The following is a 72,089-nucleotide window of genomic DNA, read 5'->3' as shown; positions in this document are numbered from 1 at the left end:
GAATTTTGTAGGATTCGAACCTCTAAAAAAGCTATGGTTAATTGATTTTATTTGTGATTTAATTTTAGTAATTTAATTCAATTGATTGTATTAATTTGTTAATTTCTTATTAATTAACAGGAGAAAGGAGCAAAAGGCAAGAAATTACTCAGAGTTATGATTGAGTTGACGATATCTTGATGGATGAGAAGTTGAAGAAGAGAGTAGAAGAAGCTAAATCCGATCCTTCTAGCCTTTTATCCCCACATCGCCTATCTCTCATGAGGATAAATGGAAGTATAGGCATCAATGCAAGACAAAGAGGTATATAAGCGAGAAGCATGTGAGATTGTCGAAAGGATTGTAAGTAACATTTAATTATTTAATTTTTTATTCAATTATTCATATTTTTATTATGATTTTTTGTTTTTTTTTGTTATAGGAGGCTCTTAAGGAATAGCAATCTCAAGGATCCTTGCACTAGAGGATAGAAATGACATCTTTATGGTTGCTAAAGGCAAACTAGAGCATCCGAGGTGTATTATAAGTGTCAGATTTGGTATGGGAATCAAAGATTATATTGGAGTACCGGAACACCCTAACAGCTTGGGTGTTATTACTAGAGAGGAGCTGGAAACTGTAAAAAAAATATAAGGAAACAAGCAATGAAGGATGTTAAATCTTCATTTGAAGCTCACTTAGAAGCTTGGCTTGCAAAAATGAAAAAGGAGATGATGACCTTTATGATCTTACTACAAGAGATAACTGTAAAAGAACCTCATACACAATTTCTTAGATTTCACAGCACGAAAGGGAGTAATGTTCCTATACACATGTCAGAAGGTCTTTGATGGGAAACACTGATCAACTATATGAGTTATATCTAGAGGATTCTAATAGACGCTTGGTCACTCTTGGCAGTGTTCACACTTTAGGACAAACTGTCCACCACAAGGTAATGCAACAAGATCAAGTGAGAGTAGTGGTAAAAGATGTAAAAGTAATGGAGGCATTCATCCCATTCCCTACTGACAAGGTCAATGCCATGTCTGAAGCTGTTGGTACTTTTATTACATGACCCAAGAGACTTGTGAGTATGGTTCAAGTTGTGATATATTTTATTAAATATTTTGTGCATTTTATTAAATATTTCTTTCTTATCATGAACCCAAGGATTTTATATGGATCGAGCCAAAGGTAAGTAAAACTAACACTTTATTAACTTATTCAATCATTAAGATTATTACTGATTGCTTATATATATGTTTTTTAGATAGAGTTGTAAGCAACCACAGAAGACTAGTTTGTGTAACTTATATATGATAAGGCACATGCTCAACATCATCACATCAAGAATGAATTAATTCATAAATGAGGTAAATATATTTTTGAAAAGCTATTTTTATTGTTATTTAAATTAGTTAGTTAATGTCTTAATTGCAATTTTATATTTTAATTTGTATGTTTGACATTGCAGAACCATTCTTTGAGGAAGAGGTTGACAACATTCTTACACAATAGGCACAATATTTTGCAGATGGTATGTGAAGTTTAGGTAGTTTTTTAGGAAATTGTATAGATCTTTTGAGTTTTATGTAATTTTCTATCAAATTTTGTATTGAAATTTATATTATTTACATGTACTGGAACTAGTTGGCTAACAATAAATTGTATAGAACATTTTCATTTGAAGAAATTAGGAAAATAAGTAGAAACAGAATTAATTTTTTTAAAAAAATCCACTTTTAACAAAGGTTAGGACAATAACCACTATTAAAAGTCTACTTTTAACAATTGTTATCACTATACCTACTGTTAAAAGTAGGACTTTTAAAATTAGACTTTTAACAACAATTGTTATGATACCTATTATTAAAAGTCACCCTTTTTTTGCAAACATTTAAAGCATAGGACTTTCAACAGCAGTCCAAGACTACTGTTAAAAGTCATATACTATTAACATCCTCTAAAACAATAGCAGTTTTGTAATCATTGTTAAAAGTATTTTTTACCCATTGTTAAAGGTTTATCCTGTAATAGTGATTTCTAGATGATCATACACCTTTGTTGAAGTCTCAAGTCATAGCATGGTTGATGCCTCCCCTTTTAATTGAGGATGAATGTCAAGTTCTTATTAGTTAGAGAATTGTTTCTTTCATGTGACCTTATAGGTAATACATACACAACTCTTTCCCACTCATCAGGAACATTCGCTGAAGTCCCATTTGTAATACTTGTTCCAAGTGTTATCCAAAAATCACCCAATTTAAATAAACTAAGTGTGATTAAGGAGTTGATCCTAAAACCAACTTATGAAAGAAATCATTTAAATCAATAAACAAATAAACTATCACAAAATAAACATTTAAAGCCTTTAAAAAAAAACTATAAGTTCTACCTATAACGCACAAAAGTAAGCTAGATGAAAGTGGGATAAAAATATGCTGTCATGACAGCACTAAATTACTGTCATGACAACTCTCCCGGGCCAACTTTTAGGAGGCACCGTTCTGCCATTCAACCTCTGATCGAAGTGATTTTAAAGTTCACATGTCATTTTTAATGATTACTAGTAGTACACCAAGTTTTAAAAAGATCTAATGATCGGATTAAAAATTAAACATGTTACAAGTTTGGCCATTTTTGCTATCATGACAGCACCTTCGGACTAACTTCCGAGGTGTACTATTTCATCATCCGACCTTCGATCAGAACGATTCCAAATCCCACATGTCACTTTCAAAGAGTACTATTAGCATACAAAATTTTGAAAAGACCCAACAGACAGATTAAATTTCATACATGTTGCAACATGATTACTGTTGCTGTCATGACAGCACTTTTTCTATCATGACAGCTCCTCCAAACCAAATTTTAAAGTGCGCCATTTTTCTTTCCGGTGTCCAATTGATGTGATTCTAAAGCCTACACGAAGCCTATAAAAGGTTTTACTTGTGACTTAAATTTTAGAGAAATCTAACCGTCGGATTAAGATTTGGACACCCGGATGCAAAAGTAGAGTTTTTTTAGTAAAAACCATTTTCAAAATTGTCCAAATCTCATCTTAATGGTCACAAACCTATGGGAACACTTTGGACACGTCAAATAGGACTAAAAAATACCTGATAGAACATTTAATGCTAGAAAAAAGCCTTTACTAAAATTTGAACACTCGGGGGCCGTTTCCTAAAATGGACCCTAAGTCCTCAAAATTCACAAATCACACAAGAATGGCCAAAAACCATTCTAAATATCATATACGCATATGAATACACACGCTAAATATTTTCACTTGGCTCAGAGATCTCTGTGGGGCCCACATACTTACTCTCTCTATCCAAAGTATATGTTTGCCATAGCACACCATTTGCAATGCAACCACTTTGCATTTACTTATAGAATCACATACATATCAAAATAAATATCTGCTTGTAGTAGAAACTTGGTCTACTAAATAAATCTATCAAAACCACATACCATAACCAAGTTTTCTAATCACAAGTTCACAAGCAGATAAAAAATCATATAAAGGCATACAATCCACACATATTCACATGCATATATATAATCACATCCTACTGGCACCTTAATCTTAAATACATTACATTGTACTTGCTCAAAGAAAAGGGGTTGCAGTTCTTTACAAATCACAAGCAAACCCCTAGCTTAACTCTTTTCCCTGTCTACCAATAGATCCTTCGCCTAGACCTGTAAATATTGTAAAGAAAGGGGTGAGACAACCATAGTCTCAGTAACAGAGAAATCAATATTCCTTATTACAAGGAAAGCCATCATCAAGTAAATAAATAATAGATTCAAAATAACATATGATTAATCAATTAAAATGCTTGAATGCATGAGATAGGCTGATATAGCCTTTCCTGACCAATAAAATGCCCCTTAGCACTCTTTAGCTTGTAGGTAAACCTTATACCCATTATACCTCCACAGGCATAACATATAAACTAAGGCATGATCTAATCCACCGAACCGCCTATGTCTCTTTGACGTGAATCCTGAGCAGTCAAAACTAACTCCCTCCCAGAGTCAGCCTAACTTACTTTCCATGTAAGGGCTACCTTGGCCTAGGCACTCAACCTTATACTTCATATGCTAAATTCCCTCTCCCACTGAGAGGTGTTGAACACTCAATCCACTAACCACTTTAGTATACTGAGCCCACAATACGAAAGGCAACACTGAGTACTGACAATGAGCCATAGAATATCACAAGACCACATCTTCCTATTGGTGAACTCCCACCGAGATCATTCCTCTTACCCTTTTTCTACCTTTCCCAAATATTGACCATTTCAACACTCAAGGTAGTATAACACTCATAATTCATCCCTTAAGCAGTTCCTTATCCTATCTAAGGTACCAAACATAATTGCACTTCTCTAAGTGCAACTCCTCATTTTTTATGATCACAATGCATGCTAATATTATTATTTTTATAAGCAACATCATTATTAAATAGATAGTAAATATAGTTGCATTATTATTAAAGCAATACCCTATAAACCCTTCTAAAACACATTTTATTTGCATTCAATTTTAAAACATGTAATGCATGCTAGATAATATTATCTACTCAAAAATAGCTAAACAAAGCAATGAGAAATATAAATTTCCCTGTTACCTTAACCTTTTGAAAACAAAAGGGTTTCTCTTATACAAAATAGGACTTGGCTTGTTCCTTAACTTCCGAATAAATTCCACCAACAATTCTCTACAACATATAAGTGATCCACATCACTTATCATGACAAATAGCATTAATGAAGATTATAACTCATACCACACAACTTGGGTCAATGAGGCATAATCCATCCCAATGGTCTATATATTAAACCAACCATTCACATAATACCACTTAACCACCAAAACCATTTATTAGCCGTCACTAGGCTAATTTTAAATTCATATAATTTTTAATCAATTAAAAATCTTCACTTAGTGTCACTAACTTTCACCATTAGCTCTTATAATAAAAACCAAACCTTAATTTAAATCTTATTGGGCTCAAATAACATGATTATAACTAAATCAATAAGCTTTAACCATTAAAGAGCAAAACCCAATCTCTTGGAGTTTAATTTATGTCCAAACCACCTCTTTTCATCCAATTATCCACTCAAAACATTAGATCACTGCATAGAAATTCAAAACATCCTCCCTACGATTCAAAGAAACCAAAGCTTACAAGAATAAAGCCTTTTGGATCAAATTTTGAAAATTTCCTCTTACAAAAATTGAAGAAAATCAAGAGGATTGAAGTAGGAAGATTACCTATCATTTAGCCGAGCTCACAACGGTCGTAAACCCTCCTAGATCCAAACCTAACTCTGTCTCTTTTTCCTCTCTTCTTCCTCTCTCTCTCTCTCTCGTGTGTTTTTTGCTTTCCTTTTCCCTTTGTTCTATTTCATTTTTTGCATCTAGTTTGCTCTTAAAACTACTGATCTAACACTTTGGGGAAAATTACAAGAAAGGACCCAAAATTTTTTATTATAACACAAAAGCCTGGGTCAACTTTGGTAATTTTTTTCATAGTTAAAAATCAAATAAAACCAAAATTTTGCTACGAAAGTTTTAAACTCTGGACCTCTATTAAATTATTCTTAATTTTAATTTAATTATAGATATTTTATTTTATTTTTAAAATAAATTTGAGTCTTAAAATTTTCAGGATGTTACACGATTCAAAAAGGAAGAGTCATCCTTGTTTGAAATCTTCCTTTGCAAACATATTGATCACATATAAATGTGCATAACTTTACCTCTTTTTGTAAAATATATAATGCTTTTCAAATTATGTACAACAATAACAAGAAAATAAGATAAATAAACCAAGTTAAACTCACCTTTTAGTATTTTGTTGATTTGATAAGATTGTGTTGTCTTCCTCAACATTGAAGCTTGCTTAAAAGTCATGCAAACCAATTCTAATTTGTTTGCAAAAATGATTCTGCTCATATTCTGCAATGTATATTGAAATATTATGATTGAATTTTTGTATATATAGTTGAAGGCAAGAGGAGAAAAACATGAGGGATACTCTGCAATAAAGACATAGTGGTCTTAAAAATAAAAAAAAAATTGTTAACGATATTATGCCAATTATGTGTACTATGCCTTTGGGTTTATGAAATTTGAGGGCAAAGTTTTTTCAGTTCTATGTGCTGTGCTGCTGAGTTTATGAAATCCATGGGCAAAATGTTTTCAATGACGTGTTGTGCTGTTAAGTTATGGTATTACAAATAAAACCATGATTTTCTTTTAAAACCATATGCAAAACCACTTTTAGTTAAGCTAAAAGATGCACTATTTCAAAATAAGTTAAAAGTGACATAGGATTAATTCCCCATACATATATATGAGAAATTAATTAGTTCACAAAAATATGAGAAATTAATTACCATAATGATTATTATAATAGATTTTATATTTGCAGTATAAATTATTAAAAAAAACATTAAAAGTCAATAATTCTTGTATATATAGTTGAAGGCAAGTGGAGAAAAACATGAGGCACACTTTGCAATAAAGACATAGTGGTCTTAAAAAAATTGTTAACAAAATTATGCCGATTATGTGTATTGTGCTTCTGGATTTATGAAATTTGTGGGAAAAGTTTTTTCAGTTATATGTGCTGCACTGCTGAGTTTATGAAATCCATGGGCAAAATTTTTTCAATTATGTGTTGTGCTGTTGAGTTATGGCATTACAAATAAAATCATGATTTTCTTTTAAAACCATATGCAAAACGACTTTTAGTTAAGCTAAAAGACACATTGTTTCATAACAAGTTAAAAGTGACATATGATTAATTCCCCGTACATATATATGAGAAATTAATTAGTTCACAAAAATATGAGAAATTAATTACCATAATGACTATTATAATAGATTTTATATTTGCAGTATAAATTGTTACAAAAAAATTAAAAAGTCAATAATTCTGTAAAAAAACATTATCTACAAACTAAAGTAATATTGTAATCAAAGCATTTTTTATGAAAATATATAATTACTAGAATATGAGATATTAAATATAATTACATGTAAAACATATTTATAATTATTTGTAAGATTGATCTATAAGATAAGAATCATATGCCTTTAATTTTGTGCACTGGATGAATGAACTTAAGCATTTTGAGAAAAAAAATTAGTATTTTTATATTAAATACTCCTTCAAAAGTGCACTGAGAGGAAGGGTAATATTAAAATTGATGCCTTTAATAAAACCTTAATTTACTCAAAATATCTTATATTTTAAGACAAAAAAACTCCTTCAAAAATGACTTATAATTTGAGATGGGGGTAGTATTAAATAAAGGAAATAGCATGTATAGTTTCTAATTTAATTTATCATTGAAGGCATCGCTCAAATGCTGGAACAACTTGCCTTTACCGTAATTAAATAGTAGTCGTTGCTTATATGAGATATACCCTAACACACATTCTTATATTACACAATATATATAATTCACGACAACAAATAATTGATTGAAGTTTATCTTTTTGGAATGTTGATCCTGTAAAGTTTTGTTATTGAAAATTCTTTTAATTGTTGCTATTTGTTATAAAAAAAAATTGCAGACAGGTTTCGCTTATGTAACAATATGATATCAATATTATTGTTGAGTATGATATTTAATTTTATAGAGGGAGTGCAAAAGGAACTTTTTTTTTTGGAATTACATAATGAACTATTTCAAAATAGTCTTAAATCCATAAATACAATAGGTCATGTTAATTTTTGTTGGTAATTAAAGTTATTATCATAATTCCATCTATTATTTTTAGATCAACATGTATGTCTATAAACTAATATGTTGTTACACTAAGAACCTATATTTATTAATATGCATAATTTTTCGGTAAACATTTTTTAATATCTATCTATAACAAAATATAATATAATATTTATAAGCCACACAATTAATAAGTTATAAATTATAGGAATTAATTCTTGATTCTATAAGTGCATGAATCCCATATCTGATTCAAGTAGCTAGATAAATGATGACAAGTCAAGGAATTTAGTACCTTACATAAAGTTTGCTGATTGCATCATAACTTTATTTGAAATTGCATGGAAAGGTTTGTGTTAAAATTTGTGGTGATAATTTATTCAAAATTTTAGGAAAAGCATAATTTTGGGTTCTTGCATTTTTTTTCAATGTTTTAGGTCTCTACATTTTTATTTTTCAATGTTCTTGGTTCATCCATGAGGGGTGTTACTGTAACCCTCCCCTATATCCACTTGATATAGGAAAAAATTAATTAAATCACCACTCTAATATACCAAATAGTAATTAAATACTTTATTTGAAAAGCTGAAGACCAAGACTTATTTTGTAAAATCATTGAAATCACAACACATTTGAGCAATATGCAGCGGAACACATTATATACATTCATAACAAATATTTCATGCCTTTTAAACAAATAAGTCAGGTTAGAATATGGGCAATGTGCTGTGATGTGCAATACCTATGCTAGGGCATATGGTATAAAGCCACACGCCTGACCTTCTATGTGTCATGCGCCGCGGTGTGATATGCCATGAGCCGTGGCGCACAAGTTCAAATTTGCTGCTATCATTTGACAGCAAAATGACAAATTTCTAGCATATATTGTTTCCTTATATAACATTCGATCAGAGTGATTTAAGTGCCCATATGAAGCTTATCTCATAAGCTAACTAATGAGATAGGTTTAGACATGATCTAACGATCCGATCAAAATTTGGATATCCGGATGTGAAAAGTCACTTTTTAAAAAAATGTCATGCACCCAAGCGCTCAAATTGATATATTTATCTCATTAGACCACACAAGGCCTTGAACTAAATCCAAAAGGACTTAACACACCTAATTAACTAAATTATAACACATATATGCCCGTATATCAAAAATTGGCTACTCAAAGGCCTATTTCCATAAAACATAAAATTGCACAACTTGGCACAATTTGGCCCACTTGGCCCTTTCTCCCTGCATATCACCATAATTTCACTACTTTACACATTCACAACTCAATATTAGCCCCAATTACTCATTTCATCACATATTCTCACATATGCGCTAAGATTTACAAAAATCACTACATTTTCTAGAAAAACACAACTCAAACATGCATGCAATCCCTATAAAAACTTATTTACATAATTTCCACTAAAGATTCAGTTCATTACACAAACTCAAAGGTTTCACGCGGTCATGGAACCACTATGCCTGTCTAGACTCTTTTTCTTTAGCCTGATCACTACTCTATCTTGAAAAAATGTAACCATAGGGGGAGATAAAAATCTCAATAACAGAATAACTCACTATTGAAAAATATCTCATGCAACTATATGAAAGCATAGCTTATTATATAATTAAACATAACATATAATACCAATTTACTTCAAATTTCATTTATATAATCCACTTCACTTCTTTCACCACTTTTCTATACATTGCATGATCACTACCGATCAAACCTCTAAATTACCCCGACTTGAAATCATGGGCTCGCCTTAGACCAATATACACTCTCATTGGCCTTAAGCTCACATTTAATGGTAGAATCACTTGGCTAAAGGTGTTTTATCACACATCTGGACTATGATTTCCCCCAATGTACATAATAGAGTGTTGTTGACTCCAACACCGTATCACATAAACATTAAGGGGTCTAAATCTCTAACACTGTACCTCAAAAGGCACTAAGGAGATAATCTCCAACACCGCACCTCAAAAGGTACTAAGAAGATACAATTCTCCAACACCAGACCTCGTCGGGCATTAAGGAGAATATACCATATGGTCTTATCACCATACTCTACATGGGTGAACTCTTACCCTTATGATCATACTTTTTAAACCAATCATAGCTTCCACATTCACACCATACATGTTTTCCAATACAATAGCATATATGTAAATATATACATAATATATGAAATCACATGTTTTTAACCCTTTCAATTTGATCAAAAGCCATTTCATACAACATTCACAAAATACCATATATCATACTTAGTTCAAAACCATTTCATATATTAGATAGCATACTCGCACACATTACAATAAATAGTCTAACAGAGAAAGTTATTCGGTTACCTCAACCCTCTTGTCACTAGAAAGGTTACTCATGGATTTCAACTACAACTATAGCTCGTCACAAGCTTCATTTTCAATTCACACATGGAATATGCTAATCTACACACAATTTAATCAATTGGTCCAATTGACCAAAAACACTTAACTATTACTTATGGCTACATTTAGCTGTCTATTCTTTTTCATTCATCCGTTCTAAGTCCATTGTTACTCGATTACCACTTTACATCACCTCAATTAGTCTCATTTCACTCAAACATGATTTTCATCCTAATTTCTCTTAGTTTAGGGCCAAATTAAGCCTACAAGTTTAAAGCTCTATCGTTCAACTCTAAACACAATCTCTAAGCTCTAATTTAACTCTCAAGAATCTTTTTATTACTATTGAGAAAAATCAAACCTCTTAAATTTCACTAATTCAATTTCTCCATAACTCATATTCAGAGAAATTTGAGTAGAGTGGAAGGTAAGGGTTATACATAACTTACCGATAAGTTACCAATCAAAAGTACCTTCAACTACTCTGAAATCTCTTGCCCTAGTAGCCAAGCCCTTCTCCTCATCTCCCTTTCGTGTGTTTTAATTTTTCCCTTCTGAACTTTACCCTAATTTCATGACTTATTGTGTCATTTTCTAGTCCATGCGTTATGGTGCATGCAGCTTGTGCCACGGCTAGTAGCACAGTGAGGAGAATCCTCATTACGCGCACTTGCTTAAATCCAAAATGTAATCTTTCCAGGAGCCATGCCTCGCTAGAACACTTTAATTAATTAAATGGTCTTGTTTCTCAATTGTTTCTCTCTCACATCTATAATTTGATTTAGCTCAGCCTTATATGTTAAATTCTCTTGGAGCTTAATCTCCTCTGATTCTATCACATGTAAGGGATCAAGTTGGTACTTCTTAAGCTAAGATACATGAAACATGTCATGCACATCAGATAAGTACAGTGGCAAAGCAATTCTATAAGCCACTGGTCCAATTCTTTCTAGAATCTCAAAAGGATTAATAAATTAAGGAGTCATTTTCTTGGTCTAATTGATCTCCCGATTCCTGTTACTTGTGTAACTCGTAGAAACACATGGTCTCCTACTAAGAACACTAATGGCCTTCTATGCCTATCCATATAACTCTTCTGCCTACTCTAAGTTGTTAACAACTTTTTCCTAATCAACTTAATCTTCTAAGTCTATGATCCACAACATTTGGTCCAAACATACTCCCCTCACTTAACTCTATCCAATATAAAGGTGACCTAAACTTTCTCCTATACAACACCTTATATGGTGCCATTTGAATATTGGAGTGGTAACTGCTATTTTAAATAAACTCAGCCAAAGGGAGATGGCTATCCTAGTTACCTTTCAAGTCTAATATACAAGCTCTCAACATATCATCCAGGGTCTATATAGTTTGCTCTATCTGCCTATCTGTTTGTGGATGATATGCTGTACTAAATCTTAAATCAACACCCATGGCTCTTGTAAATCTCTCTATAACTTGGATGTAAACCTCAAATCTATATCAACAACTATACTTTATAGCACTATATGTTGCCCCACAACTTCTCAGATATAAATCTTTGCTAACTTCTCTAGAGAATTATTAATCTGAATAGCCAAAAATTAAGCCAATTTTGTAAGTCTATTGACAACAACCTAAATGGCATCGTGCCTCGATTGAGTTCTTGGCAACCCAGTTATAAAATGTATGAAAATGCTATCCTATTTCCACTTAGGGATATCTAGCCATTACAACATTCCTGCTGGTCTTTAATGCTCTATTTTAACCTTCTGATAGGTTAAACACCGAGTCACAACTCAATTACATCCCTCTTCATACCAGGCCGCCATCAATAATACCTCATATCTTGGTACATCTTTGTAGCTCCTTGATGGATTGTGTACTTATTATAATGTACTTCACTCAAGATAACCTTCTTCAAATTAGCATCGTCAAGTACACAAATCTTGTCCTGGTAAACCACGAAACCATCATCATTGAAATTGAAATCAATGGCTTGATTTGCTTTAATCTCTTCTATAATCCCTAAGAGACATTCATCTTCCAATATTTTCCTTCTCAATTCCTTCTAGAAATCATTACTAATCTTTGTAGAATATGCACTAACTAACACCTTCAATGCACATCCTGCTATGACTCAACAAAAGATTCCATTAATCTATGCTCCTTCACCATAAAACTTGCCACATGTAAAGTCTTTCGACTTAATACGTCAGCTACAACATTCGCCTTACTCGAATGGTATTTCAATTCAAAGTTATAATCCTTAAGAAGCTCTATCCATCTCCTCTGCCTCATGTTTAGTTCCTTCTGATCTACTAGGTATTTCAAACTTTATGGTTATTAAACACAGTGAATATTGCACCATACAAGTAATAGTGCCAAATCTTTAGAACAAACACTACTATTGCGAGCTCTAAATCATGTGCAAGATAGTTTTCTTCATGTTGTCTCAACTATCGAGAAGCATAAGCTACAACTTGACTGTCTTACATCAAGACACAACCCAGGCCTATCAATGATGCTTCTGTGTATACCTCGTAAGGTAACCTAGGATTAGACATAATCAACACTGGTGTTGTGGTTAACTTCTCTTTCAGCTATTGAAATGCTACCTCACATTGGTCATCCCAAATATAAGGCTAATCTTTTTATGTTTACTTAGTCAAAGGAGAAGCTATCTGAGAAAACCCTTTGATAAATCATCAAAAATACCTAGCTAACCTAAAAAAACTATGTATTTCCATAATTGAACTAGGATGCTCCCACTCCAATACTACATCAACCTTATGCAGATCCACTAAAATCCCATCCCTGATACCACGTGTCCTAAAAATCAAACTTCTTTCAATCAAAACTCACACTTATTGAGCTTGGCATACAACCTCTTATATTTCAAAATTTGAAGCACTATCTGTAATTGCTTCGCATATTACTCTGAATAGATCAAGATGTCATCTATGAAGACCACTACAAATTGATCCAAGTATAGCCTGAAAATACAATTCATATAATCCATGAACACTAAAGGCACATTGGTTAAACCAAACGGCATAACCAAAAACTCATAATGGCCATACCAAATTCTAAAACCTTTTTTGGGCACATCTACTACACTAACTCTCAATTAATGGTACTTAACCTTAAATTTATATTTAAAAAGACTAAGGCACTAGCTAACTAATTTAAGAGATCATCTATCTTTGGTAAAGGATACTTATTCTTCACAATTACCTTATTCAACTGCCAGTATTCGATGTAAAGATGCAAACTACCATCTTTCTTCCTTACAAATAACATTGGTAACCCCCAAGGCAACACACTCATTCTAATAAACCCTTTGTCCAACAAGTCCTCAATTTACTTTTTCAATTCTACCAATTTTAATGGTGACATGTGATACGAGGCCTTTGATATTGGTTTAGTTCTAGGAACCAAATCAATTAAAAACTCTACTTCCCTTTTAAGAGGTAATCTTGTCGCTTCATCTAAAAATACCTCTAACAACTCACTCACTACCTCAATCTTCTCGATTCTACCATCATACATGGTAATAGTGGTAAAGAATACTATATACGCTTCACAACCCTGCTGGATCAACTTCTTGGCACTAACTACCGATAAGAACTTAGGTTTTTGCTATTCAGAAGAATCCATTACTATAGATAATACCAGAAATAAAACTATCTTTCTCGCACAATTAATCATAGCATTATTCATTGCTAACTAATCCATACCAATAATCATATCTATTCCTTTCATAGGAATACAAATCAGTTTGATCTTAAAAATTCTATCCTCAAATCAAATCTCCACACCTTAACATGGTCTACTTGTAATACTGGATTATCTAAAAAACGTCATCACTCTAATGAGCACAAGTAACTCTTGCAAAGATAAACTCAGTCTATCCACACATTCCTTAAACACAAAGGAATGTGCGACACCATACTCAAATAATGCCTCTACTAGGTGACCACAAATAGAATCATACCTATGATCAAGTTCGAAAATGCTCTGGCCTCTTCCTATGTAACTGTGAATACTAGGCCAAGAATAGTAGAACACTGCTTAGTCCCTTCAACTAAACCCTTTGGGCACTGCCTCACTATATGTCCTAACTTGCCACACTTAAAAGCAAGCCTAATATCTTCCTAGATGAAATCGGCTATAAATGTTGTATTGGGGCAACCTTTCAGTACTCAAAGTCGATGCTAGAACATTCAATGCTTACCTCAAGATAGTGGAGGCTCAATTCTCACACCCCCTACTTCTCTATATTGACCCTCTCTAAAACTGTTGAGATTGTGATCTTCTATTGAAACCTCTACTTCCCAAAGAACTAGAACTACTAGTACTATATCCAGGCCTCTTTAAAATTATGCCTATTAGGCCCAAAGGGGATGAAAATCTGCCTGCACCATCTCGCCTCCTCTCAACATTCACCTCTCTACCACGTCTAATTGCTACTCTTAGCTTACGGCATATTTCCTCATATGTTGTCACATTTAACAATGTTATCTACTGGCGATACTCAAGTCTCATCTTCTTTAATAACTACTTAACTTTTCACATAGTATCACTACTATACTAGAGGTATGTGAAATAAGCTGATAGGTCATTAATTCTTTTTATGAACTCTTCTTCATCAAGGTCTCCCTGCCTGAATGCATGAAACTCTTCTTCCTTTTCAGTTCTAAACGAGACTGAGAAGTACTAATTGAAGAACACCTGCTTAAACACATCCTAACTCAACCAAACATTATCTGTTGGCCTCACGAATTCCCACCACCTCTTAGTAGCCCCAACTAACTACACTATGGCTAGGATTACTTTCTACTTTGATGTACAAATCACCATCTTAAAGATAGTTTCCATTCGTTCTATTCACAATTTTGCTTCCCCTCTGTCATACTGCCATCAAATATAGGCAAGTTAAACCTAACAAAAGTCTTCTAAGTATGATCAATTAATAGATCAATGCCATGGACTTCTTGCCTACTACCTGAGCCCTAAGATGGTCTAAGTCTACTTTGTGCTTCCTTATGTACTGAAATACCTCGAGCCTTAATTCTCTCCTCTTATTCTCTACCTATTAAAATTGTATCATGATCCTAAACTATCTTCCTTATATCCACTACCATATCTCTAACCACCTTAAGTAGCTCATCATGTCTTTCCCTTTATGGCTGAACTAGTTGAACCTTTGCTTCCCATTCCTCCTCAACTACTCGTCTAGACACAGCACTTCTAACATGAGTACCTCTCCTCATAATGTATACTATTTTCTCCCTTCCTAAGGATGAAAATAAGAAACAGAAAAGACATCAAGAAAAGAGTTATGTAATGAAAAATAGGTTGCCATATGCCATATAGAATGAATGCATCAAAGAATCAGCAAAATCAAGTCTCGAAATGTGAGAAACTAATACCAAAATTGTAACCCTTCCTTCTATCCACTTGATATAGGGGAAGATTAACTAAATTGCCACTGTAATACACCAAACAGTAATCAAATACTTTATTTGAAAATTTTAGGCCCAAGACTCATTTTGTAAAATCATTAAAATCATAACACATTTGAGTAATACATAATGAAAACACATTATATACATTAATAAACATTGCATGCCTTTTAAACAAAGAAGTCAAGTCAAAATATGGGTAATGTGCCGCGACATGCAATATATGCACTGCGGCATGTGGTATAAAGCTACATGCCTACCCTTCTTTGTATCATGTGCCACAGTGCACAAGTCTGAATTTGCTACTATCATTTGACAGCAAAATGACAAACTTTCAGTGTGTACCGTTTAATCATACAAAGTTAGATTGGAGTGATTCAGGCGCTCACATAAAGCTTATCTCATAAGCTAACTAATGAGATAGGTTTGAACACGATCTAATAGTTCAATCAAAATTTAGATACTCGGGTGCAAGAAGTCACTTTTTATAAAAATTTCACATGTATAAGTGCTCAAATTGATCCATTTATCTTATTAGACCACACAAGGCCTTGAAATAAGTATAAAATGACCTAACAAACTTGATTAACTACATTATAAAACACACACACACACACACATATCCATATATCACAAATTGGCCACTCAATAGCCCATTTCCATAAAATATAAAATTGTACAATTTAGCCCACTTAGCCCTTTCTCACCACATATCAATACAATTTTACTACTTTATACATTCACAACATATTCAAAACTCAATCTTAGCCCTAATTACTCATTTCATCACATATTCTCACATATGTGCTAAGATTTACAAAAATCACTACATTTTCTAGAAAACATAACTCAAACATGTATGCAATCCGTATAGTAACTTATTTACATAATTTTCACTAAAGATTCTATTCATTACACAATTTAAAAGTTTCACATGGCTATGGCACCACTATATTGGTCCATACTCTTTTCCCCTAGCCTGATCACTACTCTATTCTATAAAAATGTAACCACAGGGGGAGATAAAAATTTCAATAACAAAATAACTCACCATTGAAAACTATCACATGCAATTATATGAAATCATAGCTTATTATATAGTTAAACATAACATATAATACCAATTCACTTTAAATTTCATTTATATAATCTACTTCGCTTCTTTCACCACTTTTCTATATACTGCATGATCACTACTGATCGAACCTCTAAATTACCTTAACTCAAAACCATAAGCTTGCCTTCAACTAATATACACTTTCATTGGCCTTGAACTCACCTTTAGTGAGGGAATGTATCTCTCCTATAAATTCGAGAAGCCTATTTTTTGCAAATGAATTTAACAAAGAACAAAGTCCCTAGCTAATTTTCATTTAGCGAGGGATGTATGTGTCTCTCACTAAATCAGTTTGGTCTCATTGTGATAGAGTTTTGTTATTGTGAATTCTTTTAATATTTACTTTTTCATATCTAAAAAAGTTTTGCACATAGATTTTGATTATTTAATAATCTGATATCAATATTATTATTGAGTATGATATGTAATTTTATTGGAGAAGTGCATAACGAGCTAATTTAAAATGGTCTTAAATCCATAAAGATGATAGGTCATGTTATTTTGGTTTGGTAATTAAAGTTGATATCATAATACAATCTATTATTTTTACCTTAACATACCTATAAACTAACATGTTATTACACAAATAAAATTAGTGTGAACTTATACTTATTTATATGTAACATTTTTTTGTAATAAACATTTATTTATATGTAACTATGACTGAATATAATATAAAATTTATAAGCCATACCATTCATAAGCTATAAATAATTTGAAGGGAGAATTACAATGAGGTCTCACACATCAAGCTTAAATACTATTAGGTCCCATGAATAAGCCAAATTAGTATGAAGTCCTATGATCCTCAGGGGTAAATAATATTAGAACTAAAAAAGACCCATTTGCCCTTGGCTAATTTAAAAGGGAAAACAAGAAGGAAAGAGGAAAGAAGTCTGGCTTTCGCGCGTAATAGAGGTAACAGCAACTGAGATGCATCTTGCAAGCGTCCTCGAAATGGCATACATAAGGATCAACTTGTAGCTAGAAGATAAACCCATTCTTGTAATGATCTTTAGTTTGAGGTATGTAGGAGTCTGTGAAGGAAGAGGGCCCATGTTCGAACATTCTTGTACCCAGGTTCGAGCTTCAAAGAATATGATATTTTGACCTCACGGAAGTAAGTAAATGATGAGATAAGTTTGTATATACTCCCAGTTAATCATTTAATCTAGTATTTTATGGTTTGTTAGTAGAATAGGATTTTCTCTTTTTCTCCTTATGGGTATATAAGTCATGGGTGGTCTCTCTCTCTCTTTCTCGGTCGATATATCTATCATAGGTGGTCATTGGGATTGCATTAGTAATAGTTTATTCTAGAACCTAGTACTACTTGGTTGAGCTGATGAGTCTATTATGAGATAGTAAGATATGTTATTAATAGCTAAAGTATCGGTTATCAATATGCTATGGGTAGTTGTCAATATGTTGTGTGACATGTAGGTTGAGAATACCTTGAATGTGTTGTTAATATATGAAGCTTAAGTTGTTAATATGGCATGGGCAGTTGTCAATATGTTGTGTGCAGCATTGGTTGATAATATCTTGTGTGTGTTGTTAATTGCTGAAATCAAAATACTGTGGGTAGTTGTCAATATGTTGTGTATGGTGCAGGTTGACATGAAAGATGGCTAATACTTTTGGGAAACATCTATTATGTTTTTTTCATATTGGAGGAAAAATTACATATGATGGCCAAGGTAGTATACAATATGTGGGTGGTAGCGTAAGAACAAGAAGTATAAAGGAAAGGACAAGTTATGAAGAGTTGAGAAGAATGTTATCAGCAATTATGAGGTGCGAAAGCATTCGAAGTGAGATGTAGTTCACACTCAACATTGACAGAAGCACACTTGTAGATCTTGTTGATGATGATGGAGTAGAATATTTAATTAAGTACAATGAAGAAAGTGGACATGTATATATAGTTAGAAATGAAAATGATACTACACAAGCTTCAATGGATGACCCAACTGAGTGCCAACATATGTAAGTTGTGTTAATTATTTTTGTTAACATATATAATATTAAAATATAGTATTACTAATACGATCAGATTGTAATTTTTTACTGGATTGATAATTTATTAGGAGGTTTAAAGGGAGAGTCTTTATCTCCACATAGTTTATGTCCTGAGATTGAAGACTTGCCATTAGAATGTCCTATACGAAATAGAAGGACTTGTTTGTAGGTAAGGGCCAAATGTTTACCAATGCAGTGGCCTTTAGACAAACTTTGTACAAGTATAGTATTGGGCACAAGTTTTCATACAAGTTTAAGAAGAACAATATGAAAAAGGACATTGCTAAGTACGTTAAGGGATGTCTATGGAATATCACAGCAAATTCAATGGGAAAGCATAGTGACTTTTTGAGGGTAACAAGATTCAATGGCAAGCACATCAACAATGCATAGGACAAGCTTATTGTTTCACACCGAGCAAGAGCAAATTTAACTTCACTAATTATTGCTGATGCTTTGAGGTCTACTATAGATAAGAGTATAAATGAAATTAAAAGAGACTTGTATAAAGAGTATGGTGTGCGATTGACATACAATTAAGCATATAGGGGAAAGGAAAAGCGTTGCGAGATATACTTGGTCTTCCATAAGATTCTTATATGATAATCCCTTAGATTTGTGATAGATTAAGGGAAACTGATACAACGATAGTTGCAAAATGGTAAGCCTCTGATAGCAACATATTTGAGAGGTTATTCGTTGCATATAGATGCTGTATTTTAGGTTTTCTAGAAGGTTATTGAGATATACTTTATATAGATAGATGCTTTCTAAGCGATCCATACTAGGGAACATTATTAGCAGCTTCTGTTTATGACGCAGATAATGACCTATTTTCGTTAGCATATGCTATTGTGAGTAGGGAAATATTTAAACATTGGTCTTAGTTTCTCAGAAATGTCAAAGATATCACAAGATCAGTTGAGATAACATTAGTTTCTGATAGGCATAATGCCATTGTTGGGGCTGTGCAAGCTATTTTTGGTGATGAGAGACATACATATTGCTACCGTCATGTAAAGAAAAATTTTTAGTACTGAATATGTAAAAATCAATAAAGGTTAGAGAAGGACATCGGGGAATAGCAAGGAAGCTACATTAAAATTGCTTGATGCTGTTGTTTATGATAGGCATGAGGAAGAATTTAATATTGCATAGGGAACCTTAGATTGTTCAGTCCACAATTAGCACAATGGGTTGAAGCTCAAGTGGATGTAGATCGATGGGCACAATGTAAGTTTCCTTATAAATGATGGAATAACATTACAACAAATCTTGCTAAATCATTTAATGCCTAGATTGTGAAGGAGCGAAAGCATAATATTGATGTTTTAATACATGAGCATCTAGAGAAATTGGCAAACAAGATGATAGCATCTAAAATGGCCATGATTAATTGGAAAGATGAGGTAGGACCTAATATAAAGGCAAAACTGATGGAGCAAGTTGCAAGAAAAAATTTGCATGCACAATTTTATGGAGAAAACTGAATCTCAGTACAAACCTTTTCTCCTAATAGAATAATTCATTTGATTATAGATATTGTAAAACATGAGTGTAATTGTTTGACATGGCAAATGAGTGGAATACCTTATGCACTGCATGTGCAGCAATAAAGCTGGTTCATGAAAATGTGTACACATTTGTGGATGAATGCTATAAGTTGATATCACAGTAGAAAATTTATGCTCGCAGCATGAGGCCTGTGTCCACACATCCACGGTTAGGTGCACTGATAGTAACAAATATGTTAACCCAAACATTCTTCCAGGAAGACCTAAGACGAAAAGACATGAATCTCAATTTTAAAAGAAAAAGCTTTATCATTATGGAAGATGTCATGAGGCTAATCATACTTCTAGGACCTAGAAGAACCCTAACCCATACTGATTAATGTTGGAAAGATGTAATTTTTTTTTATTATACAGCTAATATTTTGTTACAACTACATATGGTATTTTTTTGTAAATGCATATGGTATTTTTTTTTTATAAACGCATCTGAAAGTATAGTATATCCATGCAGCCCATGTAGGTATTTTGGAATAGGTTGTCAATATTATGTAAATGCATGGATGATGATGCTTGTACACCTAGTCTACATGTTCAAGTTATAAATACTGGTGTAAGCCTTATTGACAGTGAATGAATAGGCAGTTGTCATTCCCCCTACCCAACTTGTCATTCTCCCTTTCCCAGTTGTCATTCCCCCTTGCCCAGTTGTTAATGATAATTGTCCTAATTAAAAAGGCTTTGTTATACCTAGAATAGTGAGTTGTGAATGCACCTCACCCTGTTGTCATTCTCCTTACCCAACTTGTCATTCCCCCTTACCCAATTGTTAACAAGTATTGTCCCAGTTAAAAAGCCCTTGTTATACCTAGAATATAGTGAGTTGTGTATGCACCTCACCTTATTACCATTCTCCCTTCCCAACTTATCATTCTCCCTTTCCCAGTTGTCATTCCCCCTTGCCCAGTTATTAATGATTATTGTCCTAATTAAAAAGCCCTTATTATACCTGGAACAGTGAGTTGTGAATGCACCTCACGCTGTTGTCATTCTCCTTTCCCAACTTGTCATTCTTCCTTTCCCATTTGTCATTCCCCATTGCCCAGTTGTTAATGATTATTGTCCCAATTAAAAATCCCTTGTTATACCTGGAACATAGTGAGTTGTGATTACACCTCACCCTGTTGTCATTCCCCCTTTCCCTATTGTCATTCGCCCTTGCCCAGTTGTTAACAATTATTATTCCAATTAAAAATTTCAACCACTGAACACCATAATAGAAGCATTAAAAAAGGAAATGACCATTGAAATTAGCATTTACAAAGTACAATATCTAAAATTATAGCTTCTACAAAGGTGATGACACTGTATAATCAGATAAGTACAGCCACGGTACATTTCAGAGCAAGAACATTTACAAAGTGCAATTTCAAATTAGTTCTACCCTGATTTTATCCTAAATGATATGTGTAGCTTGAGTAGCCCTTCTATCTTCTCTTTTTGTCCTTGTGAGGTCCTGATAACATAGACATCATAGTGGGTTCCTTCTCATTGTTGCGATGATTGACAAGACACCACAATAGTTCGACCTTCATATGTCGAAGGTTATCCTACAAGAATAAAAGAGTCACATTAGAAATATCATAGGTTTATAGTTTCGCAAGTTTTGACCAAGTAGTTCACAAGACATTCGCACATTTGAGTATTCAGGCATCACATAACCATTGTCATCCAAGTAAGTGTTGTCCCACAACTATAACCATGTGATGACGTGTACACTACACGAATGATTACAATCAAAATTTATGACAAAAGTACTAAATCAGGCAACTAAATAAAAGCCACAACAAATTCAAATATAAGCTAAATCCATCAACTAAATAACACTCACGTATCCTTCTGCACTTGAACTTTAGGCCAAATTACATCTGGCTTTGTGTCATTGCTAAATAAATTTGGTTTAACCGCCAGGAGCATTTGGTAAAAGTAGTCCCTCTGCACAAAAGTTAACAATGTCTATTAACAACTATGCATAAGGAAATGACAAGTCAATATGAAGTGATTAACAAGTGCAGACATACATAAGCCTATACTAGCTTTTCCTTCACATCCGCTTGTCTTATTTTTTCCTCTTCTTCCCAGTAGGTTTCTTTCCCATTTTAATATTCTCATCCTCTTTCTTTCTTCGCTCATACTCAGAATACTCACCAATGAATCCGAGACATATAAGTTCTTTATTTTGGTCTTGAATACATAACACCACCAATGGCCAACAAATAGGGCAGGACCAAAGATGAAGTCACAATCTCCAATATTATGTCTCAGGTACTCAAGCAGTATCTCTTTGCTGTTGTCAACAACAATCCAAGACCAAGGGTTGTTTACCATTTTTCTTATAAACTCTGCACCAAAAATGTGCCTCCTAACTTTGCCTTCATTCTCTTTTTAATCTCCAACCAATGTCCTGGCAACTATTGTCATAAACTAAAATTGGTAAAATAGAATCACAAGAGCAGTAAGTTAATATTTATACAGTGGCAAAAAATTTTCATTAACTACAAATTTCATACCTTATCGCCGATCCATCTAGTCCCACAAAGACATTGAAGCTTAGTACGAGTTAGGAAATATCCATACATTTGCATAAAGGTCATATTGAAGAAAAGAAAAACCATTTGATTAAGAATAAAGTTTAGGTGGTGTGTTTTTGATCAAGTGTGATGACTTACCTCCCTCCCTCGTCTTCATCACACGATATTGTGCACATCTAAAATAAACGCTCCTTCTCAGCTAGTTTCCTCCTCTGACTAGGTCTAACCCAAGGAGACTTCACAGAGGTCTTTTATACCTTTGTGATCCCCTATGTCCCTTACTTCTACAATCTACAGCTATTTAATCCCTTCTGCAGCTTCTTTTTCTTTTACTTCCTCTTCATGTGTACTTAACTCTCCCACTTCCCCTTTTACTTCTTCCCCTCCATCATCCATGCTCTCATGTACACAAGTTGTTTCCTCTCTTTTTCTTCTTCTTCTTTTCTTCTCTTTCATCCCCATCCTATTTAGATTTTTCCTCATCTTTCTCTTTAACTAGTTCAACATTCTCCTCAACTCCTTGCTCATCTCCTTCTTCACCTTCTTCGGAGCTTTTCTTATCAACCTCTTCATCCTTTCCTTCACCTTCTTCATCCTCATCAACCTCTTCTGAGTTATCCTCATCAGCTTCCTCTTCCTTTTCTTCATCCTCCTCTTCAGAATCCTTATGTGCTTCTTCTTCTATTTCATCACCCTCTCCTTCTATCTTGTCAACATTTTTTGAATCTTGCAGAAGCTTCATTTGTAGGTTCATCAGCTCCTCACCAAGTGTAGATACTACTCTTGCATACATCTTCCTTATTTCCTATAAAAATAAATGATTTGTCAATATGGAAAAATTGGTAAATGAATGCAAGATGCTTGTTATACATACTGGGTGACTAAAAGCACATGTTGGATAAAACATGGTGGAAGAACTACTATCTATACTCATGGGATCATGCAATATGCCCCAGATGCTCTTCTTCTCTACCTTTACCCTTTCAATAACATTTCCTCATCCTAATATGCGAGGGCATCATCAAGCTTAGGTGCTTCTTCTGGCTAAGAGGAAAATACTGGAAGCACTAAACCTACATAAACTTGTACACATTACTTTGAAGATATAATGATCTACTATCAAGTTGTAAATTACAACCACACACTTACCATGAGAAAATAAATGCATCCTCCAACATTCTTCCTTCCAGTTGTCTTCCCTTTATTGAGTTGTTGCTTCCACATGTTCACTTCATTGCATAGTTCAATCAACACATACATTGCCCAATCATATTTACCACTTCCTTTATGTGTTTCTTGTACAACCTTCAAAACATGGCCACTAACCCCTACACTTGTTAGACACAATAAAGTTCCTAAAGTATATATTAAAAATAACTCAAACTGTGTCCTCATTTCCAGATGTTATCATTTTCAAAATATTTTTTAGGGCATTCTAAAGTAAGTTTCCGTTAATTTCTTGAATGATTTGTCATTGATATCTACTTCTCCATTATCTCCTTACCTTCACTCTTTATACCCAGCAAATTTTGTACATCCTTTGAATTTATTTTTCTTTCTTCCCTTCTAATGCATATTTCTTGGGTTAGAGGGTCAAGTGCCTGCATCAACTCTCCACAGATATCTCTGTGTTTTCTTGCATCCTATGCTCAACAGTTTGTCAAAGCCCATCTTCTCGCACCGTTTCCTTAATTTATCCTTTCCCCTAACATATTTTGCAACCTCTAAAACTGACTGGGAGAGCAACGAGTGTGAAAGGGTACAATATATTTTGCAGCTATCTCTCTTCTCTCTTCCTTTGCTTTCTTTGAGTATTCCTCCTTCTTTACTGGTAACAACTTGTCCCATGCTTTTGTCAAATCTCCCTATCCTTCACCAATTGATTTATATTTCTCCTTGTTCTTCTTATAGAATTATTCTACAAACTTTGCATAACTAAAAATATTAGCCTTCCTTTCTCCTTCATCTACAATCAATTGAAAATTCACACAGTTTAATATTAGTGAAAAACAGAATCACAACATGTATGACACACAGTAACCACCTACATGTACAACTATATATGCATGCTTGTCAATTTCCTAAGACAAGTTGTTAATGTCCTAACCTGACTTGTCATAACAAGTAACCATTCATTGTCAATGTCCTGTACACTACTTGTTAATTTCCTCAGTCAAGTTGTTATTGTCTTCACCCTATTGCAGACGTGCATCAGGTAATATGGATGAGTCTTTTCTAAATGCTACTGGTCAATTCCTTAGGTTTGTCTATGTAAAAGTCATGTGTCATTTTATATATAGGGCGATTAAAAAATTTCTAAGGTTCAGTCACCATTTGACCTATGCTTTGTGCTTGTAAATAATGCAGGAGTTGCAAGATAGAGTTTCCAAGGCCAAGGATTCTAATGAAGAACTAGTGACATAGGGAGGGAAATAGTATATTTTTATGGAGAGATAGTTTACTGGAGACCTACAGTGCCCTTAATTACACAGGTAATTTTAAAGGGCTCTGCATTAGCTTTAAGATATAGATTCTTTTTTCTATAATGATGATGATGAAATAAAAATGTAAAATCATTTGCAAGGATGCTAAGCATAATTAAGATATATAGCTACATGACTATTAAGGTAATGTGGATTATACTTTCAAACTTTCATTTCTTACAATATCTTATTGCCTCTTCTACACAAAAAGTTTTTGGAAGATGATTGGAAAAAATAACTGCTCTGCAACAAGAAGCCAAGTAAATTCATCAACATGCTTCTTTCTCCTTTTGGTTTTTCTTAACATTTCAAACTTGAACAAGGCTACTTGATGGAGAATGAACAATTTCATGATTCAGTTCTGTGACTATAGTTACAGTGGTTCAACTAGTGTGTAATGTATTGTGTGATGTTTCATAAGCTTTCACATTTATCATGTTGCCATTCATATGTCCAAACCAGTGTCCCCACTCCATGCTTCAGGTCAACATGTGTCAGTTGTCAATTTCTTAAGTGAACTTCTTAATGTCCTAAACCTACTTGTCATCAGCAAATAACCACACACTTGTTAATGCTCGGTACACTACTTATCAATTTTCTAACTAAACTTGTTAATGTCCTAACCTTACTTGTCATCACCCAATAACACTCACTTGTTAATACCCTGTACACTAGTTATCAATTTCCTAAGTGAACTTGTTAATGTCCTAACCCTACTTGTCATCAAAAAATAATGAAAATATCAAACTTTCAATAAAATTAAGTGCTAGAAAGAATATCTCATACAAGTCACCGCAAGCCACAGCAAGAGAATCCACGTTAGTATTTCAAATTGTTCAATAGCGTTTACTTCAGATATTTCATCAGGCAGACTTCCAACATTTTTCACAAGTGCTGTCCTACTTTCAGAGTTTCAAGTTTATCTTTTTTAACCAAAGGTGCTGTTGGAAACAAAACTTGTAACCATTCACACTTCAAGATTTTCATAGCTCAAAATCCCAATCAAACATGTACAGGAGCACAAGAGGTAAAATTTACAACATAGATAATTAAATCATACACCCACGCATACAAGATCAACAAGAAGAAAAGTTCAATGCTTATGCTTCTCATCTTAATCAGTGTTCACAACAAGGGAAGGAAAAACCAAAAAGCCGACAAAACAGGGGAGAAGAGAACTCGTGAATCAAACTTCCAGCAGCGACGAACCACCCCCTACACTCTTCTACGACACACAGATCACAAAGCGGGAGGGAAAACCTGATTCATCCATGCAATCAACACCAGCATTCACAATTGAAGAAGAAACGAGGACCCTGAATGGCAAAATGTGCACAGGAATAATGGCAGAAGGTTTCAATTTCAGCCAAGGTGCGAATGAAAGATGAAAATAGAGGACAAGATGATGCTTTCTGATCAGAAAGACTTCGATAACTGATTTTAGGCAAAGTAGGAAGTTTCAATCATGCCTCAGAATTCAAAAAAGGGCCTCTATCACGCGTGAAAATGGGTTTCTGCTTCCTCTTTTCTTTGTTTTTCCCCTTTAAATTAGTCAAGGCCAAATGGGTCTTTTTAGTTTTAATATTATTTACCCCTAAGGACCATGGGACTTCATAGTAATTTGGCTTATTCATGGAACTTAGGAGTATTTAAGTTTGATGTGTGGGACCTCATTGTAATTCTCCCTAATTTGAATTACTTCTTGGATTCTATAAATGCATGAATCCTCATGTAATTCAAGTATATAAATGATTACAAGTCAAGAAATTTAGCAACTTATTATTTAAAGTTTGCCAATTGTATCATAACTTTATTTTAAATTGCACGAAAGTGTTTGTGTCAAAATTGGTGATGATAATTTATTCAAAATTTTGTTTTAAACGGCATGTTATTTAATTTCTCAAAAATTAGCCCTGATTGAAAGTGATATGCCCGAGAAAAATTAGCTATCATTTAAAATATTAGATGTAATACTAAATTTCTTATTTTTTTCTTAAGCATATTGTAAAATAAAAGAAGCGACTTGTAAAGTAACGCAGATATGATCTGTATTTTATATTAATTGATGACGAGATGGCAAGGAACAAATTTTTTCGAACAGATCTTGATCTATGATCTGGATTTGACAATTGTACGCAGCTATTAATTGTATAAAGATGATGGAAATAAGTAAGGTTGGGCCAGCAATTTGATATAACTATCATTGTTTACGTTACCAGTTCATATAAATAAATCTAAGAAAAATCAAATTTTTATTGTGGATAAATTTCATTTTTTTCTTCGTCTGCATATATACTTTAGAACATTTAGAAGGTAATAAACAAAAATATGGAAATAAGAAAAGAAACAGAGAGCCTTTATTGTTTGATATATAGAGCGTATATGTATATATGTATATATATATATACACACACACATACATACAGATGAATTTTGAAGTTTGAGTTGAAATTATATGAATGTGACTTGGTTTAATTTAAGCAATTGATCGAAGACATTTTATGTCTGTTCGAATGAAAAAAACCATGCTATGATGGTAGACTTACTCATGCCCAGCACACATATTTATAGCACTATGTCATTATTGAATGATCCTACACTTTTGTTGAAGTCTCGAGTCATAGCATGGTTGAAGCCTCTACCTGTTATTGACGACAAATGGAGAGTTCTTACTAGTTTGAGAATTGTTTCTTCCATGTGACCTTGAGAGTTGTACATAAATGACTCTTTCCCCTTCATCAGGAACATTCACCAAAGTCCTATTCAAAAAGAAAGAGTCATCATTGTTTAAAATGTTCCTTTGCCAACATCTGCATGATACAAAAATATGCATAACTTTACTTCTTTTGTAAAACATATAATCTTTTTTCAAATTATGTATACAACAATAACAATTTAGACACACCTTTAGTATTTCGTTGATTTGATGAGATTGTGTGGTCTTTCTCAACATTGAAGCTTCCTTAAAAGTCATGCTAAGCACTTCTAATTTTCTTATATATACATATTCTACAATGTATATTGAAATATTGTGGTTGAATTCTTGTATATATAGTTGAAGGCAAGAGCAGAAAAACATGAGTCACACTTTTCAGTAAAGAGATGGTGGTCTTAAAAATAAAGAAACTGTTAGCAAAATTTTGTCAATTATGTGTGCTGTACTGCTGAGTTAATGAAATTCTGTGCGCAAAATTTTGTTAGTTCTATGTGTTACTACTAAGTTTATCAAATCTATGGGCAAAATGTTTCAATTCTTTATTGTGCTGTTGAGTTATGGTATTGCAAATAAAATTGGATTTTTTTTTTTAAACAATCTGCAAAACCACTTTTAAATAAGTTGAAAGATACACTATTTCAACACAAGTTAAAAATGACATATGATTAATTTCCCATATATATAATGAGAAATTAATTTCTTGGAAAAATATGATAAATGTATTACAGTAATGATTATTATAATAGATTTTATATTTGTAGTATAATTTATGAGAAACAAACATTAACAGCTCAATAATTCCAAAAAAAAAAAACTACAAACAAGAATAAGATTGTAATTAAAAGTCTTTTTTATGAAAAATAGATAATTACTAGAATATGAGAAATTGAATATAATTATATGTAAAAAATATTTATAAATTGTAAGATTGGTTTATAAGATAAGAATTATATGCCTTTAATTTTTTGCACACAGTGAATAAATGAACTTCAGCATTTTAATAAATAAAATAAGAATTTTTTATATTAGATATTAATTAAATAAAGGAAATAGAACATATATAGTCTCTAATTAAATATTTCATTGAAAACATAGCACAAAAATTGGAACAACTTTCTTATAACATAATTAAATAGTATTCTTATTCTTCCTCGCTCCTGACAATTCTTTCATCTCAATCAGAAATTAAATTCATTGAACTAATTTGATAAACACCATAGTACACATTCCTACATCACACGATACAATTCAGGATAATAAATAATTTATTGAAGTTTATCTTCTTAGAATCTTGATCCTGTAGAGTTTTGTTATTGTGAATTCTTTTAATAGTTACTTTTTGTTATCTAAAAGAGTACGTTGCACATAGATTTCACTTATTTAACAATCTGATATGAATATTATTATTGAGTATGATATGTAATTTTACTGGGAAAGTGTAGAACGATCAAAATAGTCTTACATACATAAATATACGACAGGTGTGTCGGTTTTGGTTGGTAATTAAAGTTATTATCATAATACCAGCTCTTATCTTTACCTCAATATGCATGTCTATAAACTTATTACACTAATGACACTAGTGCGAACCTATATTTATTTATAACTGAATATAATATAAAATATATAGTTAGTTAAATAACAATAAAGCTTAATCCCTCTTCACCTAATTTAGCAGATGATGAACACATAATTGATCCTAAATTTTAGATGATTATAACTTGAGCTACGAGCATCCGATTAAAACAAAGTAGGACTCTTTGGAAAGCTATATTCATATACTATTTACTATTAAAATTTCAAAATCACTGGATTCCATTTAGTCTAGAAAAATCATACAGCATCAAATCTGATCCAAAAGATGTAGAATTGTTTCATGACAGCTTTTCAAACCAAATTAAAAGAGGTTATAAAATATTCTATAGAACTCCAAAAATTACCATATATATGTGAACAACCTTAAATATGTCCTATAAATTCATGCCAAATTTCATATCAAAATTCAACATTTATGGCCATCAAATACAGACATATATTTCTAACCATTCATATAACATATAAATCTAGCTCCCTATTTAAGATTGGCCTTATACCTTAAAATGGCCACTTGAATGACATTAACACATATTAAGTCATATATAATTCAAACTAAACCGTATTAGCTCCTATGTTCCTCTTTAAGTCATGATTCAAGTTTCTTATAACCTTGGTTTCAAATCTTATTCTCACATCATACATGACCTAATTAACACACATTTGAACCCTTATTATAAGTCAAGAGTTTAAATTTCTACATTTTGTTCTCCACGTCTCTCTCTCTCTCTCTCTCTTTCTCTCTCTCTCAAACTAATAGCTCAAATGATCTCCATAATTCTTAACTAACCCTTATTTATTATTAAATTTATCAAGCAACCTTTCAATTAATAATGTAGGAGATTTATACACGTCATACCTTTCTTTAATAAAACTAGCTACAACTGAAAAGGTTCTTGAACTTGGTTGGATCCAATCCAAAACATTTATATTTATAGAAAAATTCTAGATAAAAGAATGAATGAAACTAGGATCAAAGAACACATGAACCTTACAAGAACAAGTTATAATCATACTTGTGACTACTATACCATAAATTTAAGCTTCTTATCAAGCCAACACATGAACACCCCCTCACATGGCCTTGTCTTCATGAAGTTTGATTTTAGTTTCTAAATCCCTTTGTTGAAGTATTTCATCTTGTCATGCAGATATTACTCCCACAAAAGGAGCCACTAATGGCATAGGGTAGGAAGTAGGTCAAATCAACCCATGATTCAAACTACCTGACTCAAGGGATGATCCTTTGTATAACATGTTTATTCTCACTAATAACAACCATGAATAGTCTTATTGTATTATGTTACCTAAAGTGTAATATATATGGATAAGAAAATTTTCTAACAACAAATCCACTGCTCTCAATTCTATTTGTATTAAATGAGACTAAGTTTAGAGTTGGTAATATCCCTAAAAAAATTCCTACACCCTATGACCTCACATTTTCTTCTTGGAGAAATATTTTATTTCTCATTTCATTATCTACACACTCACTATTATGAAATAAGAAGCAAACTATTTGATTTATAGAGCTATTCTTCCAAATATGAATTGAAATAATTCCTACACAAATCATTTGCTTTTTTCTTTCTTGAGTAGATGTATTTTTAAATGAAATTGAGGAGGGATCCTTCTACACTTTGAGATAAAGCACTATTAAAAATCTTGGAGTTCTATCATCAATCATGCCCCTACAACATATGTGTGATCTTTAGGCTACTTTCTCTCTAAAATGAAAACACAAAAATCATTAAGAGCTTTTGGTATTTTTTTTTAAAAAATATTTCTTTAAGAACTTTTAGTATTTTAAAATCAATGATAGAGTATATAAAATAAGCCAACTTTTTTCAATTCATTAAGTTTTATTCTTAAAACTTCATAGTCAACATCAAAGTATTTTAATAAATTAAAAAAAGTTAAAATTATTAATTTAAATCAAGCTCAACAAGTCAATTTAAATTAGTTTAAAAAATCTAAATTTAAAAAAAACATTACTTGAAGCTTATTCCAACAGCCCGATTGTGCTGAAAGAAATCCTAACTAAATCCAAATCTAGATAGGCTTAACTTAAATTTTTATTATTAATAAAATTAAAATTAAAATTAGATTAAATTGAAAATCTTAATATTTTAACTTAAAAAATAAAATTAATTAAAAAATAAAAAAATAAAATAATATTTAATAATTGTGCATTCAAATTACCTCAAATAAGCCTAAAAGCTCGAATGGTTAGAATTAAGCCTGACTTTGGCATCTTTTATAAAATTAATAGGTCCCAATCCACTTAAAAATCCTAGGTCTTAAAGATTAAAGAAAAGGTTTATAGACATTTCTGTGCTTTGCCCCTTATTATTTGAAACTAATTTATTTATATATGGATTCTTGATGTATTTGAAATGTATTTTTATATAACAAATAATATATGATAAAAATAAATTAATTTAATTATTTGTGGTTTGATCAGACCATTAATCTTAAAAACCAATGGCTTGACTGGATATAGTTTTTAATACCTTGCCCTTAACTACGAGGAAAATATAAATGCTTTCCATGACAAAAATGAACATTTATATTAATATAATCACCTAAATCAAAAATTTAATGAAACAACCCTAACTTTCCCTTTTCTTTTGCCGTCATCTCTAACTTTCCCACATGTTTTTACAATATCAACTCATATTGACTGCCTTGACTTACATTACAAGTATTGCCTTAGACTTTCCCCGCTCATGGACTCCATTTCCTTGAGAATTTCCTGAGCAAGAGATTTAACACAAGGCTCCACATCCTCAAGCAATTCACCAAGGAAGGGGATTGTTTCAGCCAGCAATACAAGATACTCTTCTTTCAAATTCTCCACTAAATATTTAACTATTCTTAGGCCCAACATTCTTGCTCGCACCTTCTCACTCCGTGTCTGCATCAACACCTGCAAAACAAACAAGGCATCATAATCTGAATAAGCCATCAAAAGAGATTTAAAATAAGAGATATTCTAGACACATTTCATCATGCTGAAAAATGGTGAGAGAGAACATTTAGATAATACAATTTGGATAGGCCCTTATACTTCGATTGCATTTTGTTTTTAATCTCTAAATTTTTATTTTGTTGTTCCAAGTCTCTTTGGTCTGATCTATCTACAATATTAATCCCTAGTTTTAAAAATGTACATAAGGACCAAGAGTTGATGCTGATAGCATTAATTTTGTTATATAATTCTGCTAACCTGCTAGTTGATAGGGTAAAAATAAGTTGACATAAAAATAAATTGACTAGGTATGAATAAAAATAAAAAGTTAAGGAAGCCAAAAAGGCTTTCTTGTATATTTGGATTAAACAGAATGTGGAAGACAAAGGCAAAATTAAATACACGTCAACAATGAGCTTAATAGAGTTACGGATACATCTGTAAAATTAACTCCATCAGTGCCAGCTCATGTCCTTATGTGTATTTTTAAAAATATAGAGATTAACATTGCAAATAGATCAAACTAAAGAAACTGGGAACAACAACATAGAACTACGGGGACTAAAACCAAAATGAAATCTATTATTGTATTTTCTCATACTTCTTTTTACAGCTTGGTACTACATGATTGGGTATTCCCAAAAAATAAAATCCCCCACAGTAATAGAAATCTGTATTTACCTCATGATTCAAGGGCTTCCACAAGAGGTCACTTCCAGCAGTCACGGCCATTTGACCAACGCATACAACCAGTAGGTCATCAACTTCCTTCACACTAGGCAAATTCGGGGTGTCATCCAACAAAGCTGGTGGTTCGATGACTAGTTGTGAAACAATCGGTTTCAATAGCATCTGCAGCAACCATAATTTAGGTGAAAGGATATACAAACACGAATACTATATTAATAGAGGATCAACCTTTCAATAAACTTCATCATGCAAAGCAACATCAGGAACAAGAATGAAGATAATTTGCAAAGTTCAAAAGTACTGAATAGAATCCTAATCACTCGGAAGTACTTGATGAAAAAAGGGGAATGGAATTAAGAAGTGATTTTGTGGATGTGAAACGTCATTTATTCCCTAGATAAAAAATAATAATAAGAGGAGGCGTGCATATCGGATAATGATTGCAAGGGGTATATAGATATTTAATATCTTGATTTGCGTTTTAAAGGAAAAAAATGGAATTAACTGCGTTCTAAAATCCAAATTTGGAAATAAAAATAATAATTATCAACATGGTAAAGGAGAAGGAAAAGCAAGATAAAGATATCCCTTGAATGCAGATAAATATTCATAATCATTCAGTGCTTCTCTAATCTGTACATATCAAAGTTTGCCGTTAATTGAATCAAATACAGTATTTTAGTTTCTAGGAAAAGGAGGTATTTACGCACACAAGACAGGCATGTATAAAATAAGTTCACCTATTCATCATAACAACCAAAGTAAAGATATCTTTGTTCATAACAACCAAGATTTGGCATCGTGGTGGCAATGTAAAAGAATTTCCTCACCTGAAAGTTTGAAGAGTCAAGAAACTTGGAGGATCCAGTATCATAGAGAAAACACTTGTGTAAACACGACAAGACTAGCTTCCTAAGATGCCAGCTTTTGATAGAAACAATACCTCCCTTTGCACCGTTATCATCCAGAATCTTAGCCTTCTTTTTCTTCTGGCTCAAAGGTTTTACATCTCCAGTATCGCTAAGATAGCAAACACAGCTACCAAGCAAGTGTTTGAAATAAGGAACAAACAATGACCTACGCATGCACAGCAGTGAAGAAATGATGAAGCAATTCAGTCACTACTTTTAAAGAGTTCCACAAAGAAAACTGTTTGTGTTGCTAAAGTTACTTGTGTACGCATAATTTAAATGAGAAAGGAAGGACTTCTCACTAAAAACAAAGTATGGATATAATATATAATAATGTCAGTTTCAGATGAAGTTTCGTAATATAACTCAACAGCCAATCACCATGATTAGATAGTATAATACACAAGGACCTTTATAGACATGACATAATATTGCTTTACTCAAAACATAAAAAAAAAGTGTTCATGGGAATATTATGTCATTATTGTAAATAATTAACATTTATTAAGATCATTAATTAGGCTTTAGTAGTATTTATCAGTTTTTATCTCTCTTGATGTGTATATATAGGACCAGTTGTACATTAGAAGATGAATGAGATAATACAATTTTTCCTCTCTAAAAATTCCACATGGTATCAAAGCATAAGGCTGAAAATTTCAAATAAGATTAGCTCTGGAATGGCTAGAATGAGACCTCCTGAACAGTATGTGAGGGCATTTGTGTGGACAATGGTGGAGCAGGTTTTGAATCTCACCGCCACCCTAGAGGTACTTAGGAGGCTCCAAACAGCAAAACCTAGGATGGTGACGGCGAACAGCAGCATGTATGGAACACATGCGCCACCCCTGCTCACAGCATCAGCAAGCTTCCAGCGGCGCGTGGAGGCTCTGTTCAGAACGCAATCTTCTCGGACAGTGACAACGCACGCTCTTCGACCAGATCCAGCACAATCTGGTCGATGGGTACATCATTTTCAAACCATATCAGGTCGTATGGTGTTGTTAGTGCCCTGTTTTGCTGGGTTTGGAGTATATTAGGTTGTAGCTTCTGATTTCAGTCTATCAGAAAGCCTTTTCCTCATTTTAAGTGCTAGAAGTGGTGCTGTGGCTACTTTTATGTAGTGTTATGCATAATTCTAGATCTGCAACCATGGCATTAGTGGCAAAAAGAGGTTCTTTTCTTTAGGCTTTAAAGACGACTCGAAGTGCAGTGGTCTGGATCATGGATAACAGGGCATCTGATCATATGACTAATTGTCATCAATTGTTCACTACTTACATCCTATGTGCCAGAAATATTAAAGTGAAAATTGCAGACGGCTCCTTAGCACACCGGTGGCAAGAAAAGGGAGTATCCGTATATCAAATTCTATTATTTTGGAATCTATCCTTCACATGCCAAAACTTGACTGTAATTTACTTTCAGCTAGTTAACTAACCAAGCACTCAAATTGTTTTGCTAAATTTCTCTCATTACATGTGTGTTACAGGATCTATTATCTGGTGCGACAATCGGTAGTGCCAATGAATATGAGGAGCTCTACTATTTAGAGGTCATCACTCGAGTGGATAACCCACCTATTATTGGTAATTCTGCATCTACCTCTAAATTTCATGATTTTATGTTATAAGAGAATGGGTCACCCTAATTTTCATTACCTTCAACGGCTGTTTCCAACCTTATGCCCGACCTTGAATCCTAGTGAAATCTAGTGTGAGGTATGTGAACTTGCCAAACACCATCGAACTTCCTTTCCTAAAGCCAAATACACACCTACCAATCCTTTCACAACCATCCACAATGATTGTGGGGACCATCTCGCATTTCAAACCATACTCAAACAAAATGGTTCATCTCCTTCATTGATGACTATACTCGTGTTTGTTGGGTTTACTTTTTAAAAAACAAATCCGAGGCTGCATCCACATTCATGAGTTTTTTCACCATGATCAAAAACCAATTCAATACTAGCATTCGAGTTTTACACACTGACAATGGTACTGAACACTTCAACCAATCTTTGAGTAATTTTCTCCAGATGCATGGGATTATCCATACCAGTACGTGTGCCCATACACCCCAACAAAATGGGGTCACAAAGGAAAAATAGACATATTCTTGAAGTTGCAAGAGCACTCATGTTCACTTGCAATGTGCCAAAGTTTTATTGGGGAGATGCCATTTTAACCGCAACCTATCTCATCAACCGAATGCCCATTCAAATATTAGCCTTCAAAACTCATCTCCAAAAATTGCAGTGTTTTTCCTACATCCCACATTGAAACCAAACTTCCGCTTCGTGTGTTTGGGTGCACAACCTTTGTTCATATTCACCAAAGCAGTAAACTTGAACCTCGAGCTATCAAGTGTATCTTCCTTAGCTATTATCCTACTCAAAGAGGATATAAATGTTTCGATCCTGTTTCTAAACGCATCCTTGTAAGCCTCGATGTTACTTTCTATGAAGAAATTCCTTTTTATTCCAATTCCTCAATTCAGGGGGAGAATATAGCTGAATCTCAAACTTGGGAACCAGAACCTAACACTAAGTATATACTCCTTGAGTCCATGTCTCCTTTACCAGAACCATCACCTCTGTCCAACATCCCACCTTCACCAACCTCCTTTTATGCCAAAGTTTGAGGAAAACAAGAAAACAGAGAAAGATGTGGAAAGACCACAAAAGGGGGAGTTGTTAGTTTACACTCAAAAGAAGAAAACAAAAGATAGTGAGCAACTTGTATCTAAGGCACCAAGAGAGTCAGAACTAGAGGTAGTCCCTGAAGCTGACGTACCAAGGAATGATCTATCTAATATGCCAGATGACTTAGAACAAAGAAGTAAATCTACTGATCTTGATCTACCTATTGCCCTTCGGAAACAACCTCGGTCTTGTACTTTGCATCCGATTCAGAAGCATGTATCTTACAAGGCTTTAGTTACCGAGTCTTCATCACTAATTTGGATAAAGTTGTTATTCCTAACAACATCCAAGAGGCACTGGAAATACCAGAATGGAGAAATGCAGTTATGGAGGAAATATGAGCTTTCGAGAAAAATGGAACACGGGAGATTGTTGAAAGGCCCAGAGGTAAGAAACTAGTTAGTTGCAAGTGGGTTTTTACCCCAAAGTATAAGGCTGATAGCACACTTGACAAGTTGAAAGCACGATTAGTAGCAAGAGGTTTCACCCAAACTTATGGCATAGACTACAAAGAGACGTTTGCACTAGTGGCAAAACTGAACACTATAAGAATTCTATTGTCAATGGCAGCCAATCTTGAATGGCATCTTCATCATCTAGATATCAAAAATGCTTTTCTAAATGGAGAATTGAAGGAAGAAGTCTACATGACTTTACCTCCTGGGTTTGATAGAGGCAGCAATAACAAAGTATGCCGGCTGAAAAAATCATTGTATGGCTTGAAACAGTCACCTAGGGCATGGTTTGACAGATTCTCAAAGGTCCTGAAGTTAGAAGGCTACAAGAAACGATTGTCAGATCATATGATGTTTGTTAAGGCTGAGGGAGCTAAGAAGTGCATTCTCATTGTGTGTTGATGATATAATCCTTACAAGAGATCACGTTGACAAAATAGCAAGGATACAAATTGTCCTTGGTAAGGAATTTGAAGTTAAGGATCTTGAAAACTTGAAATATTTTCTCGGGATGCAAATTGCTAAGACAAAACAAGAAATATATGAACATATGTATCGCAGAGGAAGTATATACTTGGTCTTCTCAGGGAAAGTGGCACGTTGGGTTGTAAACTTGAGGAAACTCCTATTGTGGTCTCGAAAAAGAAGCCGCTGCCTAAGAAAAGCGGCATTAAGGAGTTAGAAGGAGAAGACAACTCTAATGATGAAGTTGAAGAAGACAAGGAGAAAGAAGAAACCGTTGATAAAGACAAATATCAGAGACTGGTTGGGAAGCTGATTTATCTATCCCATACAAGGCCAGATATTGCTTTTGCTGTCAGTGTAGTGAGTCAATACATGTGTGATCCAAGGAAGAGACACCTAGAAACTATATATAGGATTCTCAGATACCTTAAAGGTACACCTGGTAAGGGATTGTTATTTAAGAAACATGATCAAAGGACAATTGAGATTTACACCGATGTCGACTAGGGGGAGACCTATGGAGACAGGAGATCCACCTCTGGCTGTTGCTCATTTGTGCAGGGAAACTTAGTGACCTGGAAAAGTCAAAAGCAAAGAGTTGTATCCAGAAGCAGTGCTGAATCAGAATTGAGACCATTAGCTCAAGGAATTACAGAAGAACTACGGATAAGAAGGATCCTTGAAGAAATACAAGTCAGAGTTGATCCACCAATAAAATTGTATTGTGAAAATAAGGCTGCTATAAGCATGGCATTGAATCCTGTACGGCATGAGAGATTTAAACATGTTGAAATGGATAGACATTTTATCAAAGAGAAAGTAGAAGGAGGCATTGTATGTCTAACATACCTACCTACAAAGCTACAAGCTGCGGATGTGCTAATCAAGGGACTACCTAAGCTAGCATTTGAGAGTTATATAAGCAAGTTGGACATGATTAGCATCTATGATCCAACTTGAGAGGAGCGTGAGAATATTATGTCATTATTGTAAATAATTAGCATTTATTAGGATCATTAATTAGGCTTTATTAGTATTTATCAGTTTTTATCTCTCTTGATGTGCATATATAGGACCAGTTTGTACATTAGAAGATGAATGAGATAATACAATTTTTCCTCTCTGAAAATTCTAGTGTTCTATTATTTAAAAATCGAAACATAATAAACCCAATAATTCTAGAGAGATGCTTCAAAAAAGTCTCTTTTGAGAAGCCCATAAAGCAAGTAAAAAGAGGCACTTTTGAAAATAATACCAACTAAAGGATGAAAATATGGTACACAGACATTGACTTACCGATGGCTCTCTGCAAGTTTATTTACCATGCCATAGAAGGATATGGCCCTAGCAGTGCTACCTACTGATGCACCCACATCAGATTCTGCCCATTCAATACTCTTTATGAATAGAGGTTTGAACATGCTCTCAGTAAGTTTCATGGTCAGAGCAACCATTGCATTGATCACACTTTTTTCTACTGCGTCAATATCATGAACAGAAACAGGACTCTGATGACGCAGATCAAGTGCAAGAAGACAAAGGTCAAAAATCTTTCCATGGAAAGCAACAATAGATGACCTTTCCATGGTGCCGACAAAGGTTGCCAACATGTCAAACATAATATCTAAGCTCTTGTCCCCAGCATTAATAGAAGCAGGATAAACATTTAACAATGGTGGCAGGGCAAGTCGAACCTGTTTCAAAATAAAAGCTTTGCTAAGTAAAGAGAACACCAAAATGTTGATTTCTTAATACTGTTATATGATACTATAAAACAATAAAGGCTTACAGGGATTCTCTCTGCAAGGAGCTTGCGAAGCCCACTAGCTCTAGATTCGACCTTTGCATCCATTCCAGAGATATATTCAGGATGAAGTACCAGAAGATTTATTATATTTGGCAGATAAGGATTTAGAAATCCACCAAGCTTGTCCACAACTACCTCCAGAGTGATGAGAACAGATAACAAATATGAGTCTTTTGAGGCTGAGGAAACAAACTCCATACTTTGAGCTTTGATATCTGAATCAGAGAACAGTTCAGAAAGTAGCTTCATCATATTTTCCATTATATGAGGAAGCTCTGCTAAAGCTTTTGGACCTAGAACATTGATCAAGGAAGCAGTTGTTCGAAGGCAGCTAGAAGCCACAGCCAAGTTGCACAAACTGATGGATCTTGCAACAGATCTGAGGCATAGAACGAAGATTGAATTATTAGAAGGCAAACTGTTCGCTAAAACTTCTAATGCAGAAACTGCTGCCACTTTCAACGATGTATTTGAACCCTCAGCTGGATCATCAATTACCCATACAATTTCAGAACACATCTTATCAAACGACTTTTGATCACTCTCATTCATATTAAACCAAGGAAAACATGGATTTGAACTTTGAGCTTTACTTTCTTTACTCTTTGAACTAACAACTTTATGATTTCTTGCAGTCTCACACAAAAGCCCAAGAGCCTGCAACACAAAATATGCCATTATTGAATAAACATTCCTTATCTCACATTGCTCATCATTGCATGAATTACATATGAAACAAGAAATATAAGCTGTTCCTACTCAACTACTCCGGGGAAAAAAAAAGAAAGAAAGCAAACTATGACACAGAGATATGTCAGATACGACAAATTTTAAAATTGTAGGATATGGGTGCAGGGGATATACATTTGTAATTACGTACATATTTAACAAATTAACACAATGAATAATATAAAAATGTAGTTTAACTAAGTATTTCAAAAGTAATATAGCGATATTAACAGCAAAACTAAGCTTGAGATATTTTGAAGCATTTCAGATGGGGGAAAAAATCAATAATTAAAGTTTCAGAATATATTGCATGTAACATGAAGTGCAATACATGTATTGTATTGGATACGTATCTAATATGGGTACGTTAACCTCTTAGAAGTATCTGTGCTACATGGTCCTAATGTCAAAGATTTTGAAGTATAACACGAGATATACAAATTATAGTTTAAGAAATTACCCTTTCACCAACATCTTTATCTGAATGGCGGAGCAACTTAGTTATGCTCCCAAAGTATGCTGAAGGTATCATGACCAAGGTAATATTTCGCACAGCAGCACGCATGGTTTCTTTTAACTCTTTTCTCAGAATAACAGGGAACTTCAGTTGTTTCTTTTTTGAAAATACAAGTTGTAAGAGAAAAACAATCTGCTCCATAAGCTTTCCAAGTCCCTTCTGTAATATCAAAACAGTCACAACTTTGGAGGAAATTAAAATTTTGGCAATAAACAGTAGCATTCAACCATACCAAGTAGCAGCATGAATACATAAATTGATTGCAAAACTATAACAAGAGACTAGAATGAGCATCTCAGTAAGAGGACTAAAAGAATAATGAAAGAAATTAAATACACGATCAAATAATGAGCAATCGTTCTGCTTAAAGATGAAAATTTGTATCAGCGAAGGGTCTGTGCCTCACTTGCCTAAACAATAGCAGGCCATTATAGATATTATTGGGAGAATTATAATATATGCCAAAGCAAAGGATTTGAGAGAATTGTGAGGAACTTTCATCGATCTAGGTAGTTGAATTTTGAGGACCATCTAGTTAGAGTACAATACTTCATGGCATCAGGTATTCCAAGGCACAACTTATATTATGATAGAAGGAATGTCAAAACTGAAATAACTCTAATGAGACTTACAAAATAATTTTAGGAATATATTCTTTTAAGCGACTAGTTTCATCCATGTTGGGTGGTAGAAGCACTTTTCTGAGGTTTTGCAGATTAATTGGGTGGAAAATATCCCCCAGACACACAATGAAGAAGGCAAAGGATTGACATTAATGACAGGTTACAGGATTGCAAACCTCAATAAATGTCCCATCATATATGTGTGAGCTGTAGCTCTGGTTGGGATTACTTTACCTCAGTTCTCTATTCACCACAGGGTTTATAGATTTGCCAAGTAACAGTCAGTTTGGATTTTTTTTTTTTTTTCAGCGGCATTTTTATTGCAGAAATGTTACAGCATCTTACATTATTTATTTTAATGTCTCTGGCAAGAAGAGAACAAAATTTTGTGGCACAGCACATTGTTTGAAGTCGTGGCAAATTCGATTGGAAAGGAATGCATGTATTTAGATAGGCACCCCCTTGCCAAACCTGTCCAGGTGCTTTACAATACAATGGTAATTATAGGATCTACTTGGTAACATATGAATGTTATAAAAGGTATGCGTCTCTATCATGGAGACAGACTGAACAGTGAACACCCTCATGAGATATTGTGCCATTAATAAAGTCAGATGCTTGAAGACTTAAGGTGTCATAAACCACGAATACATAGAGAACGATACCTGAATGACATCCGCATCTTCTCCTGATTCCATCTTGACTAAAAATTCTGGATCTTGCAATTTGTGCAAAGTAAACTGCATTGCAAGAAACAACTCTAGAAAGAGTCCAGGGTCATTTTCCAGTCGTTGAAGCAGCATAACTAAAGCAGGAATCCATGTCACGCTTGTGTATTGTTCACATATTTGCACAGCCAGTTTGTACTCCCACTCTCTTGCATAAAATGTTAATGCATCTGGAGCCTTGATATCAAGGAAAGTAGTTTGTTCCCTTGAAACTAGTGAATGGAAAAGCAGGACAAACAATGAAGCCAAGCTTTTACCCTCACCCAAAGTTCTGTAAAGTCAGAGCATGGTTACATGTAGCTTGTGAACCGATAAACAAAGTTAAGGAAAGCGAAATATAGCTTAAAGAGTAGCTTACCTTAACAAATATAAAACAATTGACAATCTTTTATGCTCAACAACATCGGGCAATGTATCCATGAAAATCTGTAGGGAAAAAACAATATTAAAATATTGACATGCTTAGAATTGCTTCTATTCATTTGGATACACACACGCACGCACACACGCAAAATCGTGTGTGTGTGTGTCAAGAAATAACTACCTTCAGTAATGCTTCTACATCATCAGTCTTAGACAGCCAACAAGGAACAATCGTGGATATAAGATCCTCAAAAACATGCTTTGAATGACTGTCAATCTACAGATAATAATCAAATGGTGAGAATGCAGACTATATATTGAACTAGACCTGATCATGGGTCAAAACACACCCAATCCAAACAGAAGATATGAGATATAAGCCTGAAAGATCCCAACTAAAAAACAAGCAAGTCTACAAAATTCTGAAACCCATATATTGAACAGGCCAAGAATACACTTTTTAATAATCCCAAACCCTAGCCTGACCCATTAGAACATGTTGTGATATTAAATATATTAGCAAAACCTTGCTAGAATTTTGTGTCAGTGAGACTACAACGACTTTGAAGAAATAGAATACCGAAAAGTCAATCCATCTAAAGCATGTCTTTTATTTTATCAAAAAGAAGAAGAAAAACCATATCTTTAAGTTTTACTCAACTTTTTGCTTATGAATTTAGAAAAGGAATTTCACGTTGCTGTGATGTAACAAGTCAAAAAAATGTCATTCTTTTCTGCCGACCACACTCACTAGTGGAACGTTTCTATAGAAGTATTTTTCTCCTTACAATTAAGATCCTAGACTCTCATATTGGCTATGGTAACTATGATATGATGGCTTTTGTATGGGAAAAAACAAACCAAAAAAGATAAACGGAGAGGAAAGTATCTTGGCTTTGGCCAAGCCTTTTCTATTAGGCCCAAATTTCCCTCCCCCAATCAATTGTAATAAAATGTCCCTAATATCAATAATTGCTTATAATCTTCTTATAATTTGAAGAAATAGAATACCCAAAAACCAATCCATCTAAAACATGACTCTCCCTTCCCCTATATAGCTTATAATCAATTGTAAGAGTTAACCGAAATCCAAGCACACTCTTCACTGTTACCCCAAATTTCAAAGTTGCTTTAATCATATATTGACAAACCTGTGTGACAGTTGATTCTCCAACAACAGCAACAATATCAAGTATATGCCCAAAAACTTCTTCAGGAAAAACTTTAGCAACAGCAGAAAGCAGAGAAAATACATGGTTACGGGTGACTGCATCATTCGAAGAATGGGCACACTCTATCAGGACTTTCAAGTCAATTTCATTTGTTATATTTTCCTGAGAACAAAAACAGAAAATAAATTTGAATTAGGGAAAAACAGGCAAACCAAATAACTGGTTAGACATATTGAACTTTGAAGCATCAAGAATAAAAATGAACCTTAAATGGAGCACTGCCATCGAGAGATGTGATTATATCCTCAAGGATTATCAACAAAGTCTGTTGAATATGACATACTGCATTAAGGTTAGTCTCACTTAATGAAGGTTGGGCCAGGCCCTTCTCCTGGAAGAGAGAATCATTCACCCACTCCTTGGAAAAAATCTTGCTCAGAAGCTTAAATAAGGGGTTTATAAGCATGTGCCTACAACCATCAAAGCGGAAAGTTAGCACAAATACTATTTATTTTGTTGATCCAGAAGAAGCAATTGTTTTCTAACCTCTTTGTTATGTCTTTCTTCAGTAATAAAACATCAAGAAGAGAACTAAGGATATAGAAAGAATTCTCCCTTCTAAATATGCCTTCCTCTGCATGCACGCTTAGTTTCTTTTTCTTCTTGGATTCTGAGATATTTATGCAACTTCCCCTTTTAAGTATGATATCAAGCATGTCGCCAAATACTGAGAAACTAATCTGCAATCCCAAGACAAAGACCACTGACCACCAGTTAATCTTTCACTTTTTCCTTTATAGAATTTCTTCTATAACTAATATGGTGAAAACCACTACATTAAAAAGGGAAAATAGTTCCTAAACAAAAAGTATAATAGACCATGACACAAAAGAACCACATGCTCCCTCAAATCACTACCAGCTACATCAAAATTTTAAAAGAATATTTATTCAAAAATCCCATTCTCAGATAAACCAACATTAAAAATGTGTACATGCACGAATGCACATTTTGCAAACCAGGATACCATCAGTTCCAAGCAGAGCATTGCTTATATAAGATCTATTGACTTGCCTTATAGACTTGTGGCTTCCTGGTTAGGGTGCTCTACTTTTAACTGGCAAGTCGTGAGTTCAAACAGGCATGATTGAAAAAAGATCTATTAATTTACCGAATTGATTAAAGATCTTATGGCACAGGCATAAAACTAAAGTTCTTAATCTGCAAAAATATTATCTATCAGGAAAAAAATTCTCTTTGGCAACCACTCAAGTTCATTATTTAAAAATCAGATGCTCCCATAAACTATTCTGCATCATACTGGTAAGCAACAACAAAATAAATCCAACACGCCAACCAACTAACAGATAATAAAAGATATACTAAATTGAACACATAATGTAAAATTACACAACTGATGAGGACAGAACTTACATCTATACGCGATACAGCCTCTCTGGCAGCAGTTTGTATATCACCATTAGCATTACGGCACAAAAACAAAAGCTCATGAAACAAATGCTCCTGTAAAACATAAGAAAGTTAATTGTCAGAAATTTAATGCATCAAGCAAGGACAACAAATGCAAAATGATTTAATGTGGGTCTAAATTGATCAATTATTATGTAAAGCGATGACATAATTTGGATACCTTTACTTCAATCTTCAACCCCCTATAGAATTGACAACTAAGTTTCCTCAGAACGGTTATACAGGGCTGTACAAAGGCAGGGTGATTGGAAGTAGTAGAATCCAACTGACCAAGGCAGTAGCCAGAGCATGTAAGCACATGAAAGATAAAACCACCTAATGTAGAAATGTTATATCACTTACCCGCAAAGCTGTCAGTAAATGATCTTCAAAATCATTTCCACCAGAGGAAGAGGACATAACACAGCTCTACGACAACAGTATGAATTAGTTCACATCAAATTCCATATGGAAGGGTGCCCTCAGCCAAAATAAACTGGATACACTTACCTCAAGTAATAGGCATAGCATTTCAATTTCAATGCTTGACAATTTCTGAGAGGACTTATCTAGAACATTAACATATTGATTCCGTCTGTTCAAAAGTAGGGAAAACAGTGACACAACTTCTTTAACACATGCAATGCCTTTTCCAATTCCCTTGAGCAAGGATAAAATCTTCAGCTGAAAGAAACACCAAGGTACAAATATAAATTGCTATCCTAAGATTACATAAAAGCAATACACATAATAGTATAAAAACACTTTTAAGATGTAGAACTTTGATTAAGAACACAAATTCTATGCATAAAACCGGAGAAGGAAACAGTTCAGAAAACATAACAAACCTTGCCATAGTTTGAGAGTTTCAAAGCAGAACCCAAAATGAAGCAAAGAATTTTTTCTTTTGTAGACTGATCAAATCTGAGAGAAAAAATTAGGCACAGAAAGAAAATGAAAATTAGTAAGCTCGACCAATTATTTAATGAGAAAAAGAAAATAGACTTGCCAGACTAACAAAGCATTATACATTGGGTGTGTAGTTGATCAGATCCTATCACCATGGAGCAAAACAAAATAACCCCATCCAATTTGGTCTCCCATATGACAAATATGACAAATGTAAGTGTCAAAATAACCTCCTTAAAGTGACTTCCAAATAAACTATAACCTTTCCCCCCCCCAGGGGGTGGGCCTGGTATAACCAAAGGTTGTCCTCAGCAATAATTCTCGCTAGATTCTCATTGCTTTAACTCAAGTACAAGAGAATTTGATACAGGGAAGAGGTGTGCTTCACAACAGAAGAAATAAAAACGATGATAAGCAACTAAAAAATACAGAATATGAATATCAACAGAATTTACCATTCATAGGACCTAATAATGTCAATGTCTATGGACATTAGATATATTCATTCTTCTAAACTTTAAATTTTGGAACTGAGCCGTTAACCACAAAAAACATGGCCCTTGCCTTCCAGCCAATGAAAAAGCTGATAACTAAGAAAACCTTCAAATTCCACACCAAGTATCAACCCTTATATCTGATGACGACAATAACAACAACAAACCTTATCCCACTACGTGGGGTCAGCAACCCTTATATCTAGCAACAATAAACATTACCTCACTAAGTGGGGTTAGCTATATGGATTACACAATATCATTGTGCTCTATCAACAACCAAACTTTTTCGATATATTGTTAACCAAGAAGTCTCATTTAATACCTTCCATTGTCTCTATCTAGCAACAGCCCTTTATAAATTATAAAGAATACTTGTCATATTTAATTATTATCAAAATGCATGATAAATTACAAAGGACACTGCTGAAGTGAGTGTTCAAAAGAAATTTACAATGGATTAGCAGGTGTTCTGTTCTTACCCTTGAGCAAAAAGAACAACCAACAACCTAACTAACTCCTTTTCCATTGACACAGAATATCCAAAATTGACATTTCAACCACTCAAACTAGTTTCTATAATTCACACCCCAATTCTTTGCTCTTCAAATGCAATTTTCATCTTAAAGTAGAACTATCAATAAGGGCTGGCCCAGCCAAGGGTCAAGGTTGAATCATCACTGGGCTGAAAAGACCTTCCGTACACAACTTTTCTAGGCCTAGCCCTGTAGCACCTAAGCCCTTTTTTTTTTTTTAAACAACAACAACAACAACAAGCCTTTATCCCACTAGGTGGGGTCGGCTACATGGATTGCAAGACGCCATTGTGCTCTATCATTTATCAAGCTTTTAGGAATATTATTAATTAAGAGATCGCGTTCAACAATTCCAAGAGTGTTCTCTTAGGCCTTCCTCTACCTCTCTTAATCGGACTCAAAGTTATATGTTCCACTCTTATCAAGCTTTTTTTCTTTTTAAAAAGATTAAATAAAAAGCATGAGTAATACAATATTACAAACAAAATTTAAACATAAATTCATAGTTAGACCATTAAAACATACTATTGCTCATAATTCAAATCATAATTCGTAAAATTAAGTCACCACAATCAATTCTTAATCATCATCAATAACAATATTATGTTTGTAATACAATATTACAAACAAAATTCAAACATAAATTAATAGGTAGACCATTCAAACATACTATTACTCATAATTCAAATCATAATTCGTAAAATTAAGTCACCACAATCAATTCTTAATCATCATCAACAACAATGTTGCGTCATGTAAGTAGCTGCTTCTTGCCTTCTAAGAGACTGACACTAAAGAACTAAAACTAAAGGTGCACTAGGGATTGAGTCATAAAAATTACAAAAATAAATAAAAAATTAAGACAGTAAAGCCTATAAGGGCCAGCCTTCTAGACCCTTTTATCATCTTCATGGAGATGAGCATCCGTTCACATGGTGATAATTATGAAGATGATTTCCCACAATCTTGATTCGCTTGAGCTATGTGATTGATTTGTGAAACAAGGAAATGTGGCAGAAAACATCTCACTATAAACGTAATAAGTATTAGAAAGTCTACTGTTTAGGAAATTTCCCACAAAGCTGGTTCCGTCAAATGAGCATGGTCACAGTAACATTATTTATTAGACGAAGAAATAATTCATGAAAATAGGGAACAAATAAATAATTATGGTAGCATTATAACAATACCTGTTTTCAATATTTTGGGGTACTAAGATGCTGTGACAGGTTGAGCCCAGCAAAGATGCAAACATTGAAGGAAGAAATCTCTCATCAGACAATATTAGTGTTTTTTGCTGATCTATCAAACCCAAAAAATCACCCAGAAAATGGCTCCATGTTGCATTGCTCCCTGTTTTCACCAGTTTTAAAAACAATTGTAAAATAACAACGTAACATTTGACATGTAGGGCGGAATCTAATTGTTTTCACCGTACAGTACAGTACCATTTCTCTTTCCAGAACGTTCAAGATGAGACCACAATACACATAGCCCATCAATGCAGTTCATGGCCGCAATCCTTGTACCCTAAAAATGAGGGGAAATGAAAATGAATCAATTTGGCCAATTCCATTTTCTTGCAAGAGAAAAGACGAGGGGAAAGAACAGCACGAATGGAAGTGGCATAGGCTTCTCAAATTACAACATGGAAGAAAACAATTTGTTGATAATCATGTTTTACAGAATGAAAAGCAAAGGAGGATAGAAAAAGGAAAAGCACCTCCAATGTGCTTGGAATCAAGGGGGGGAAATCATACCTGGTTATCACTAGCCAATGGAACAAGAACTGAAGGAAACTCAGCTAGAAGTTCAAATTGACATCTTTCTTGTGACAGGCTGCAAAGAAATGCAAAGCACTGAAGGCTTTCAATTTGGACTTCAACAGGGACACCTACAGACTCAAAAGACAAGCAAAAGATTAAGCAGATAGAAACTTGTCCAGGAATACAAATATGACCATATACAACAAAACAAAATAAATAAATAAACTCAAACATTGATATTTCACTAAACTAGAAAAGTAACCGCCAAAAATACAAACTGAATGAATCTATTAATGAGATATTAACTTTCAATTGATGCATATGCAAAGACATTCTAGGAAATATGTATGCAAAGACATTATAGTGACATACATCCACGCACAACCAGTAAAGTTTCATATATCCCAAACCATAATACAAATAAAAATCAGACTCTGCTGAGTTTGTGGACAGCAGGAGCTTAGACGAATTCCGCTTGACAGTCAGTTGCCAGGCAAAAAGGTATTTGAAATGGGAAAAGGGAAGATAAAACTAGAAGTGCATTTAGACTTTCCTACATATAAAAATGAGAAGTTGGAACTGAACGTTGGGATAGCGAATCAAGGTCCAATAATAAGCCAAAAAAGTTTGCGATCACCAACTTGAACATGTCAAACCATTTTTATCCAAGCCCCTGTTTTTAATAACAAAAATTAAAGGGAATTCACAAATGCGGAAATACCAATTAGTGATTACTAGTAATTAAAGACAATCAATTACTCCTCAAATACAAAAATGGGGAAAATTCTTAAATGAAAGAAAAATGATTTTCATATGGGAGAATTTCAATAAAGACCCCTTGACCACACTTATTTAAATTTAAAACCTCTAAATTTCTGAAATTTCACTGCAGTCCAAAAGTACTGATTTGATATTAAATTTTTGAGAAAAATGACAAAATTAGCTTTCATTTAAATTAATATCAAAACTACCCTACTTTACTTGTTAATCACCCTATTTGACTTGTTTATTTACAAACGAAATGTTGTTAATTGCCCTACTTCACTTATTCATTTCCCTATAAAGAAATCAAGTAAAAATCTAGTAATAAACAAGTGAAGTAGGGCAATGAATAAGTAAAGTAAGACAATAAACAATAATTCTTAAGTAAGTGAATAACATATAGTATAGGGATCAACAAGTTATCTTAAGATGATTTAAATGCCTAAAATGAAAACTAGGGCAATTAACAACATTATATAAATAAATTAACAAGTGAAGTAAGACAATGAGCAAGTGAAGTAAGGAAGTTCCAATATTAATTTAAATGATGGGCATTTTTGCCATTTCTCTCAAATTTAATATCAAATCAATACCCCTAGACTGCAATGTAATTTCAAAAATTTAGGGGCTTTGAATTAAAATAAGTGTACTCAAGTAGTCATTATTGACATTCTCCCTTTTCCTATTCTACAATATTCAAATGAAAGCAACCATGTCAAAAATCCAAAAAGAAAATATCAATCTAGCAAAACATCAGTTGGTAGATAATTTTTTAAGCTCATGAAGTATAATTCAAACAGGAACATGAAAATTACCTTCCTCTGTGAAAAATTTGGATAAGAGGGAGGGAGGTGATATCTTGCATTGAGCCACCAGGTAATGGAGATGTTCTTGAAAAGCATGCTTGAATTTTGAGGCAGCAAAACATACAAACAGATCCTTAATCCAGCTGACCCACTTATCATTATTATCCTGCATCATGTGCGGTCAAATTAAGTAAAAACATAGAAAATTCAGCTGCGTACAAGTCTAATAAGAAGTGGAGAACTCTCCAACGCCAACATTTTTTACAGGGAAAAAGTAAATAATAAAAGGAATTACTAACCTGTAAAATGTCAGAAGGTGTTGCTAATATTAGCAAAGCAAGCAACTTCCAAAATATGCAAACAATAAGTTTTGCATTCAGAGATTTGAGATCAGAATCCAAGAACTTCAGAATTAAGCTGCAATCCCAGTCCAGAACTTCAGAATTGAACTGCAAATTAAACAGCAAACAACCCCAGAAACAAATTAGTATTTTATGTCCAATAACAACTTAAATATATGCAATAAAATCATGAATTCATTCTACCTCTTCCAAAATGAAATCGCCAGGAGACACTAATGATTCCCACTCAGCCTTTAAAAAAGGAAATACATTTTCAAAAAATGCAGGGAAGTTATCACCTAAGCAAAAGCAAAAAGTTCATATTCAGCATCAATAAGTAGTGCATTGTTTGCTTAATCATGTCACTCCTCGTTTACAAGATAGTGACTATTTCAGAAAAGTGGCAATTATAAAGTAGTGCATTGAAAGAGTGAAAGGGAACGAACTGCTTGGTTTTAAAATTAGAGCCTGAAATAACACCAAAAAGAAGAGCGTCTTCGACAATTCCAAATCACTGCAGTTATGAACAAACCAAGTAATATGGTTTTCTGGGCAGATCCTAAGATTCTCAGCCATGCTGTTGATTGTCTTCAGGTTAATTGAATATAAACTTCCAGAAACAGTCTGCAATTGCATATTCACAGTCAGTAAAGTGAAAGGAAGTTGATTTCACACAACAAAAACATAATCACGTTGATCAACAATTCTGAAATCAAATAACAATTCCAAAAAATACCAAGAAAGACCTCATGCTAAAACTGATCCAATTAGCAGATTTTTCGTTTTTCCATTATAAATCATTTGTCATGAAAACAGTAACATATATGTTCCTGAGTAATAGTGGCTTGGATTCTTTTTCTAGGAGTAATATTAGTTGAAACCTGTCAGCTCTGCTCAACAGATGGCCTACTTTGCCAACAAACACACACAATTCTATCATAAGAGGAAATGCAACAAACCACATAGGCAGAACAGATGCAATTCACATTTAAGATCTGATGTTTAGCTTCAACATTCAGATGTTTCCTCTTTACCATAAATAAATACTTTCAATCTTTGCACAAAATGGTCAGAACACTATACTGCTGTTGGATCAAATCACTCACAAAGTACTAGAAGGCACTTGCTAGATCCTCCAAAAGGATTCAAAATAACAATCACTACTAGAAATACACTACTTCCAGCGGCTACAATTTCATTTTATTCTGATGATATAATCATGGAAGAATCTTGAATGGTCATGATTCATCTCCTCTGATCTAAGTCTCATAGCCAGGGGCAACAAGAATGATGGGTAACAATAAACTTCCTCCAAGTCTATACCTTAAGTTTCATCAACAGGACAAAACATCATAAAAGCCTAAGGTCTCACCAGCTACTTTTCAAGTCTAAGTTCCTGTTAAAATGTTTTAGCAAAGACAAGAAAACAACACTATCAATAAGAAGACTACAGAAGAGAAAACACCTATCGCACAGGCAATATCACCAATGTATTTACATGAAAGCAAAGATTTGAATTATTAGTAATCTGCTTTGTAGTACTAATTTCCTTATACATAAATGTATATAAATGGTTCTTTGGTCCACCTGGACCAATCCTGGATAAAAAGGCTTGATAACTGTCAAGATCAATTAGGAGAGAGACCAAAAATGGTTTTCATATAATTTCCAACATGTCAAGGACAACTTCATCTCAAAAGCTTAAATAGTTTGTCAGAAGTCAGAATAGTTTTGTCACGATCTCCAACATGAGAATCACCCACTAAAACTTTTAGGGATTATAGTGTTAATATAGCACAGGTGTGCCATACCTAGAGGCTAGAACTAAAATGTTCATATAATTATGAAGAACAGGGGTGGCAAAGATCAAATTATTGACCCGTTCATAACGGTTCTGGAACCATGTCAAGGACCAGTTCAACTCCAAAGCCTAGAATCTTGGAAGAAAGCTCAGGAATGGTTTTAATCAATCTTGAACACATTCTTATACAAAGCCCATAGGACTTGATACTTAGACACAGCAAGGAAAAAAAAAAAAAACCTAGCATACTTTGTGCTGAAATTAACTTAATTATGCTGGATCAAACTCTTGACCACTTGATCAAAGAAGCTTTAATTCCATAACAATAACTATTTCTATTCCAAAAGCTCAAGTTCATAGATGAAGGTCTATCATCAATTTTATTATAATCCCCAACACCACACTCGGCTTTCTCACCAAAGGTTTACACCTCATAAAAGATAAACATGTTAAAGGAAAATTATGGAAACTAAATTCACAAGCAAATAACTTTTACCAATTCTCCAGCAGGTGCAACAGCAACAGCCTGATAAAGAGGCCAGTTTATTTCATTGACTAGTCTCAAAGCCTTCAAATTCAAGCTTTGTGTCTGTGCAATGTAAGGAAACTTGTTAATGTGATAGTCAACAAGACAAGGAAGAACTGAATGCTTAAACTTGGGCTACACCAGGTTGGCAGAAAGCTATTAAATCTGAAGTCAAGTCAAAGTCAAAAAGAACCTGAGGCATGGCAAGAAGTAATGGAAATATCATGGCAGCTATTCTCTTTATATAATCAGTATGACCATGGGAGTATGAGATGGCAACTTTGAGGCAACTGATAGCAACATCACTGGTTAAACTAACATTTTCAGCTGAACCTGCAAGTAAAGAAAACAGGACACGTGAATCATACATGTGATAGACAACAAAATTACCCATACTTTTCAAATTCCATGCTGCTGCTGCTGCTGCTGCTGCACCAGAATTGGGCTTTGAGAAATGCAATAGTTATGGAAATCTTAAATGTGATATCAGGACATCGAGAAGAAACTGTTATTGGAAAAATCCAAGCAAGCAACTTTAGCTTTAAAAATCTCACCACACATATATTTCTTTGGGGGGGGGGGGGGGGTACACTCCTCATTCTAAGGTAACAGCAATATAGTAATTATGACTCATTACTGGCTATGAACCACATAAGGTGCACCCGTTTATTATTTGTTTTATTTGTGAGACTAATTTTGAAACAACTCACTTGTTTCAACAATCCATAGTAAGGAATAATCTAATTGGTGTTTTCCAAAATAAAAAAAAATCCGGTATGCCTAGAGGATTTTAATAGTTTTTTACTGATCCAGTAGAGACACGGGTCATGACAAAGATGCTATAAGTTCTGTGGAAATGCAAAGTTTTCACAGTGCTTTAGTGAGTATGGGTGTAAAAAATGCTTGAGAATGTGTTAGGTGCAGCATTCAGATGGTCCAGAACCATGCTTTCATCAGATAAGCATGAGTGTTGCTTTTTCTTGAAAGTAGTGAAATCATGCTGGCAACTAACATTCAAACACGCCCTGCATCTTAGGAGTTTCACTGTCCTGAGATGTCTTATGGCACAGAATTTTCTCTCAAGCTCCCTTGGTATTCTGCTCATGATCACAGCTGATTAGGCGAACTTCTGTGTTCTGTCATACATTGATAGGGAATATGTAGCATTGTTATATTTTTAAGACCATACATGTTCCTCTTTCTTTCTCTTTTGTTTCCTGGATCATTGGAATGCGATCACTTGTTCTTCAGTCACACGTATGATTCTCTCTAATAGTTTCTTTTTCTATCAAAATGAAACGATTAACCACCACTTATTTTCTGTGCCTCAATGTATCATTTTTTGACAACTATTCGATGAAAAATTAACATTTCCATCTTATTGTTAGAAAACATTAGGATATTAAAAATAAAAGATGAAGAAACATAAGTCTAATTTCTCATAATATACCATACTTACCCAATAGTAGCTTGTCAATGCATCTTCTTAGCACATTATGAAGTGCATCAAAGAGTTCAGAAGAACTTATTATATCAGGCAGTCCATCAACAGATAAAGCTGCCCGAACAACTGTTAAGTCTTTATCATTGAGTTGTCTCAATAAGGCCTCTTGAATGTCTACTAGACTCTGATCAAAGGGAAAATATTAGGGGAAAAAATCATTTAAGAGCTAAATTTTGCATAGCAATTCAATTTCACAGTCACAACAAAAGAGGTCCGTCTAACAGGTACATGCACAGAAAGACAGACAGAATTTACAAATATTTTATTTAAAGCTTAGAATAACTAATTAGTCAACTCAGAATTCAAACAAATCAAATCAGAACCCAGCTGTCACCAACACTTAAAAAATGCAATCATCAGGAAGAGGGGAAAAGAATAGAATCGGCTAGAACTTGAAGTTTATTCCAGAAAAAGAAAAGGTCCTCAGGTGGCTGGCAGCATTGAGTGGGGAATTTCACAAACAACTGACCTTGTAGCTCTAACAAGAGGTAACGATCTGGAGAAGTGAGAAGGAGATTGCAGACCTATTTGTGGGTGGTTGGCTTGTGAGCTGAAAGCATAAGAGTTTGAAAAAATGGAAACAGGGTGAGGGCTAGCCTCTGCAATGCTAGTCTATGTCACTGTGTTTTCATCCAGTTTTAATGTTTCTGTTCAAGTGTTGGTGATTGTATTATGGATTACTATATCCTTCATGTTGATGGAAAGAGTATTATCTGGTGTTATTTTTTAACACTTTGTATACTTCTGCTTCAAATCTCTGTTGACTAGTAAAGAGCCCTATCAAAAGCCTAATCCGAACTGCAAATATCATAAATTTCCAAAAGCATCTTATTTTTGTTTAAAAAAAATAGCTCAGATCTGAATTTCATTATATTACTTATATATTAGGCATTAATTAATCATCCAGTTTGTCTTCAGTGAGATTTGGGTTTGCACAATTCCGCTGGGAAACTTTTTGACTACCCTTAAAGCTTCATGGGGCTGCAAGCCTTTTGCTGAGATTTAGTTTGTGTTTAGATATCAAAGAAAGATTATTTTTCAGAAGCTTGTTTGCTCGTCGATTTTTCTTTGGACACGCTAAAGGTAACCCAATCCATCAGTTGATGTAGCAATTCTATTTTTGTATCGCCTGGACCAATACATATACACTGTTGCTATTTTTTCCAATTTTTATGAACATTGATTGCTTTATAAAATTGTTTTTCTTGACACGACACATCTCACGTTTATAAAATTTCAATCTTTAATCTTTTATTTAATTTAAAACTTTAAATTGGTTATTTAAACTTAATATCTTGTAAATGTGGTGGTATTGATATTGATAAGTATTCATAATTTTTTAAATTGTTACTTTTGATCAAATCTTTATCTGTCAAGAAAATATATTTTACATGTAGGTAATTATATTTTTTGTTAATAAATGAAATTATTTTTACAATTTTTAATTATTTTATTAAAACTTTGTGTTGCCCAGCCAAACCTGGTCTGGTACTCTCCAGCCCGACCTGATCAGGCACTAGGTCATCCCTGGTAGGTCAAAGCCAACCCAGCCCATGCACACCCTGCCTCTAACCCAACCCATGCACACCCAGCCTTAACAAATGATGAATCACTAATGATAACTCAGCATATACATTACCACTGCCCATGCCATGCAAAACCCAAATATTAAAATGGTTCACAATCACATCTCTTATTATTCATTATGATCTAACCAAATCAGACAATTTCATTTATGAAGTTAGATTCTGAATTGATAATTTAATTAAAGATTTATCTCCCTTCTTTGTACCTATATTGGATCCTATCTATCACTTGTACGGTTCATCTGCAAGCTCCACCACAAGTATAGTGCACGAGACAAAAGCAAACATATACATACACAGTAAATAACAACTCGCAACTGAAGCTTCATTTTTCCTTTAGACTGAAACTGATGTTCCAAAATATAGAGCAGATTGATTAACAACGGATAATAGCAGGTACGTCAAATATAAGGCACAATGTCATCAAAAACTGTGTAGAAAACAACTCAACATTGACAATTTTAAAGCAATAAGATATCATATATATAGCATGCAAGACAAGCCAAATAAACAAGTTTGACGATAGAATGCAACAAAACCTTTTTCAAAAAAATAATTATTAATTATTAAACAATACCATTTCAGCATAATGTCACCATTCAAAAAAGGAAAAAGAAAGGAAAAAAAAAAGAAGAAACATCCCAGAATATTGCTTGCATGAACTTTAACAAACAACATCAACAACAACAAGCCTTTAACAAACAACATCGAAAAGCTTTTAACTTTTACTGACAGACTGAACAAGTAAAGAAAATAAAATGGAGAACCATGCAAGTAACAAGGTAAAATATGGTCTCAGTACATGAATAATAAACTTGAAAGATTAATATTGACAAGAGAAAGGAGATACAGTTGGCAATGTAATACCTCTGAAACAACTTCCTTAGATTTTAGAATGCCAGATGAATTTAAATCAGCCAACGTAGCACATCGAACATCAGCCTGTGCCACATCAAAATGATTCTAAAGTTGCCTACTCAATGACAGAAAATAGCTTGCCACCATGTCAATGGCATTTAAAGTATTGAAAAAACCTAATGCTTTCAAGAGAGAATGTCAATAGATAATGTCAATAGAAAATACCTTAGGATGATGTAAGGCCAGCCAAATTTTGGAACCTGACATATTGAGTGATGAATCTAGATTCCCATCCAGCATCTTGGATAAAATCTTGTACACTGATCCATCTTTCTTAGAACGAACTGTGTTATCCTATTAAACAGGTTAAAAGCATTAAAGATTTTGTGCACATTTACATTTTACAGGCAAAGCATAGAAGTAAAAGAAGAATATTGATCATCAGACCTGAAGGAATTGACTAACTGCTCCACGTAGCTCAGGCGGATACCTTTTATTGAGAACAATCAAAATCTTCTTCACCCATCCTCCTAATCAAAAATTGACATCAAATAATGAGAAGTATACAGCTTAGATATCAAACAATAGTTATGATTATTGAAAGACCAATTATTCAAAAAAAAAAAGTATTAAGCTGTATAAAGCAAGAGCAAGTATTAAGGGCCCATTTATTTCAGCTTTTTTTATGAATAAAATTACTTTTAAGAAATTTTAGGATGTTTATTCGAGCTTGCAAAAAAATCAGAATCTGAAAAACCAGAATTCTAATTATTTTGTAAAGTTATTTTGAGAACTTCTAGAAATAATCAAGTACAGTAAATGAGTAAGAATATTTATAAAAATATGGAAATACAAAAAGATTTCATAAAATCTGAAAATCAGTAAATAAATTAGTTTTTATTGGTATAACCAAACGCAAAATAATTTCTTCTTTTCATAAAATCCCTTAGCAACAAATCATTACAGGTAAAACATCTAAATGATTTGAAAATCACTTATTTTAAAATTATAAACAAACAGGTCTTAGATAACTCTCCTACTTTATTATTCAGTGCACCTTTTAAGATTAGGCTCTATTCTCTTCTTTAAAAAGGGCAACGCAAATTATTTATCTTCTGATTGCTTAGGAGTTAATCTTTTAGCAATGGCCACTTCAAACTGACAGATGAAGTGAGAACGTAAAAGTTATAAATTTGAGAAAGGGAATAAGTTTCATGTATTATAGTGCATAAAAATAAAATGCTTCTTTTCTGACAGTTTAATACTTTACATTGATGCTAATACTAAAATTCTCACCCACTTAAGTAATAGCAGGAAGACAAACTAAACTGGTACAAAAATAATAATAAAAAAATTTTAATACCTTATGTTTATAAGTTCCTTTATGATCAGCAAGAAATGCAACAGCATTTTTAGACATAGCATCTTTTCAAAGCAATTTTTGCATGCAGATTTAAACACCATTCACACAGAAGTTTTAAACTTCTTGGTAATTATGAACATTAACTCAATCTTACAGGATGCATGACAACAGATTAGTTACATAGGGGAATGAGACCCAATGACATAAGTAGGAGTGACCAACAATTTTTATCCAGAACATACCTGGCATAGAAAATTTTGAATCGCCAACTTTTTGCGTTAACTTCACACAACCTGATAAGATCTTGGTAACCACATGATCAACATGATTCTTTATCAGGACCTTTTCTAGTATAGATATCAAAGCCTGCTGGGAACATTCATCAGACCAACTGCAAATGCATGATAATTAATATAAAAACACAAACTAATATGCAATATGGTACCAAAGAAATAAATATAGTAGTCAAAATTCTCACCATAAGTCAATTAAGGAATCCACAAGCACTAAAAGGAATTTATCACAATTGAACTCTTTAGACAATTCTGATAGCATCCCTGCCAAGTTTCTTCAAACAAAAAAGGAAAAACATAAATATCAAGAATGACACAACAAATAGCAGAGAAATTATGAGAACTCTAAGTAATATTAAGTAATACCTTATCTCTTTCAAAATTTCTACAGCCTTCTTTGGAAGAATATCGATCTTTTGTGACTGATAACAATAAAAATGAACAAAGTATAAGTATAAACAAAACCCTAGTGTGCACCACACCACAATAGTTTAACCACAAAAACACTGAGTTTTGCAATCTGACATAGCATAATTAAATGCTAAGTTTTAGTGCCTAATATGAACAACAACAAGCTTTATCCCACTAAGTAGAGTGGGCTACATGGCTTGCATTACGCCATTGTGCTCTATCATTTATCAAGATTTTAGAAATGTCATTAACTATAAGGTCTCAGTCAACAACTACCACAAGTGTTCTCTTTGGCCTTCCTCTACCCCTCCTTACAAGGCTCAAAATTATCTATTCCACTTTCCTCACTAATGCCTCATACGGTCTTTTCTGTACATATCCAAACCATCACAAACAATTTTCCACCATTTTTCCCTCAATCTTTTAGTGCTTAATATCATTTTGCAAAAAAATTCAATCAAATTAAATGCAAAGTCCCATAAGCGTAATTAAAGCCCATATAAATGAATACACTAGAAACTTTTCTGCAAGCATTCATCACATCAGAGAGTTCATAATAGACGACATAAATTTATTTTATGAACTACAATGAATTAGCTCAAAGATGATTAGAGACTTCAGAACTAGTCCATTAATATATGTACTATGTCTTTAGTTTTCCTTATGCTTTTTAAAGTAGATCTTCCTGAACTTAGCTGTGGGAAAATAATAATAATAATAATAAACAAGCCCATTATGTAAAATTAAGAAACCTCTTTGGCCAAGTAACTTTCATTAATGAACAAATTGTCTTGCAACATTTTCCTCACCATAGAGAATAACCTTGCTGTAATATTAAAAACAATAATATGCAAAGCATTTAGAACGCCAAGATACGAAAACATCATTACAACATTTTTAAAAAACATACACTTTTGACATGCAACTAAAGACTGATGCAAGGGATATGAGAACAAATTAGTACCTGAACGAGGTTGATCAAGACAATAAGGGACAAACGAAACCACTGGAGATCAGTCAACTCTTTTGCCTCCTCACAAGCAACCTCAGCAACTGAACGTATCAAGCTATTTAGAAGTTTAGGAGCTAATGCAGCTTTTTTTACTAGCAACCCAATGATCATAAAAGACGCGGCCTATAAATTCCCATGGAAATAAACTATACATTAGAGATACCAAGGACATTAGAATATGTAAAATGTTAAGCAACCCAAGCACAAAATACAATAAAAAAATAAAAATAAAAAACATTGCAGGCTTTAAAATTACAGAAAACAATTCAATAGTCAGCTATTAGCAACTCATCTCCCTCTGTCTTGGCATTTCCTCTTTTCTTGTTTTCCAAAAGGGGGGAAGCAAGCAATATAATAGTCTTTTAGAATTTAAGTTTAATGACTAACAGAAACTTCAAATGGGTGAACTGCTGAAAGCCAACTCATATCTCAAGATATGCATTACTAGTGAAAGGAATGGACTGCAGCAAGCTTAACATGAATTTCATTGAAAAAAACTCTATTCCTGTTAAGTCAAAAAAGGGTTCAAAATCTTATGGATGCCAAAAAAAATTGTTGGGAGGGCTACCTCAAATTAGGCATTGATAATGCTCAAATTAAATTTGATAGTACCGGAATCAGATTAAAAAAAACAGAGAATGGTAGACTACCTGCACTCCACCCTATCTTTGCCATGTGAACTAGCTTTAGGTTGATTAATACTAGAATAGTTGGTTAGCATATGCCTACACCACATTTATTGTTCAGCATGATTGTCTGTTGGACTTATTGGTTGTACTTGTTTCCTTTCCCTTCTTCCAAGCTTTTTCTTCCGGAGGGTTATTTTATTGATGCTTAGTTATCCCCTAAGGGTTTAAACCCTTCAAAAAACAGCATTATATTTAACTGTGGCAAAACAGAATGTCCAAAAATAAACGTGCTGGCTAACAATATCGCTGATTTAGATTTTTTTTTTATTTCAAACAATATTGCAAATATCCAAAACACTTTACCATCATACTTCCAAAACCTGCAAAATGAATCAATACAATCTAGGCTAAAGTGAATAGATAGACCCACAAAAATTGAACATAGCAAATAATCTGATACCACGCATTCTAAGCCACAAGAGAAGGGGGAAGACCAAACAGTTGCCAGTGTCTCAACTCTAGAAGTACATGAAACAAGAATCTAAGAGCAAAGTATTCTATCGCCTTCCCATAAACAGAATCTAGGAACAAAGGTCATCTTCCCATAATCGGAATACAGGAACAACATCATCTTCCCATAAACAGAATCTAGGAACAATGTGAGCCTCAAACTTAAAGGCCTTCATTCAGCAAAAAACCTGGCCATGAGGAAAGCAAATTGCAGAAGGGACGAAAAAGGAAGTCAGAAATTGATTAACAAATGAATTTGATTTTTTATAGACCTTACTCTTCTATCAAAATTCCAAACTACTTAGGAGATCAAAAGAAAAGCAATCATGAAAATGCCCAAAATAAAAAAGGGCCCATAGCATAAGGATTACATCACTCCAAAACAATGCACGTTGTCAAATAGTACAACATAAAAGTACCAAGTTGACACACAGTTGACACTTAAATATTTCAATTAAATGAAGGACAACAAGAATTAGGGACCAAACCCTGTGATCTAAAACTCCTTTAACGCCAAGATGAAGGCCAGAGACAACAAAAGGAAGGATTCTCTTGATAAGATCATCATCAAGCCTCACAGGAGTACCCAAAACTTCAAAGAAAACAGCAGTGCAAAAGCTGATCACATGTTTTGAAGGTTGAAACTTCTTTCTTGGAGATGCCTGTGGCCAATTGCTTAACTAGTTATTTGATTTCATCAAAAGGTGATTAAATTCATCCATTAATTAAAAATTAAACAAGTACTCACATAGTCGCACAGAACATCTAAAATACCCTTATCGCAGACACACTGCTGCACTATAACACTTCTAGGTGGAGGAGCACCAGAGTCTTTTACACCATCAAGAAACGCCCATTTAGTATTCCTATCAAAAGGATAGTGAAATATCATAACCCACTCCTATCAACAATATAAAAAGATGAGGAAAAAAGTAAAATAAACCTGCTATACCATAAATTCTAACTTTCTAACCTTGTGTCGAGTATCTGTACTATTCGAACAAATGCATGTGTGTCATGGTAAGGCAGAGCACATAAAATTAGGTCATCGGTATTATATACATGAACTCTGAAAGTCCAAATAAACCACATCAGAATCACAAAAAGCATCTGGCAGAAAAGTAGGCAATCAATATCCAAAAATTCTTATAAAGACATAAGTTTATAAAAACAAACTGCTTACTTGTATCTACGTATCAAATACTCAAGTGTTTTAAGAGCAGAGGGTAGAAGAAAAAATCCCGAAAGTAGCCTCAAATAAGAATTAATTGAGACATTAATTTGATTGTTTTCTTCCATACCCATCAACTCTCTGTCCAACTCTTTACTTCTGTGGCTAAACAATTCATTCTTATAGTTTTGGAACCGCTCATCAGAGCTCATGAGAACCTCTAAACCTGAAATAGTACATCACAAAACCGTCACTTCAATTGCAAGCAAATAGAGAGATGGCACGAGAAACGAGCTCAGGGGCAGCTAGCAATTTTTAACAAGACATGGTACTTGGGAAGTAGCAATTTTACTTAGAGCAGCATTGAGTGAATATTTTCCCCTATGCATGTATGTTTGTATCTTCAAATTGGCAAATAGCAAATCACTTCATGCTATCCAGTTACCTTGAATCCCAATACTCCATATGGTTTCAATATCAATATCTGCCGCTTCTTTGGGATCAAACAAAACAGAAGGCCTAGTAAACGGCCTCTTCAAAGGTTGAGAATCGACATGTACGAAGGATTTGATTGCTTCTAATTGTGCAGCTATCGAGTTCGCCATTGTTGGAGTATTTGAGCGGTTAGTTGGCAGAAATGGGACGGCAGCGAAACCTGAAGAGACTGGAGCACAGGACGACAGCCAAGGCAAGCTCCGGCGGCTATGGCGAGACAACCTCCCAATCTCTGGCGGCAAGCTCAGAGAAGCTAAGCGATAGATAGATGAGCATAGAAGACACGCGACGTTGGTCTTTGTTAATGCAAGGCCAGTACAGGGCAAGAGCAACTGGGAAAAGGTTTAGTCTAGGGTTTTAGAGGAAGCATGAAGACCAGTTTCTCGTTTATTTATGGCTACGTGTCTTTTTCATGGGTTTTTTAACCAAGATACTATACAATGTAAAAGAAAACATCAAAATATCAAAATGCCAGGAAAATTATTTTCCAAAATATTAAATCTAAAATGGTTCAGGGAAAGAACAATTTTTAAAATTCATCAAACTAAAAACAATTTCTCCTATACACCAATGCATTGGTCTTGAGTAACCTTATCTCGATAATCAATGCAAAAAGACCATTTTGAAAAAAAAAATTAATCGTTAGACTGTATAACTCCTCTACTATGTTAGCCTAAAATAAACAATAAGACATTAGATTATAGCTCCTTTTTTTTAATAGAAAAGGAATGGTATAAGTTGAAGAAGGTGAAAAACTTACCATATACTCAATATCACTACTAATATGTTGGATCCATTATCGAGTATGTCTCCAATACCCTTGCATGTACTCAGATATTCTATCAAATTTATTGAGTGATGGAGGAGCATTAACAATAATAAGTAACTATTTATCCCATGCTTGAATAAATATGGAGTTTTTTGAGTTCAATTTGTAGTAATTTTACCTTATAATTGAATTGTGTGGTAATTTGCCAAATAAAAAGGTGTAGAAGGAAGTGGTTGCTGATGACCAAATTATCTCAGAACATGATCAAGATGATGCCATTCTATAATATGAAAACAAATTAGGGGAATTGAGGCAAGTTAGATCTCAAGTGTTGCCAAACAATAATTTGGAATCAATTGGCATATTTCAAGAGACTCATTTGGCCACCAAATTATTTCATCATCAACTATTTTATCAAGGAAACTCCTATATTATCGCAAAGACATGGTAATTGGATGAAATTGTTGCCATACATTTTTTCATCTATTATTACAAAATTAATTGTTAAAATTTATATAGGTTAAAAAAAGAATATTTGTTGGGTGAATAAAACCTAAAGGAGGTAAAAGAAGATAGATATCAGAATATGAATCTGGCGACATAGGTACTTGTGCTACTAGCATAGGGAAGTGATCCTATGCCCACAAATGTAGTAATAATAAGTACCTTCCAATCCCATCCTCAATTAGGTTAGTGGCATTATATAATTCCCTACATAGGTAAGTCAAAACTGTTGATCACTAACCAAATTTTCTAGCTTCTTCAAGATTACTAAGAAGTGTAAGGTATATTAAATACACCTGATTACCCAATCTGTCTAACATGAGATATCTGCCAATCAACCTGAGGATGTACACACTGGTGAATTGTTGAATTGGTACATCATTTGCACTATCGGGTCGATGATTAAAGTTCTCTTCTAACCAACTTATATTTAGATGCTGCCCATACATTCTATCTTCATATGGTTTAATAACAAGATGCTCTTTACAAACGTCCAACTAATTGTAATCGATTTGCCCAATGACAAGTATTCCTCCAATGTTATAGTGCACTCTCCATGTGCAGTACGAAAGGTATGAGTCTCAAGATGCCACCTCTCAACAAGTGTTGAGACCAAACTTCAATCATAATCAAATTGTCCTATTCAAGCAATGCCATAAAATACAGCTACTCTAAGATATTCAATAATTTGACTAGGAGGCTCAATCATTTGATTAATGTGCATAACTCGTCTAATATACAGGATCCTATTAACCTACAAAGAAAAATAAAAAAAAAGTCAATATTGAAGCATATCATTTATAATCTATCATAAATAGAATTTGCTTACATCATTATTCTACACTTGCTGTGAAATATGTTGGGGTTGTATATGCAAAAAGGGGTTATCCTCTGGATCAGGGTTAACGATCTCTTCTAGAGATTGTGCCATTTTCAAATGTGTCTGTATAATTTAAAGTGAAATGCCAAATAATTAAAAAAATCTAATCAAATACAATTTCATCTTATTGAAAAAACCATAATATTAATTTAAAAAAGTCAAATACATATATTTATTGTCTAGATGCCACACTTTCGGACAAGTAAAGCAATTGTGACCAATTTGTTAGCATAACCAATACTTATTAGGTTGATTGGGTGTGGTCCAATCCATCTCATTATGTATGCGATTTGAGCAAAGATGACCTTTCACCCTCATTGTTGATGGGTCGAGTATTAGAGTAGGACAATCAATTTGCGGCCAGTGAATCTCATCTCCTATTATTTAGAACTAATTACTATAAGCCATTTGTATGGTTTTCAACCTAAAAACTGGATCCATATTGGAAATGGTCAGTGCCTACTCATGCACAAGCAATAATAGCATGTATACATGGATGCCCTTCTAATTGAAACTCTCCACAATCACAATTTTTGGCATTCAAGTTAACCTTACAACACTAATGAAATTGATGACATTGAACATTATATGGCTCAACAATCCTCAAATGATGTTGATAGTCTATCAAACTCTCGGACGACACATGCAGATGTAGCTTGTGTTACTATATCCAACTTCTTGTTAGTGCCTCAAAAAACACCTAACCAACTGCAATTTAAGCATGAACTTATTGGCACATTTCAAAAGACAGTTATTGACTCTATACATAATCACCTAATATTTGATAAAATTTGAACACCTTTGAATACACTATTCATGCACTCTTCAAGGTTAGTTGTCATGTGTCTGAAGTGTCAACCTTCAAGGTCATATGCACGTGACCATTTTTTCTTTAGGGATGGCTCTAATCTATCCAGCTACAGGTGCATAATGTAATGATATCTTTGCTAATTGTTGCTTAACAACATGACATTCATAGGCATACCCTACAAATAATTACTAGATTGTTAAAATTGATTATAAAATTATATTGTTATAATAACATGGAATCTTACCGATATTTATAAACTTCTCTTTCAACCAATTGGTTCCATGTGCTTTGTGAAGGTTTGAAGCCACGTGCTATAGACAAAAGACATGATATTTAAGTGGTGGCTGCCACTAACATGGAGTTTACCAACAACAGCTAAAATTGATCGATGTTTGTCTGAAATTAAGCAAAGTCTTGTTTTATCTTTTACAATGCAATGGTGTACGAGGTATAAAAACCACTTCCGAGCATATCTTCTCTCCCCTTCAACCACAGCATATGCAAGTGGTACAACATTGCAATCACCATCTTGTAATATGGCCATAAGCAATATTCCCTTATATTTTTCATATAAGAATGTTCCATCAACTTGTACAATGGACTTTAGTTACAAAAATGTATCTATGCATGACTTGAATGCTTAAAAAACATGATGAAACATTTCAACTGGTTAACCATCTATACTAATATGAGAGCATTGTTTATTTGAAAATTGTATGCACGAATCAATCATGAAGTGTTGAACTGCAACTAACCACCTGGGGAATAAAGAGTATGAGGTCTCCCAATTCTAAAAAGCAATGGCAATTTCTAAATGTTTTGCCTTCCATGCTTTTTTATGTGACATAATATATTCAAACATGGATTGCATCCTTTGAATAATTTGAGATGCTTTCACATCTAGCTTGTCAGATACCATTGCCACAATACAAGATAATATAACATTGCCATCCAACTTTGGATGGTCTTGAGTAAACAATTTGGCCAAGCATGTGTGGACCCCCCATGTTTTGTAATCTACCAAAAGTTTCAATTCTCCTTCTTGCAAGCCCTTACTCTCTAATTGTAGTTTTCTCCATAATTAATGCATCAATATTCTGCATATTTGTTACATGAATAATGGACATTAAATATGTGATAAACTCAAACAGAATACAGTTTGATTGCATGTCTTATGACATAAACATTGTTAAACATGTTTCTAATATATAATTCTTCATTGTCACTAAAAGGTAGAATTTCTTCCTTTTCATTGAACTCAGGAGCCATAGTTGACTCAACATTAACATGTAACAAGAAAGCAACTGCAACCTCATTATGCTCATTGTTGTCATTATAGTCATTGGCATCATTATCATTCCCATCACCAACATTTAAATGAGAATCACATTCATCCTTATCCTTAGATTCATCCATGGTGTCTTCCATTGGAGAAAGAGAACACGATGGCCTATTATTAACATCTAGGGGAGGCTCAAATGGGTGGGAATTTTCCATGTTATTATTGGAAATTGTGCCTTAAGGCCAATCATTGTACTATAAACATTACTATTTAATGAATTTCTCTTGTGTTATCATATTAATTGCATGTTCACTATGATAATTATATCCTTGGACAACCTATAGTAAATGTCCTAAATGTCCTTGATCAGTTATCTACGAGGGATCATAAATGAAATAAGACTAATATGACTTCAATTAATTATAGAAATACAAAGTGCTAGACAGACCCGCTATGAGAAAGATGCATGATATAAGTCATAAGCTTATCTTATATGTAACCATATCACTAGACCATTTGACTTGAGATCATAGATTCCTACATGATGACCGTTGAACTTTAACCTAGTTAAAAGTCACCTTTAATCGGGTGATCATACAAGCTATAATTAAGTTCAGTGATATTCATGCAAAAGAATATGGGTGGTTAAGATAGAATTTGTTCCTCACATTAATTGAGAGATATTATTAGATCCCTCGATGAGTAAGACTAAGAAAATATATAGCCATACTATAATGAAAAGGGTTTTTTTCATTACTATACTCAGTCCACTCAAAGATTAAGAAAGTAAGTGTCAGGTAAAGGAGAATGACAATTTCATGTCTCATACTTGATTGATAATATCGCATGACAAAAGTAATGTGATACGGTTATATGATAGGTTATATTGGATCATCGATCCCTATATGAATTGAGTAGTCGCAATTTCTTGCTAGAGGCTACTTGTGACTTGTAGGCCAACAACGATATTAGTCTACTACTAATTTTATATAGACCTATAGAATCATATACAAGAATAGTCTAACTCGAGCTACAATGTCTAAGTTCATTGAATTTGGAATGTGTTTAGATTCAATGAATATAATTCTTTATTTAGGATGAATAAATTTTATATATATGTGTGTGTATATAAAGTTAAAATTTGAAATATAATATATATATATATATATATATAAATTTCCAAAATATGTATATATATATATATAATATATCATTATGTTAGTTTTAAATTTAAATTTATATAATAAATTTAATTTAATAACTAGCTTGATATAAGAAGATATCATATCTATTTATAATTTGAATTTATGAGATAAATTCAAATTAGATATGATATCATAAATTTTTAAAATGTGTTAGATTCAATGAATATAACTCTTTATTTAGGATGAATAAATTTTATATATATGTGTGTATATAAAGTTAAAATTTGAAATATAATATATATCTATATATATATATATTGAAATATTTATATATTATATTATATTTATTATATTATATCATTATGTCAGTTTTAAATTTAGATTTATATAATAAATTAAATTTAATAACTAGCATAATATAAGAAGATATCATATCTGTTCTATAATTTAAATTTATGAGATAAATTTAATTAATTTTTCATTAACTCAAGATATGATTTAAGGCATTTTTAATCGAATCTCACTCCCTCAATAATGTATACCTACTTTTAAACTAACACTATCTTTCTATATTTACTCCTATTAAACACCCTACAATAAATATAAAATCATTATCAATAAGAGCAATTTTGGAAAAAAGTCAGTAATTATATCTTAAAACACTAAAAATGCCTTATGTTTTTAAACATCCAACTACTCAAAAAATGCTTTACATTTTGAAGGGAGGGAGTATCTATTATAGAAAGAGGACATGCTTCAAGTGAAAGTCAGAAAAAGTCCTGACGACAAGACACAATGAGAGCCACGAAAACACCATAGAGAAAAGTGAAGTTCGACGTTTAAGAAAACAAATAGGCGTTTTGAGCGCTAGCATACCATTCAAATTGGAGATCTATTCATGTAGATACCACCAGTAAAGGGAGCTGATCTCATTGTCATCTCTTGATATCCAAATATTTGAAGGAAGGACAAAAGTTCAACATCTAAAAAGTATTTTTCTATTTATCTTGACTTAAACAAATTCAATTAGCTCATGATCGTGATTGGACATTTAAATTTTTATTCTTTTGCTGCATCCTACAATCCAACAATTATCACTAAACATGGATACTTGTTCTATAATATTCGCTTGATACTACATGATGGGAGAGTATTTCCAACATAATTATCCATTAGTTGTGATTCAATATAACCATCAACTTCTAACTTACATGTGTTCGCATACAACTCTGCACCTATCAATTGAGTTAAGAATCAATGGCTCACTTGCCACATTTGTTCTATATCTGAATCATCCTCCAAATTGCATGCTTGGTACTGTGGTAGATTTATGCATGTAAGATATCCATATACTAGATTTGTCGCCAATTTACTAAGAGAAAGTCATAGCTTTTGTCTAATAAGTTGCTTTAGTCTATTCAAGATAATCTTTGAGTCAACTTTCATTACTTTCATGGTATCTAACTGAAATGTTACATTGGCTGGGCCATGAAAAATCTATCCATTTGCAAATATACACATGAACTCTTTTCTATGATCTATTCTACTTCCTAAAAATTACATTATATAATTAATACCCTAATAAAATTAAATTATAAAAATACATTAACTTATCTAATTTCCTAAATATTTATAAATCAATTATCTAACTTTTATGCTTAAGACCAAATGAAGTATTACTTACATGTCATAAACTTTTCTATTTGTATTTAATATTTTTTATTAATAAATTAATTACAATTACTCTCGATGGCAGAACCACATTGTCCTTAAGGGAGGCCAAGTTCTACCACACAATACTATTAGGACCCTTTAAATTTTTTTGACTTATTATTTTTTTGATACAATTCACAACCCCAACAATTTTTGCTTTTTATATAATCTATATAATATATGCATGTGTTTGTTTGTTGCCTCTCTCCTTAGACCAAAAATTTATAAGGATTTGCTGTTCTTGTAACATGTACATTTTTTCACATATCAATTATTATAAAAAAATTGACAATTTTTATAAATTAAGTTTTTAAATATATCAAATATATAATTTTTCTATATTATTTATTTGATAAGTTTTTCCTATACTATTTATATTTGTTATTATTAATATTATAGATATATGATTTTAGTTTTAAACTTTTTGTATATTATTTATTTGATAAGGCTTTCCTATATTATTTATATTTGTTATGATTAATATTATATATAATTTATTCTCTCAGATTTTTAGTGTAATAAACTTACATAAAAAATAATTAGTATAAATATTGAAAATAAATAAAATACAGAAGATTGTATATTAATTTTAAAAATTTGACCCTTTTTATATTATGCTGATTCTACCCCAGATTATTCTATAAAAAAAAATTAACTATATATCTACATCTATAATTAAGAAAAACGTAACATACAAAACATTAATGATTAAATATTAAGATTTTACTAAAAAATATTAAAAAATGTACCTTAATTAGATAGAGAGTCAAGCTTTAAGCAGATAAAAAGGAAGAAAATGCACTTCAAACTTTGATCGCTACAATAACATCGTCAATTGGAGTAGAGAAATGGAATAGAAAGAAATAGCTTTAAAGTTTGAATAAGAGAGAAATAAGAGAGCACGGCAAATGAAGCAGGCAAGAAATGATGCAAGAATGAGAAGCACGGGAATAAAATATTAGCAAATAACATTATGTTTAATCTTGCTAATGCAGAAATAAAATAAGAAGAGCAGGAATTACCTTTGAACAGATTGGAGAAGCCTCGCAATATCTAGCCTCAATCTCACTACTGCTATCTTTATGTCTTCAATCCCTTATATGGCAAATAAAATACACATGCACATGATTTTTTTAATCCCATGTGTGAAAAGCAAAAGTTAGGGAGTTCCTTGACAAATGAAGAAAGACTTGGCGATTTGCTCATGAGGGGAAATAAAGCAAATTCAAAATAAAATGTCACATCAATAATAATAAGTTGAAATTCACACAATGAATGATTTCACTTTTCATAAAATAATTTCTAACAATAAAATTGTTCTAGGCAAAAATGATTTTTTCAGAAGCATAAACTCATTCTTCATCTGAATAATTTTTGGTGTAGTATTTTAGTAAATACTTTTCACGTTGTAGTATTTAGGCAATTTTTTTTTACTATGTAAAGCATCTTGGTAAAAAGCCCCTTTTTTATGTGTCTTTGTAGGTTTTTTTTTAACTAAGTATAGTTTTAATCCTTTAACTTTACATAAGATTTTATTTTGATCCCTTAATTTTTAAAAGTATGTTTTTAATCCTTTATCCCTATTATTAGTTTCATAAAAAAAAATTACATTGAACTTTTAAATATTGATAAAACATTCTTAAATATTAACTTATTAAGTTTAATTTTTTAAAAAATAATAATAATTGATATAAAAATAATCATTTAAAACTAACAATATTAAGGTTCAATTATTAAAAATACACTTTATAAAGTTAATGGACATACTTTGGCCTTGTTTAATTTTAAATTTAGAAAATGACAATTAGGAACCCATAAGGATTTTAATGACAATTATAGACTTTAAATTATTAAAATTTAAATAATAGACAATGATTCTTACTCGCAATTAAAAAAATACAAATAGCCAATTGAAAAAAATAACAATTAGGCCAAAAAAATTCAAAAACTAACAAAATACACTTGGAATTTTATGTAACAGAGTTT

At 33.2% G+C, this 72,089-nt stretch overlaps 1 protein-coding gene and 1 long non-coding RNA gene across 3 annotated transcripts; both read right to left on the bottom strand.

Moving 5' to 3' along the window:
• Positions 1–3,345: 3,345 nt before the first annotated feature.
• LOC129312855 (uncharacterized) lies at positions 3,346–5,957 on the bottom strand. The gene is made up of 2 exons (XR_008593743.1): positions 5,843–5,957; positions 3,346–3,687 (listed from the first exon to the last, which is right to left on the bottom strand). It is a non-coding gene; the product is annotated as an uncharacterized LOC129312855 (long non-coding RNA).
• A 26,212-nt stretch (positions 5,958–32,169) lies between these two features.
• LOC129312335 (uncharacterized protein At3g06530) lies at positions 32,170–63,355 on the bottom strand. 2 transcript variants are annotated; one of them, XM_054954889.1, is made up of 39 exons: positions 62,950–63,355; positions 62,517–62,730; positions 62,307–62,402; positions 62,082–62,199; positions 61,822–61,995; positions 60,147–60,317; positions 59,138–59,193; positions 58,957–59,046; positions 58,721–58,869; positions 57,563–57,645; positions 57,341–57,469; positions 57,125–57,199; positions 54,627–54,795; positions 53,361–53,500; positions 53,138–53,230; positions 51,287–51,464; positions 51,045–51,139; positions 50,799–50,948; positions 50,509–50,665; positions 48,926–49,059; positions 48,614–48,695; positions 48,356–48,518; positions 46,075–46,150; positions 45,737–45,910; positions 45,590–45,655; positions 45,408–45,512; positions 45,191–45,280; positions 44,303–44,496; positions 44,022–44,226; positions 43,736–43,918; positions 42,766–42,861; positions 42,580–42,647; positions 42,159–42,492; positions 40,814–41,029; positions 39,607–40,281; positions 39,114–39,511; positions 34,110–34,356; positions 33,271–33,441; positions 32,170–32,547 (listed from the first exon to the last, which is right to left on the bottom strand). In XM_054954889.1, exons 1-39 carry the CDS (start codon positions 63,107–63,109, stop codon positions 32,317–32,319), a joined length of 6,405 nt encoding a protein of 2,134 aa, XP_054810864.1. In that variant the 5' UTR covers positions 63,110–63,355; the 3' UTR covers positions 32,170–32,316. The 2 variants fall into 2 exon arrangements, with proteins under 2 accessions (XP_054810864.1, XP_054810865.1); XM_054954890.1 differs by lacking the exons at positions 61,822–61,995; positions 62,082–62,199; positions 62,307–62,402; positions 62,517–62,730; positions 62,950–63,355 and adding an exon at positions 60,845–61,682.
• Positions 63,356–72,089: the final 8,734 nt, after the last annotated feature.

Source organism: Prosopis cineraria, unplaced genomic scaffold (genome assembly GCF_029017545.1).
Source record: "Prosopis cineraria cultivar Desert tree isolate PC_DT_omini unplaced genomic scaffold, ASM2901754v1 PC6, whole genome shotgun sequence".
NCBI lineage: Eukaryota > Viridiplantae > Streptophyta > Magnoliopsida > Fabales > Fabaceae > Prosopis > Prosopis cineraria.
The sequence above is the reverse complement of the archived record's forward strand: the minus strand, read 5'-3'. Positions and strand labels throughout refer to the sequence as shown.

Coding starts and splice junctions, on each gene's coding strand:
- LOC129312335 (XM_054954889.1), bottom strand. CDS start 63,109: ATGGCGAACTCGATAGCTGCACAATTAGAAGCAATCAAATCCTTCGTA. Junction 46,151..48,355: donor CCCCAAAATATTGAAAACAG/GTATTGTTATAA, acceptor TTTTTCTCTCAG/ATTTGATCAGTCTACAAAAG. Junction 45,513..45,589: donor ATTTACTGACAGCTTTGCGG/GTAAGTGATATA, acceptor TGCCTTGGTCAG/TTGGATTCTACTACTTCCAA.